Here is a 70,490-nt window from a genome sequence, read left to right as displayed (position 1 = left end):
TGTGGCCTCTCTGGGACGCAGAGGTTAACCTCCCTTGTGTCTCCGTCTCTCTCTTCTCACACACTGTTTCCTCCTGAACTTCCAAGTTCAGGAGGAATGCAAACAAACGCACGTTTGCTTTTGTAATAACCCCGCTAACCCTCACTCTGAGATGTGCCTCACAGTAGGGCAGCGCCACAGTCTCCGGCGGCTCGATGATAAATTGAGTGAGATTTAAAGAATATAGATCGTTATACCTCGTTTGGCTGCAGTTTTTAAAAACACCTCGGGTTTGGAAGCCGGCGATCATACCGACGCTCAGCAGGGAGAACGATCGTGTTACAGGAGGGATTTAAATGTTTCCGTAGAGGATATTATGGTTGTCACATTGGGTTAAAATCATTTCTGGATAAACTTCTGACCTGCATTCTCACAGATCCCCGTCCTGACTGGGCTGCATCGGCGGTGGAAACAGTCAATGATGTGTTGAGATGAATTTAAATCTTCAGCAGATGTAAGCAGATGAAGATAAAGCACTTTGATGTCAGCTGAGATTTACGTTTCCACTACAAACAGATTAAGATAAAGCTGTTTCTGGATGTTTTGGCAGCTGTTGGAGCTGATGTGTGTCGACACCTGTTTATTTCATAACCCGAGAAGTTGTGTTGCACGATACGATATCTATGCATGTTTTGGTACCAAGGAAACAAAAAGTCTTGGCTTGAATTGTTGGTAGATTTGTTTTTAAATTAACAAAATTGCAGGCAACATCATGCACAGTTGTCTCGTCTGTTGGCAATGTTGAGGTTCAGAAGGTAATGTGTAAAAATGTCGTCTTTCGTTTGATTACGACATCGATCTGGGGAGTGGTGTCGTTCTTTCACACCTGCAGAAAACTGCTGATATTTGCAGGCAAAGCGTCATCTGTGAACAGACTCCAGCCTCCTGGTATTCACTCTGCAGAGAGTCAGAGTGAGCTGAGCAGCAGCATATAAAATCAGGAGAATTCACCTGGAGCCAGTGGGCGGGGCCGGTGACCTTTACTCCCTGTGACGGTGTGTCGTGTGCATGAATGCAGCTGCTACGATGTCGCCCGTGCGCGACTTTGAAACGACTGTTTTAAGGTGTGGAGTTTACAGATTGCTGCTTTAAAAATGGAGGTTTGATTGAAGACGTAAGACGCACTTTAGAGAGGTCGGGAAATCGAAACACTGACTTGCTTCTGGGAATCAACATTTTTGGCTGGAGTTCAGTCAGAGCGCACTCTGCTGGACAAACGTCAGGATGACACGCGTCTGAATAAAACGTTAAATTTATATCTAATAAGTTTGATTATGTTTCTAAATGTGATCAAACTGGCTGATATATTGGTCCGTTCTTACTTGAGATGCCACAGAAGTGGGTTAATCTGTGCATGTGAACGAGGCCTCAGATGAGAGGGACGTTGGCCAGCGTCCAAACTGGAGAACAAGTACTGCTTGGCAGCAGCCACACGGCGAGGGCGCAGCAGCTCTGCATACTGAGAACCTGTTCATGTGCGGACGCGTTGCACCACACGTTTGTCAGGGAGCTTCACATGCAGCTGCATGTCCTTTTAAATAACTATTCTGTCATAGTTCACAGATTAAATCGTGTTTTTGTCACCCAGACGTTGGTGCATGTGCGCAAAAAAGCGGAAGAATTTCCACCCAGTTAAATGTAATTGATCTGCGAGTCATGTAAACGTTCAGCACATGCTCGGGGAAAAGATGGAGCAGCACTCTGTGAAGATTACAGCTGCTTCTGTGTAAAAAGCCACAGGAATGGAGGAGGATGTCCACACCCCTCGCGTCCTCGCCCTTCTGATTGAGAGTGCATGTAGGGTGTTCCCAGCTTCTGTCTTTGCTTTCCCACTGCCTTTGTTTGCATTAGTAAACTGCAGCGTGAGGTTTAATCAATATCAAGCAGGCCGGGCTACAAAAATAACTCCTGCGTGTTTGATGCATTTTTCCAACTAAGAAAAAATATGTATTTTAGATTCTCTTGAAATAGAATCATCATGTGGTTTGTTTTCCGTTCTGTAATCTGTGATTCAAAACCATGAGAGACCTGTTCTCCCAGTTGGCTCAGGCCTGCTGGCTATTTGGGAATAAAAGCTTCTTTGTACAGCTCTAATCACTTCCACAGCGTGCTCGGAAGGCGAGCTAAAAGCAATGAGCAGAAGGTCAAACACGGTGTCATCAAACACAGCTCTGACCTCTCAGAAGAAAACACTCACAGACGACACACCAACACACACACCTTGTCGTTGAGCCGGGAGAAGTCTGTGTACCTCCTGAAAACGACCCAGCTCTCGTCCACGCTCTTCCTCACCAGGACTTTGAACACCTGCAGTGAAAATAAGACGATAAAAACACGAGTTAACGACTGTAAATGAACACGCGAGTCACCTGTTTTCAGGGAACTCGTGAGAGATTTCTTTACAAAAGAGCTCCTACTCTTTAGACCGCACAGACACAGAACCAAATCCTGCCAGTCTCACCAAACGTCTGTGTGCCGACATCAAACTCATATACGTCTACTTTAGGAGTGCTGAAGTTAACCACTTCTACGATGCATCGCCTTGCTCACCTGGAAGTTTCTGCATCAAAGCAGCGACAGAACTGAATCTATTATTTCCGTCAGCTGTGTTCACATTCATTTCTCAAACTCTTCCTAAATCATAAAAATGGGAAGTCGTGTTTACGCGACTGCTTGTCTTCACTGATGAATAAGAAGCCATGTGCAGCGATGCAACCCATCGGGACATCGAATCAGATGTGTCACTTTGTTTAAAAGGTGGCTCAGCACTGACTTTATTATATTAACTTCTTTTTCCTGATCAAAAACGAGCTGCGCTGGTCAGGAGGAGAGTTGTGGTTAAAAGGGTGACTCGACCTAAAAACTTCAGACGACTACCCGTCTTATTTATAATCAGTTGTTATGAAGATTTGACCAAAGTTCCTGAAGGTTTGCACGCAGATTTTTTGTCTTCATACCGTGAACTTGGCCCTCTCCTCCATGACCTCGTATCCCAGCACAGTGGGAGTTATCGGCCTCTCCTCCTCTTTTTGGCTCCCCACAGGATCAGACACGGAGCGAGGACAGGTGGAGAACTCCACCGAGTGATCCAAAGACCCGTTCATCCTGGCCCGAGTCACCGGGCTCTGTAGAGGTGGTGGCGTCCTGCTCCGGCTGCCCCTATCCACGCAGCGAGACTGCCGCTGAGATACCGACCCCCCGCACCCCCGTCCGTTGAGGTCCTCCCCTGCAACCCTGGGGAGAGACGAGTCCGAGCTGCTGGAGACGCTGCCGAGTGATGAGGCTCGAGGGGGCCGTCTGAGCTTACTGCTACCTCCGGCTGAGACTCTGTCAAAGGGTACGGGGACAGGCACGAAGGGGGATGCCATCTTTGGTAGCTGCTTGCTCCTGTCCTGCCACCACCAATGTCGACGCTGTTCGTCACACTGAGCAATCAGAGAGGCGGTATGATGATGATGATGATGATGATGATGAAGCTCACTCTGATGGGCTGTCAAATTACCTGAACACCCTGGGCAAAAAAAAGATGAGATTTGAAAAGTTTAGAGAATTTAAACTGATGAAAGGAGATTAGAGTCACACCTGCTGGAGACAAATCTGTCAGCAAACATTCGCCTAAGAGCTCCACGCCGCCGTGTGGGGCCGATGAATAATTGACACAAGCCACATGTCATTCATATTTTATGGATTTGTAAATTAGGTGTAAAAATCCATGATGGAAAAACAGCTGTTACAATCCTTAGAGAGTGAGTGTGTCTGACCATATTGTCAGGTGGTCACACTTCATTCCCACAACTTCAGACGTCGCATAAAAAAAACTAATCAGCCGTGATAGTTTGACTCCACATAGAGGAAGAGGAACCTGACCGGGCATCGATTTTGATCCGAATGAGAAAATGACAGGCTCATATAAAACATTCAATCAGAACCAGTGAGGGGCTAAAAGACTGACTGATAATGTCTCTAATGTTTGATGGTTTGTCCAGCACGTGACTCCTTCTGTCCTGTTTAATCTCATTAACTCATTAAAAATCATGACTAAGGAGAGACACTAAAATACCAATGATCAATCTGACTAGCAACTGTTTGATGGTTTATATAGATAAAAATATTACTGCTGTCAAACTGTCAACAGCACGCGCCGCCTGCCAAACATCCGGCTCAGCGCTTCCGGTCATGATCTTAGCATCAGGCAGCTAACGACGTAGCTAACGTTTGGTAAAGGTGACGTTAGCAAGAGAGCTAATGATGACAACACTTTTTTTACTGAACAAGTAAAAAAAAAAAAAAAAAAAAAACCTCCTTTCACATTACAAAATGTTAGCTCTAGATTCAAAGGTTAACACGACAGATACTCTGAGTCAATGTACTAATTCATAAAGAAGAAGAGCGGAGGATCAAAGCAGACAGGTAGAAACAGTTAGCATGGTAACTTAGCAACAGTCCCAGCAGAGAAGAATACATTAAATATTATTAAAATAAAACCGTTCATGTTGTTTAAATTAAGCCGAATAAATAAGCACCTCTACATATTCACCTGTGTGTATTCGTGTGTTTCTTGGAGGTGTTGTGTTGATGATAAATGAGTAAACACTAAATCAGGACATTTTTAAACGATATTCTGCGCCTGCGCGTCACTTGCCCTCTGTGATAGGCTCACCTCGTTACCTGGAGGCCAGCAGAGGAAGCTTGTGCGACGAGACGATGATAAGGAGTGAGTCTTACCGTGGGAGGTCACTTTGTTCCCCTTGAATCCCCCACATAAAGCCCGGAGAGTGAGCGTCGTGTTGCTGTTTACCCTCCGCCCTCTGACCGCCTCATGTCCACGCGCATGACTTCACTCACAAACACCGACAGCTGCAGTGTATGTGTGCGGCCGGCAGAGGGCGCTGTTTCAACACACCAGCAGAGTAAAAGTCGATCAGTGGCGTACAAACCAGGAACTTTCATCGTTCTTCTTTTTCTGTTTTCTTTATTACATTTTCTCAGAATGAAGTCTGTAATGTGCTTAATTTGTTTGTAAAAGCTTTCTGTATTTAGCTCAGGTTATTAAAATTGTTAAACAACAGTCTGCTTGTTTGCAAAAACTCAATTTCATATTGAACAAAAATTTTGGAAAATAATCAAAGCTGTTAAAAAAAGAAAGAATAAAAACATACATTGTACTGAACTTTTTCTACTTGTAGAAATATCTTTCAGCCCTCACTAAGAGGAAAAAGAGAAATAACAAAATATACTATCTGAATGAGGCTTTGGGACAAAATCTTCTGATTCTTGGAGTGAAGTCGAGGGCCACAAAAAAAATCCTTTCAATGGCTGCAAATGGCCCCCAGGCCACACTTTGGACACCCCTGGACTAGATGTTTTTTTATTTATTTATTTATCTTTATCTTTTCAATGAATAAATGTAATAACTGGTAGATCACATTTACAGAAATACGAGGCCCCTGAAAAAGTAAGAATGTATGCACACAATAATTATAATTATCATTATTATTATCATTATCATAACTTTAATAATCCCACTAGAGGAAATTCAGTTTAACACTCTATTTAAAGAGCATATTGCAGGTTAAAGACAAAACTTAACTAATCATAGGAAAATACGTTAACAATACTGTTTTTAAAGAAATTCTGAAATTAATAACCCACAGGGTCTCCTGGAGACGTTTTAGTCTTTGCTCTTTACTTCCGCATTCGGCTGTGACGTAACATGAGGGAGTCCCGCTGAATCCCCGTCTGTTTAACATGTAAGATCATGGATCCGAGTGTCACTCCCGTCAATAAATAGGAAGAAAATATGTATTCCTTTACATATAATGGTCCACTGGTTTATTATTCTGAACCTGTTAGATGTGATAGAGAGCAGAAACAGGCAGGATTAGAGGAATAACGGCCTCAGGAGAGAAGCTGTGGTGTGAGGAGAGACCCGGAGCAGGCGTCCTGCTGACTGACAGGTGTCAGCTCGCCATATATGGGCGAGTGCTGTGTTCACATCAGCATATGTAAAGTTTATAATCACATTCAATCAATTAAAAAACAATTTGTAGAAGGTGCAAGTGCCGATCATTCACCTTTATATTGTATGGGAGCTGCTGGTAAAAACGGCAAATCTGTACAATGTATTACGGTGCCGCGCTGTGCGCGCGCGCGCGCGCGAGAGAGAGAGAGAGAGAGACAGAGAGAGAGAGACAGAGAGAGAGAGAGAGAGAGACATAGAGAGACAGAGAGAGAGAGAGAACCCGATTACACGGCCTGTGCAAATGCAGCACTATGTCTTTATTGTTTTTTCCTGATGCAGCCCAGTGCTCACGTTGTTATAGAAAATACAGTATATGGTGCAGGATTCTCCTGACGTACCAAACACACACACACACACACACACACACACACACATGCTATGGCCGTGCACAAACGGAGAAATGTCAGAGTGAGTAAATATAAACTTTACACTCATGAGCAGCAAACAGAAACTATGGAGGACATCGAGACATGAAGGTAAGAGACTGTGAAGTTCCTCAGGTTGCCCACAACTTTAATGTCCATACAGAAAGGGTTCATACAACTTTAAGAAGAAGGGGATTTACATTTGGAACATGCAACAACGAATAAAACGTTTTTCTTTGCTGTGTTAATGAGTATTGGTGTGTGTTTAGTTGTTATTTTTAATGTTTATGATTGCTTAAACTTAGGATGACAATGTTGAACCTAACACTAATACGGCCCTCTATGCTGAAACCTTCAGCCACGCATTCATCGCCTCAAGACCGGTTTGAGTCGTTCTTCTTCTTTGTGCCTTTGAATATTTAAAAGAGTGCTGTAAAAGACTAACGTGTTACTTCTGATATTTTTAGTCATAAATACATGAATTTATAACGGTGTATTTTTTCACAGGTTTATTGCAGTAAAGATCCGATTTCTGATTTCACATAAACACATCTTTGAATGACAAAGTCTGCAAAACATTTTATTGTTAACAAATCATGAGTGGGATGACAGAGCGCCGTGTGCAGGATGTTGATCCCAGATAAAGCTGTTCAGGATGCCCCCGAGAAAGCTGTGTGACACGAAGCTCAGACGACTGATGGAAGTAGAAGCAAAAGAAATACAGTGTATGTGCCCTTTTTTAAAACCACATTATATCAAGAAAAAAAAACACTTGTGCAAAATGCTTCCATGCAAAAGATTTAAAACAGGATTCAACCTGACTGATTCATCACTCTTATCAAATCAAGCACCATAGTTTCCATTCAAAGGCCTCTGAACATATCAGGGTCCTAAAGGGCCTCCAGGATTATCCTCTCAGCTACAGGAGATGTATCTCAGCCCCTCATGGGGCCCAGGTGTCAGACCCTTTTTAAAAGTGACTCTTTATGTTCATTTATATTTTTTATTGAAGTCAATCAAACTTTAGAGAGACTGAAACAACGAGAGAAAGCCAGGAAGAAAGAGACACATGCAAACAGAGAAACAAGAGAGGAGACGCAAGGCACAGGTCTGTCTGTCCCTCCGTGTCTGTGGGACGTCCAGCCGTGTTCACTCCGGACTGCAGAATCGACCTGCAAAGAGGGTGGTCTTGGTGGGGATGTGTTTGATGAAAAAGAGGAAGGGGTGGTCAGCGATGAAGGTGAAGGGGATCTCTACAGAGCGTATCCCAATGAGAGCACCAGTGGCAGCGGCCGCCTCTGTTCCCTCCTCGTTCACGTCCACATACGACTTGTGGACGACCTTGGACAAGACCAGGTCATTGGCTGGAGACATGCCTGTCACAGAGGGAGAGGGAGAACCCGCTGGTCAACCACTCAAACAGAATCAGCGTTTTAGTTTTTGTGTTTAAAATACACAGCCATGTCTCACCAGAGAAGTCGCTCATGGCCACATCGAAAGCGTCCAACATGCCCATCTTCTTCAGGACCTCGTTCAGGTCGTACGTCTCCTCCAGCTTGAATCGAGGAAGCTTCACCTCCACCGACCCCTGATTCATCATGTCCGGACGAGACCAATCCACAAACTTCTGATGGGTCAGCTCCGACTCCAGCTGGGGAGGAAACAACGTCAACCATCAGGGTGTGTTTTACATATGTTCAGTGTGTGTGTGTGTGTGTGTGTGTGTGTGTGGTCCTGTACCTTCTCCAGGCCTGTGCTGTCGTCCTCGATATCATTGGGCAGGAAGATGATCATACTGAGGTCCTCACCTACGTAGGGCATCTGTATAACCTGCAAAAACAACAAAACACTCAATCATCTTCCAATCAGAAGCTCTCCTTTCCACCAACCGTGTCAAACATACTTCATTAAGATGTGTTCATAAAATATTTAAATATCACTTTGCATGGTGGAAAAAAACACAGACGCACCTTGATGTTGATCTCAGGAATGTCCCTGTGTAAGAATTTGCTCTTCTGTTGCATCATCTTCACCGGCTTGGTGTCGTTCTGTAAGACAACAAAGAGACAAATCAAAGTGTTCAAGTACAAAAGTTGAGTAATGGACAAAATAAAGAACGGGGAGGACGAAGTCCGCGCACCAGAAGCTACTGAAGGAGTGAAACCGTTTCTGATAGAGTCGGCTGTTTTTGAGCACGTTTCATTTGGACACACCTCTCCTGACGCTGCGACGCTCTGAAGCCATGCACACCTTTTACACCTGTTTCATTTAGTAAAATATCCTTTGGTCCAGCATTTTTCTTTGAAAGGAGCTTGCTATCTTTCTATCTATCTTCATACGCAAGACCTTCGAGGGACGGCTGTTGCAAATTAAAGGCAGGATTTGTCCTTTTAAAAAAATAGCACGATTTTGAATGTAGCTCCCTGTGCTCCCTTTAAAGCCACGCCCCCCTCCCTTGATTTCATCAGAGAGCAGGGAGACAGGGAGGCTGTGATTGGTTCATCAGAGAGCAGGGAGGCTGTGATTGGTTCATCAGATTGGTACCTCGTGGCAGACATTGGTTGAAGTTTTTACAGACTTACAAACTGATACAGATGATGGATTTACTTTGTTCCTTTTTCAGAGAACCTGAGTTATTAATTTCTGTTAGGACCTAAAGACAGTTTCAACTAGAATCTAAAAAAGTGTTTCTGGAGGAAATGACCGACCCTGACTTTAACAGCCTCTGTAAACACCATCATTCTTGCATTGGATGTATTGAATCTGTCTCTAACAAATAATTAAATAAACTACAAACAAGATGCAACATGATAGAAAGAGAAAATGTAAATACAGAGTAACTGAGTGAATGAAAGCAGCTCTTCGGCCTGTGTTACCTTATTTACTCTAAACTGATACTCCACAGTGTCCTCCTCCTTGAACTGATGGTTCCATTTTCCCTTGAAGTAGACGGCGTTGATCAGCGCCAACCGGGTCGAGTCATCCACTGAACCCTCAGCCAGCAGGTCCTTGATTTTACCTGGAGAGCAGCGACGCTGTTTAGTGTGAGGCTGGGTGTAGATACATCAGAACAGAGGAAGGCACTGCTGTTGTAGTCTAGACCACACTAACCGAGCCCAGAGCAATCAGAAGTCCGCCCAAGGCGAGACCTCGAAAAAGACTTTCTGGGCTGGTCTTGAGACCAGGAGTGATTCTGAGAACTACAACACTTGAAGGTACCTCATTTCTATTCAGGCTCTCATTGGCTAATAAAGGCTGTGAACCCAGAGTGGGAGGTCCTAATTTGGCCAAACGAAGTGTCAATCAAAAGGTCAGAGTACGGCCTCCTTTTTGATGTATTGCAATTAAGAGGAAATCTATAATGAAAATGGATTATAAGAGAAGCTAGAGTGAGAAATCTGGATCAGCCAGTGGACGTGATCATGGAGACTCTTCAGTGCAGCAGAAAGGTTTTTATTGGAATATGGTGATCGGGGAGTTTAGAAAACCTTCACATGGCCAATCAAAAACTGTAAAAATCATTGTTTGTCGGGGGTCTGACAGATGTGTAGATTGTGGCTGCTGTGGTGTTTGGATCTTGAAATGATTCACATCATCAAAATCACACAAATCCAAGCTTTCTATCGACACACGACAGCAGTGATATTTACACGTGTGTGAATCATCGTGAGAATGAGAAACCCTTTTTCATGAACTCCCACCTTGTGTGTTCTTCTCCACCCAGTCGTTGATGTTGACCCGGGCTTCCTCTGCCTTATGTTTGAAGTCCACAGACTCCAGCTCGGCGCTGTAGTGCTTCTTTGTGTCTGCGATGAAATCCTGAAATGAGAAAAGTCTCGTTTGGATATAACATCACAGAGAGAGGAAACCAGGGACTCCGAGCAGGAAGATGTAACATGGGACTTCACTGTTGAAAACATATGTTAAAATAAAGGTCATTTAAATCATTTCCTCCCTCGTTGCTTGATTTCTTTTTGCTTCCTGGTAGTTAAACCGAGCACACACCTTATTAAATCTGTAGGACTTCTCTCCGTACAGCCTGTTGGCCACACTCAGCGCGTACGCAGCGTCCTCCTTGTTCAGCTTTTTCAGCAGCTCTCCAAACTTAACATGGACTTCATCGTCACCACTCTGTTTGAGGCACTGCAAAGAGCCAGAGGAGAGCTGTGTGTTAGCATCAAACACTGAGACAGACAGAGGCACGAGCACAGCTTGTTGACCCTTTGTTGAGCTCCCCATTAAATGATGAAAAAAGACCCCAAACATCATCAAGAGCTGATGATTCAAACCTGAAACCTCACTAAAGACAGTTAGAATAAATACAACAAATCCATGGGAGAGGTTTGAAATAATTAACACACCTTCAAGTTGTTAGATATTTTATCAAAGTTATGATATGACACAGTAATTTCCCTAAGCTGAAATGATCTGCTTGTTTTTTGCTTTAAAAGTTACTCGCTTGTGCAGCGAGCACAAGATCAAGAGGGGTGAAGACAGCTGCAGGATGTCAACAGCCAGCAATCAGGGCATTCATGGATGACCTAACTGTGATCACACCAACTCACGTGCAGGCAAGATGGGTCTTGGAAGAACTGGATCGCATGGCCACCTGGGCAAAAATGGCTTTCAAGTCCATGAAATCAAGGAGCATGGTGATCCAAAAGGGCAAAGTAACTGGAAGGTGTGAGCTACGAGTTCAAGGGGAAGTGATCCCAAACATCCAGGGGAACCCAATTAAATGCCTTGGGAAGTGGTATGATGACTCCCTGTCAGACAAAAACAGCATCTCCAACACAGGGAAACAAGTCGAAGAATGGCTGACGAAGATTGACAAGTCTGGCCTGCCTGGGAAATACAAGTGCTGGATTTACCAACATAGCCTGCTCCCAAGACTCATGTGGCATCTCACCATATATAAGGTACCCCATCAACTGTTGAAGAAATGGAGAGGAAGTTCAACAAGCACCTTCGAAGATGGTTGGGAATACCCCCAATTTTACATCCTTGGGGCTCTACATAAGATCAGGCCAGCTCCAGCTTCCAATGTCATCAGTGGTTGAGGAGTTCAAAGTCGCCAAGTGCAGACTGTCATTGACATATAGAGACTCTCAGGATCAACTCACCAGGGAAGCAGGAGTCAGGGCAAGATCTGGCTGTAAGTGGGCCGCCAGCACGGCGATCAACCAGGCAGACAGTTTGCTCAGGACCAAAGACATCATTGGTAACCCTTGCACTGGAAGACAGGGTCTAGGAACCACACACTTCCAGCAGTGGTCAAAGTCAACCCCTAGGGAAAGGAGAACCTTGATCCAGGATGAAGTCCAATACCTTGAAGAAGAAGGGAGAAGAGCAAAATCCATCGAGCTCGCAACTCAGGGTGCCTGGACAAGGTGGAACCTCCCCAAGAGAACCATCACATGGAGTGAAATGTGGCGGCTGGAGCCCTTCCGGATATCCTTTCTACTCCGAGCAGTGTGCGATACCCTACCGACCCCAGTCAATTTGCACAGGTGGGGGATGAGGGAGGACCAGTTGTGCAGGTTGTGTGGTGGAAAAGGAACAATGGCACACATCCTGTCAGGGTGCAAGACAGCACTGACACAGGGGAGATACAGGTGGCATCACGATAGGGTGCTATCAGTGCTCGCAGACATCCTGGAGCAAGAGAGGAGGAAGAAGCAACCAACCAAAGTAAGATCGCTGTGCAGCACCATCGCTTTTGTGAAAGAGGGCCATAGAACGGCTTCCCACAACCAAGCCAGGCAGAATCTCCTGCAGTCAGCCCAGAGATGGGAAATGGTGGTTGACCTAGGGAGGAAACTCCACTTCCCAGAAGCAGTCCTGTCCACCACCCAAAGACCTGACACCATCATTTGGTCTCCAGAGGGGAAGAAGATCATCATGGTGGAGTTGACAGTGCCGTGGGAGGAGGGCTGTGAGGAAGCTGCAGAGAGGAAAAAAGCCAAATACCAGCAACTTGCCCAAGACTGCCGGGATAAGGGGTGGACAACATGGCCGTTGACGGTGGAAATTGGATGTCGAGGATTCCCAGCTCAATCTGTGTGGGATCTAATGACAAAGATTGGGCTGAGAGGCCACTTGAGGAAAGCAGCTGTTCGTAGACTGGGGGAAGCAGCAGAGTGAGCCTCCTGTTGGCTCTGGCACAAAAGAGAGGACACAAGCTGGAAGCCTGGAGGAGAGGGGCAGTGACCTGGCCAGTTACTGCTGACCCGCCAACTGGAGGGTGTTGTGGATAAGGGTCGAAACACCCAGTGAAGGTTGGGGACCACCTGAAGACCTCTCTTCTCGGCCAAGGCTTCACCCATTGGGAATGGGTGTATGTTTGCATACTAGATGTGTTATACAAAAGCAAATCCAAATTCTGTCATCAGTGTTTTTGCAGATGATTGGAAACATCGTCACTTTGCATTTCGTTTGTTCAGTCTTTTTTTTTTTTTTTTAATACAACCTGGCGCAGGTACGCTGGCAGCATGCTTTGCTGCTGCATCTGCATCCTCAGCTGCTGCCGCGTCTGCATCTGCGACCGGATCGGGAACCGCATCCTCGTTCTCATCTGAGTCTGCTCCATCATCGGCTGGTCTCCCTCCTCCGTCTTTGGTTGGTCTCCCTCCTCCGTCTTTGGTTGGTCTCCCTCCTCCATCGGCTGGTCTCCCTCCTCCGTCTTTGGTTGGTCTCCCTCCTCCGTCTTTGGTTCGTCCCCCTCAGAGAATCCCAGGACCTAAAGGGGGCAGGAAGTCTGTCTTAGCATGTGGATCATTACATTCAACATGTTTCGTTTTGGGTGTTTGGCTTCGCAGAATGATGCAAAGCGTAAAGGAAATACAGAATGCTCCCCCTGACAGAGGATGTCAGAGGACAGTAGGGCCCTTGCACTCGGCCTTCTCTCCACCTGTACTTTCACAGGAATGTCCCATCATGGTAAAACATTATTGCTAACTTGATTTGAACCTAATTGACTAATCGTCCTGTTTTACCCACACACATGCAGCTTGATGAAGATCTAACATGTTCTGCAAGACGGTGCACTTTGTACATTTTTCTCCACCCATCCCTCAAACAGGCCACCGCAATGCATCCTGGTATATGTAGTCGCTGACGACAGTACACTAAAAGGAGGACGACTCTCTCTGTCAGCATGAACACACCCTGCAGTTCTCTAACTGTCTGCACACACACACACACACACACACACACACACACACACACACACACACACACACGCAGCCAGGCATGCATGAACACACAGGAGTTCCTCTCCCTAACTGATGACTCTCAGGCAGGATTACTGGATTTCGTTACCCTGGAGACTCTGAGTCACAGTCAGGTCGCTCTCAGTCCTGAAACTGTTGCTGCGTTGATCAACATCACATCTGTTGCACCACCAACATCATCATGTTGTGACTTTGGAAGCTCCCTTTCCTCTTCTCCTGCTCGATCTGCACCAGTGAAAGCTGAATCTTTACGTCTGTATCGTAATGTGTCGTTTATCACAGAAGCAGAAACTGTGTTGAAGCTTCTCTGACAACAACGCAGCAGCCAGCATGTCCTCCTTCTAACTTTAGATTCTGCTCCAGCAGCAGAAAGCTGCTCAAACTAGGATCAATGTTGGAGATGCTTTTGAAACATGGAGAGAGGTTAGAACGCAGAAAGCTTTACAGCTTTACAATTCAAACAACATTTAGATTTCAAAATGTGTGAATATGAGGAATAATGTAGAAGATAATTTCAATATCTCTTATGGTGGTGCGTCACTGTTTTACTGTACTGATATTTTTTGTCTTTGGTTGACAGCTCGTAGAGAAATCTGAACTCTTCCTCCGAGCCGGAGCCGAAGGAGCCCCACCACGGCTCGGAGTGAGGAATGACAGTACTCGTAACTCTCTGTGCCACACCTCGTCTCCCACACAGAAAAAATAAAAAAACCTGCAGTGACCAAAACTTGTCCTCCCGCCTCCTCAAACATACTGCGAGAACACGTAACTATCTATGTGCACATGACACGACTTGAAAGTCCAGCCCCACCCCTTTCTTCTTTGTCTTTTCCTGCAGTAATGAGGTGGCTTCATTCCAGCAGCACGGTGAACCAGCACAGTGAACCAGACTGACTTCATGACATTTCAATGTCTGATTCTGCTCCAGATGGGTGTGTTAACATGCTAACTGTGACTTTTCCCTCTTTATTATCAAACCCTGTTTAGGCCATTGTGTGTGTGTGTGTGTGTGTGTGTGTGTGTGTGTGTGTGTGTGTTCTGTACCTGTGACATCTCTGCAGCCGTGTTGCCTCTGGCCCCCAGCATCACCATGGCGAGAGCTGACGAGATGCTGAGGGGAGAGTAGAAGATATTGGCCGTCTTGTCGTCTTTGCTCAGCTCTTTGAACAAATCCAGAGAGAAGGTGTTGTTGGCCTTGGCCAGAGAGAGAGGTGGTGATGTTGAAGCCATGGCGTCCAGTAAAAAGAGGAGACTTTTAGCATCCACTGGTATCTCACTGCCCTGTATGAAGAAGATAAAATGTTTCAGACACAAGTGAAGGTGAGGAAGTTTCTCCTTCTGCGAGAAGAAGCTGAACGATCATTTGAGTTTTTGGCTCATATCCATCTTATTCAAACCTAAAGAGAACTCTGCAACGACTTGTTTTTATTTTGCAACCTCCTCCACTTTCTAAACATGTGCAGACAACATTCTCCAAAGCTAACCACACTCAGTAAAACCCCATTACTGGCTAACCAGGAGCTCAGTCCTGCTCTCTCTTCTAAAAATCCGATCTCACAGAGGCGTCGTCCTGTACTCACCTTCAGACTGAAGTTATCCAGTGAAAGAAAGTAAGACTTGTTCTGGCTCTGTGGGGTTTTTCTCTCTCTCTACGACACACCCAGGATCAGGCAGGTCCTGCCACAGCTTGAGGAAGTTTCTACAAATCACACCCATCAACGAGAGACACACCCAGACGTGTTCACAGCCGTGCCAAAGGGTGTGTGCTCTGCAGGAGGTGGCACACACACACAAACACACACACGCGCTTCATGAAATGCCATAGTGTCAGTTAATAATTTGATTTAAGGATTTTTAAAGTCTCCCATTAATAAATATAACACACCCAGTTTAACACTCAACTCTGATTCTCTGAGTTGTTGCCACAGTTTCATGGCAACAGTTGCTGTCACATTGTCGTTTTTGAGGCCGCTGCTGTGTTCTGGGTTTGGGATTGTTGCAGGTTTGAGTGAAGAGGGGCCCCCCCGGCTCTCACACATCAGTGTCGTCAGATCCTTTCAATTCTGACGCTCTCGGTCCAGACACGCCTACTCCCTGCCGGAGTTTTGAGTAGAGGCGTGTTGTATGGGCCCTCCTCCTACAAAAAGGTCACTCAAGGTCATTTGAAGCAGCTGAATTCGTGACATCGAACTTCTCCAGTAGACTCACCTCAGTTCTCAGTTCATGAGACGGCCTCACCGTCAGTGTGTGCAGCATTTTACATGTCAACATTAAGTTCTGTTTGTCCACTCAGACATTCAGTCACTGCACACCGTCTCACTTTTATTCACCAACATCCTGAGGACTGAAAATCAGAACATCGAGTTTCTGTATCTTCTTCTTAGCGACAAAGAGAAACTTTGACCTGAGTGAGGTCGACCCTGGTGCTCGGTGTTACAAGTTTTCAGAAGCTGACCCCTCCCAAAAAATAAGTAATTTAAAACAACTTTAAAATAAATCACAAGCCAACCTGTGAGCAGATGACTAACGTACGTCTCTAACGTTTCTGTTTTCTCCTCAGCTTGAGAAAGTCTTCTTCAGTTTGACATGCAAAAGATTTAACACAGGATTCAACCTGACTGATTCATCACTCTTATCAAATCAAATTAATTAGGTAATCAAATTATCAAATCCATTCAAAGGCCTCTGAACATATCAGGGTCCTAAAACACAGGAGGACTACAGAGGGGCCTCCAGGATTATCCTCTCAGCTACAGGAGATGTATCTCACCCCCTCATGGGGCCCAGGTGTCAGACCCTTTTAAAAGTGACTCTTTATGTTCATTTATATTTTTTATTGAAGTCAATCAAACTTTAAAGAGACTGAAACAACGTGAGAAAGCCAGGAAGAAAGAGACACATGCAAACAGAGAAACAAGAGAGGAGACGCAAGGCACAGGTCTGTCTGTCCCTCCGTGTCTGTGGGACGTCCAGCCGTGTTCACTCCGGACTGCAGAATCGACCTGCAAAGAGGGTGGTCTTGGTGGGGATGTGTTTGATGAAAAAGAGGAAGGGGTGGTCAGCGATGAAGGTGAAGGGGATCTCTACAGATGTTATCCCCACGACAACACCAGTGGCAGCGGCCGCCTCTGTTCCCTCCTCGTTCACGTCCACATACGACTTGTGGACGACCTTGGACACGACCAGGTCGTTGGCTGGAGACATGCCTGTCACAGAGGGAGAGGGAGAACCCGCTGGTCAACCACTCAAACTGAATCAGCGTTTTAGTTTTTGTGTTTAAAATACACAGCCATGTCTCACCAGAGAAGTCGCTCATGGCCACATCGAAAGCGTCCAACATGCCCATCTTCTTCAGGACCTCGTTCAGGTCGTACGTCTCCTCCAGCTTGAATCGAGGAAGCTTCACCTCCACCGACCCCTGATTCATCATGTCCGGACGAGACCAATCCACAAACTTCTGATGGGTCAGCTCCGACTCCAGCTGGGGAGGAAACAACGTCAACCATCAGGGTGTGTTTTACATATGTTCAGTGTGTGTGTGTGTGTGTGTGTGTGTGTGTGGTCCTGTACCTTCTCCAGGCCTGTGCTGTCGTCCTCGATATCATTGGGCAGGAAGATGATCATACTGAGGTCCTCACCTACGTAGGGCATCTGTATAACCTGCAAAAACAACACAAATTAAAACACTCAATCATCTTCCAATCAGAAGCTCTCCTTTCCACCAACCTGTAAAACATACTTCATTAAGATGTGTTCATAAAATATTTAAATATCACTTTGCATGGTGGAAAAAAACACGCACCTTGATGTTGATCTCAGGAATGTCCCGGTGTAAGAATTTGCTCTTCTGTTGCATCATCTTCACCGGCTTGGTGTCGCTCTGTACGACAACAAAGAGACAAATCAAAGTGTTCAAGTACAAAAGTTGAGTATTGGACAAAATAAAGAACGGGGAGGACGAAGTCCGCGCACCAGAAGCTACTCCACTTAGCATGTAATGGGGAAACTGAAGTAGTTAAACCGTTTCTGATAGAGTCCTATACACGCACCTCAAGAAAGCCAAACTACATAAAACACAACAAAAATGGCAGATAGTATGAGAATTAAAAAAAGAAAAAAGCAAGTGTGCCAGCAGCAGTAGAACAATATCAAGTCTACATGAATGTCAGGGTCCCTTGATAAATGAGATGTAATCCCCCCACTTGGCTCCAAATCTCTCAACCTGGTTAAGTAATCTAAAAGAGAGACGCTCATAAGCTGCCACAATACCCAACTGTGAGAACTACACCCTGACTGGTGCTAATGTTGTCGTCTTCCATTCTGTGACTATAAGTTTCCTTCCCAGCATGAGGGCTGTTTGTACCCACTCTGCTTGTGCTAAAGGGAGGGCTTTTAGAGGGAAAGGATCACCTAGGATGACCAGGCTCGGGCAGAAGGGAATATTTACCTTGAGGATCAGTTTAATGTTTTCATGAATAGCTGACCAAAATGTTTGTACCAGTGGACAGGACCACAACATATGGAGGAGTGTACCAATACTCTTCCCACACCTCCAACAATCCGAGCTATCCCTCAATTTCACCCTATGAAGCCGAGAGGGCGACCAGTACATCCTGTTTAGCATTTTGAATTGTACCAGTCTAGTTCTAAGTTCTCGCAATGTTTTCTTACAATTCTTTAAAATACTGCTGTTGTGATATTCTGCATCCTCAGGAATACCATAATTTACAGTATTTTCCAGTTAATGTTGAAAAGCATTAACTCAAACTTTTTAGTGGAAAAAACCAATGTCAGAGAGCTCCCAAGGACTTGGGAGAAAGTGATAACAACAGGATGTTGATTAACAAGCTTTCCTACTTTCAGTCAAAGACCAAACCAAGATATTTATGCTTTGAAAGTTTTCCACAGTCCAAACTTTGGACAACCTCTATCAATCCTCAAAAAGACAACCAGATACGCTTTGGTCCAGCAGACTGACTGTCTTTGTCTTTCTCAGTCAGGAGTTTGAGTTCACTTAAACCTGTTGATGTCTTCAGGACTTCCCGGAAAACAGAATAGTTAAACCATTATCTGTCTATATGATAAATGTATATGTTCAGGTTGAAGATTTAAACCATGCCTGTTGTTTGTCTAAGTGTTTAAAATTGAACTTTTTTTCCCCTCCAACTGATTTTATGCTCTGTCGTAAAGCCATAAAACTAGACTGACCTTTCATCAGGTCAAGCTGACCATCTAGGAGCAATTAAGAGTACTACAGTCACTGTCCAGGACTTTGAAAAACTCCAATGTTGAAATCTGTATTAACGAAACGCAGATGCATCTTTTCATATAGATATTCGAAAATGTCATTTAAAAGACATTAAAATGATTCTTTTTTAGGTCGAAATCCGATGTGTAATAAAGGAATTACGCGTAATTAAATTTTAATAGGAATTGGACGTGGAACAACATTGCCATCAAGTGGTCGAACACCACCTGGGATGTGTAAGCTGTCTAATGGTCTCATAATTATAAATTGTGTTACGTAGTTACAGAAGACGTTATTTAAAGACACTAAGTCACTAAGTGATTAATCTGCGTTGTTAAAGGTTTTCTTATATAAATATTATTTTTCCAAACTTCAGGATGAAATGTAGCGACCGATGATAACCAGTCCTTTAAACCTGATATATTAGCCTAAAATATATGCTGTAATCTACATTGATGTGAATCTGTAAACAACTGATATCAAATTGAATGTAAGGTGATTTACATATGTTTAGTGTTATTCTTAAACTTAGTGAGGAATCTAAAACTTTTTCAGTTAAGACAACGCCTATACATTCAGGAGGAGGTCCTGAAACTCCCCCTTTTCTTGCCCTGATAAAATCCCTTTACAGAAGTCATACTTTAGGTTTTTGGGTAGTTTGGGTTTTGTTGGTGCTTGGTGCTTTGACTGGTGCTGTGTTTTTGGCTTTTTGCTTGTTGAGTTTTTGAACTCTTTAAGGGGCTGACTCTGCTCCATCGAGTCCAGCCAGGCCCAGCAGTTTTTCTGGAAGACGAACTCATCTTGTCTTCATCTAATTTTTAACTTTTCCTTCAAGGCAAAGTTTACTTTAAGATTTTTGTCGTAGGAACGATTCCTACTGAATTAACTTTAATTGCAACTTTTCACGCGTAAATCTTTGGATTCTAATCTTGTTTTGCACAAGCAAGGCCTTTTCAAGCTTTTCTTTGGCTCACCGCATGTTTGGACATTTTCCAGATCTGGATTAAAATCGAGATGGACATGAGATTAATCTAAGAAGGAAATTGGACTTTCAAAGACTTTCAAAAGAATTTATTTTTGTTTATATTCACTTGGAACGCTGAGACAACGCGAGCCAAATCACCATCCAGAATTCTCACTTTAAGCTCCAGACTCAACCTTCTATCTGGCTTACTACGGTTGCTGACGGACTTGCTGGAAACGGTTTATTGATCCAGCAGAGATAACAAGAATATCTCTGCTGAGATACCAGAAGTGTGTGGGCTCGAACTTCCCCAGGCAGTGCAGCTGTGATGAGGTGGATGGGAGGCAGTGGATGACAAAGGTCCTTTACAATGTGAAACCAGGGAGGGGCACGTTCTGGGGGAAGGCACCAGTGTGCAAGGTGTCCAGGGACAAAGGCATGATAGTACAATAGTAAATTCGGGATGCCCAAAACTCCCTCTACAACCGGTTTTTGTAATTTCGATAAATGAAGCCTTGGGCGCTTACTATTCCAGAGGAATCTATTAAAAAGCACATCTAGCTGCTTGAAATATTTTTGGGGGATTCTGATTGGAAGTGCCTGGAGGAGGTAATAAATCTTGGGTGCACAAGTCATTTTCAGTACATTAGCTTTCCCCCATAATGATAGGAATAAAGGGACCCATCTTACAATATCTGCTTTGAGTTGGTCTAGCAGGGGGTCCATGTTGACTTTAGCTAGGTCCACTAGTCTAGGGGGAATAATGATACCCAGATATTTAATGCCATGGCTAGGCCAGGAAAAATTTCCGCCCAAAAAGATGTTCCTAGGGCAGTCTGATGTTAAAGGGAGAGCTTCTGATCTTGACCAGTTAACTTTATAGCCTGTAAGGCGAGAGAATGTATCTATCATTTTAAGTAGTGCAGGAAGGGAGTGCTCTGGTTCAGAGACAAACACAAGGATATCATCCGCATATAACGAAAGCTTGTGTGTCGATTGGCCAATTTTTACACCTGAAATCAAGGGGTCCAATCGGATAGCTGTTGCCAGAGGTTCCAAGGCCAGTGCGAAAAGCCCTGGGGAGATTCCATCGCCTTGCCTCGTCCCCCTACCCAGGTCAAACCAGGGTGAGGGTATACAGAAGTTTTATCAATTTGATAAATGTATTAGTAAAGCCATATGACTCCAGAGTAGTAAATAAATAAAGCCACTCCACCCTGTCGAAAGCCTTTTCTGCGTCCAGGGAAATAACAGCCGCAGGGGAGCTATTTTTAAGCGTGGCCCACATGATTAATTAATCGTCTGATATTATTAACGTAGCTACGTTTAGGGATGAAACCCACCTGGTCTGGGTGGATTAAGGTGTGGATAACGTTATTAAGTCTATTGGACAGAATCTTCAACAGGATCTTCTCATTGAAGCCCAACAGTAAAATGGGCCTGTAGCTTTTGCAATCTGTTGGATTCTTACCACTCTTTAGGATAACAGTAATAACTGCCTCCATCATGGATGGGGGGAGGGACCCAGTATCAAACGCCTCCGTATAGACGTCCAGAAGCAATGGTGCCAGCTCTATAGCGTAACACTTGTAAAACTCGGCTGTGAAGCCGTCCAGACCAGGGGCCTTGCCAGAAGATGACCTCCTAATAACCGCCACAATCGCCTCAATAGTAATGGGTGCATCTAGCACCTTGTTGTTCTTCACTTAAAGTGGGGAGGTTTAACCCAGTAAGGAAAGATCTAACTTCCTCAGTGCTTGCCTGTAGTTCAGAAGCATACAAAGCGGAGTAAAAACGCCAAACTCTGCATTAATGTCTGAAGAATTAGTCACCAGGCCCCCCTCACTATTCCTGATTGCTGGAATAGCATTCATAGCCTCTCTCTGTTTTATATATCTAGCAAGCATTCTTCCTGCCTTATCCCCTTCTTCAAACTGCTTCTGTCTGGCTCTGAACAGAGCAAACTCTGCCTTCCCCGTGAGGAAAGAATTAAACTCGTATTTGAGACGGTTTAGGGAAGTTAGATTAGCAGGTGTCATATTTTGCTTATAGGCATTCTCAGCTAGCTGAACCTGCTTCTCCAATTCAGCTTGTTTGGCCATATTTTGTTTTTTCTGAAATGAAGCATGCTGTATAATATGTCCTCTGATAAAGGCTTTCAAAGCTTCCCAAGCAACTCCAGCTGAAGGGCTGTTGTTAAGTTAGTTTCTTTAAATAGAGCGATTTGATCTCTCGGAGACTCTTTGAAAATGGAATCTAGGAGAAGGCTTGAGTTCAATCTCCATCTAGGGGTCCTGTTTGATTTATTGAAGGGGAGGATATTAACCATTACATGAGCGTGATCTGAGATGTGAATACTTCCAATGCTGCACGAGACTGTGGAGGATACCTTTCCGGAATTTAGCTAATATGGAATTAATAAGCTGGTCTCTCAACGCAATTGACAAGATCTTTTCTACAAGATCCACTGGACCAGGGGAGTCCACCTGCCCGGACGGAACGAACGCTGCTGGGTACGTGATGGATCCGTGGAGTACATGGAGAGTCATATGCCTGGCAGTGCTTTCGGTGGAGGATGTTGAGGATGTGTACATATTCGGCTTCATGTTCACCGGGCTTGTGCTGATTGGCCTTGGCATAGCCCTTGGTGTACCGGAAAATTAGGAAGACGGCAGCTCTGGCGGGAGCACCGAGGCTGCCGGTCATGATGATCGAGATGGGCAAAGCGGTTGGAACACAGACTGTGGCACTGGCAGAGCTAGGCCGAAGGATGGATGGAATCTGGGGAAAGCTCACTGAGATGCAAGGCGAGTTGAACCTGTTGAGAGCCGGACTTGAAAAACTTTAGGGGGGACAGACAAACATGTGTCCCCCCGTCCTAAAGGAGTTTGTTGGATTTAATTTGGTTCCTGCAGACGAAAATTTTCCTCCACGGATGGACAAGGACGGAGACACGCTCCCAACGCTACCCACCCAAACCCCCCTCCCAACCCCCCCACATGCACCTGTTGTTTCTGCCGGAGGAGCCCAGGCCAAGGACGTCTCCACTGAGTGAGACTGTGTTTTCGCAATGTTATCAGCGAACTCTGAGAGGCGCCGAGGTTGTCTCCGCAGCACACGCAGTGTTTTCGCCGGCTATCGCGAGTGAGAACATTCTGACCTGAGCGAGCCCGGGGAAGCCAGGCACACACGCATATGACGCACGCTCCCTGCACACACCGTCTTCCCTCCCACCCTTACACACTCTGCTACTGTATGTTTGTGTTCAGGGCAATGTTTTTTCCCTGCATTCAATCTGTGCCTCCCTCTACAGGCATAGCATGGAAGTAGTGTTTTTTATGCCCCCCCTCCCCCTGCATCCTACCTGTAACATGCCCTCCCCCTTCCTCTCCAAAGGTTCCGAGATGAAGCCAGGTCAGCGCGAAGTATCGCTGCAGACCGGTCCTCTTTGACCAAAGCAATTTTATTGTACTTGTACCTATATCAATGACAAATAAATCTGATTCTGATTCTGATACCAGACAGTCAGAAACAAAGAAGTAGTCTATCCCAGAGAGAGAGCCATGAGGCGGCGAGTAATATGTATATTCCCTGGATGTTGGGTTATGAAGATGCCAGAGATCCACCAGGCCCTCACACATATCCTTAAGTATATTAACTGATCTACGTAGCTGAGATACTGAAGGCTGCCTATCTAACACCGGGTCCCACACCTGATTAACATCTCTGCCCAATATGACTGGCAACATTAGGAGCATACACGTTAGCTAAGATAACCGTGATGCCTTGTATCTCAGCTAAGACTACCAAAATCCTCCCCGAATCGTCCTTGGCCTCTTTGATGCATTTATATTGTAGATGGGGGTTTTTTTTCAGAATGGCAACACCCCTGCTAGAGCTAGAACCACATGCAGCAGATACATGTCCAACCCACCCTGTGTGTAGTTTACTTGCCTCCTGGTCGAGTAAGTGTGTTTCCTGGATAAAGCCCACATCACAGTGCTTTGACTTAAAATACGCCAAAACTTTTTTTCTTTTGATAGGTGAATGCAGACCCTTTACATTCAGGCTCAAATAACACAATCCGTTGTTGCTAAGTGGATGCATGTAGTGGATAGGCACCCATATATTCCATACTGCCATCTGCCAAACCGCCGCGGCTGAAATAAGATTACTAGGAGAGCGGCGCTTAATAACTCACCAGAGCCCATCCTGAGATTGTTAATAATAAGATAGTCCTATATAGGCACAGAGTGCCATTGAAAAAGACCAAAACCAAAACAGACAATATTAAGGTTCGGCTGCATCCTTAAATTAAATGACAGGTGGACATATCCAACCTGGAGTGCGGCATCTCTCTGAGCGGAGTATTAATGAAGCCCCACGCACGGCCCAGAACAAAATTTCGATGGAACAACTCACTTATATTTCTACTCTGTGAAATATAAAACCAGAAGGAAACCCGCACACAACATGACGGAGATGGTCAATTAAATAAAAGTGTACGTAACCTGATACATGATACGTGAAAAACAAACAGGCGGGTCCATCTGTGAATAGTAAGTCATACATACATAAACCTTGCGCGGGGAATGGGGGGGGGGCGTCAGACGTGTTATGAAATATGCCAGTCACAGGGTCCCGATGTATTCCAGCGCTCTCTTCGGGTCATCAAACTCCCGACGCCGTCCTCCCTCACCTGTTGGATTGACGACCAGCACGGCCGGGTAGAATCTTATGCAACGTTCATGGAGCATTTCCTTGCACTGCTTAAATCGTCTGCGCTTGTCGCTCACTGCCTTAGAAAAATCCGGAAAAATCATGATGCGATGCTCTCTCCATGTTGTCTGCCCCTTGTTACGGGCTGCCTGCAGGATCCGATCACGGTCTTGATAGCGTAGGAATCTTGCAACCATGGCCCTGGGTGGCTGGCCGTCCGGTCTGGGTTGAGCTAAGGCCCGGTGGGCTCTATCTATCTCCAAGCCCGTGGGAAAGTCGAGCCCCAAAATATCAGCGATGTCCGTGGCCACTGTGCCTGTTTCGCTGTCTTTAGCTGTAGCCGGAGTTGATTTAGGGCAGCCCGCACGCTCGGAGGCGGTATCACTAGCTGTGTCGGCCACTGTTAGCCACGCCGTCAGATTAGCGCTACTAGCGCAGTCAGGAGCAGTGTCGTTAGCCAGAGCCGATTTTAGCTTGACGCTGCTAGCCCGTTCTGAGGCAGACGCGGTAGTAGGCAGGGAGGCTGTGATTGGTTCATCAGATTGGTACCTCGTGGCAGACACTGGTTGAAGTTTTTACAGACTTACAAACTGATACAGATTCACTTTGTTCCTTTTTCAGAGAACCTGAGTTTTTAATTTCTATCAAGACCTAAAGACAGTTTCAACCAGAATCTAAAAAAGTGTTTCTGGAGGAAATGACCGACCCTGACTTTAACATTCTCTGTAAACACCATCATTCTTGCATTGGATGTATTGAATCTGTCTCTAACAAATAATTAAATATACTACCAACAAGATGCAACATGATAGAAAGAGAAAATGTAAATACAGAGTAACTGAGTGAATGAAAGCAGCTCTTCGGCCTGTGTTACCTTATTTACTCTAAACTGATACTCCACAGTGTCCTCCTCCTTGAACTGATGGTTCCATTTTCCCTTGAAGTAGACGGCGTTGATCAGCGCCAACCGGGTCGAGTCATCCACCGAACCCTCAGCCAGCAGGTCCTTGATTTTACCTGGAGAGCAGCGATGCTGTTTAGTGTGAGGCTGGGTGTAGATACATCAGAACAGAGGAAGGCACTGCTGTTGTAGTCTAGACCACACTAACCGAGCCCAGAGCAATCAGAAGTCCGCCCGAGGCGAGACCTCACAAAAGACTTTCTGGGCTTGTCTTGAGACCAGGAGTGATTCTGAGAACTACAACACTTGAAGGTACCTCATTTCTATTCAGGCTCTCATTGGCTAATAAAGGCTGTGAACCCAGAGTGGGAGGTCCTAATTTGGCCGAACAAAGTGTCAATCAAAAGGTCAGAGTACGGCCTCCTTTTGGATGTATTGCAATTAAGAGGAAATCTATAATGAAACCCCTTCTCATGAACTCCCACCTTGTGTGTTCTTCTCCACCCAGTCGTTGATGTTGACCCGGGCTTCCTCTGCCTTATGTTTGAAGTCCACAGACTCCAGCTCGGCGCTGTAGTGCTTCTTTGTGTCTGCGATGAAATCCTGAAATGAGAAAAGTCTTGTTTGGATATAACATCACAGAGAGAGGAAACCAGGGACTCCGAGCAGGAAGATGTAACATGGGACTTCACTGTTGAAAACATATGTTAAAATAAAGGTCATTCAAATCATTTCCTCCCTCGTTGCTTGATTTCTTTTTGCTTCCTGGTAGTTAAACCGAGCACACACCGTATTAAATCTGTAGGACTTCTCTCCGTACAGCCTGTTGGCCACACTCAGCGTGTACGCAGCGTCCTCCTTGTTCAGCTTTTTCAGCAGCTCTCCAAACTTAACATGGACTTCATCATCACCACTCTGGTTGAGGCACTGCAAAGAGCCAGAGGAGAGCTGTGTGTTAGCGTCAAACACTGATGATTGGAAACGTTGTCACTTTGCATTTCTTTCATTCAGTCTTTTTTTTTTTTTAATACAACCTTGCGCAGGTACGCTGGCAGCATGCTTTGCTGCTGCATCTGCATCCTCAGCTGCTGCCGCGTCTGCATCTGCGACCGGATCGGGAACTGCATCCTCGTTCTCATCTGAGTCTGCTCCATCATCGGCTGGTCTACCTCCTCCGTCTTTGGTTGGTCTCCCTCCTCCATCGGCTGGTCTCCCTCCTCCGTCTTTGGTTGGTCTCCCTCCTCCGTCTTTGGTTGGTCTTCCTCCTCCGTCTTTGGTTGGTCCCCCTCAGAGAATCCCAGGACCTAAAGGGGGCAGGAAGTCTGTCTTATCATGCAGATCATTAAATTCAACATGTTTCGTTTTGGTTGTGTTTGGCTTCGCAGAATGATGCAAAGCGTAAAGGAAATACAGAATGCTCCCCCTGACAGAGGATGTCAGAGGACAGTAGGGCCCTTGCACTCGGCCTTCTCTCCACCTGTGCTTTCACAGGAATGTCCCATCATGGTAAAAAATGATCGCTAACTTGATTGGAACCTAATTGACTAATCGTCCTGTTTTACCCACACACATGCAGCGTGATGAAGATCTAACATGTTCTGCAAGACGGTGCACTTTGTACATTTTTCTCCATCCGTCCCTCAAACAGGCCACCGCAATGCATCCTGGTATATGTAGTCGCTGACGACAGTACACTGCAAGGAGGACGACTCTCTCTGTCAGCATGAACACACTCTGCAGTTCTCTAATGGCTCATACAAAACTGTCTGCACACACACACACACACACACACACACACACACACAGCCAGGCATGCATGAACACACAGGAGTTCCTCTCCCTAACTGATGACTCTCAGGCAGGATTACTGGATTTCGTTACCCTGGAGACTCTGAGTCACAGTCAGGTCGCTCTCAGTCCTGAAACTGTTGCTGCGTTGATCAACATCACATCTGTTGCACCACCAACATCATCATGTTGTGACTTTGGAAGCTCCCTTTCCTCTTCTCCTGCTCTATCTGCACCAGTGAAAGCTGAATCTTTACGTCTGTATCGTAATGTGTCGTTTATCACAGAAGCAGAAACTGTGTTGAAGCTTCTCTGACAACAACGCAGCAGCCAGCATGTCCTCCTTCTAACTTTAGATTCTGCTCCAGCAGCAGAAAGCTGCTCAAACTAGGATCAATGTTGGAGATGCTTTTGAAACATGGAGAGAGGTTAGAACGCAGAAAGCTTTACAGACCCATGCAGAGCTGGCTAAACACTGAAGCTACAGTGTCCACCACATGCAGAGCTGGCTAAACACTGAAGCTACAGTGTCCACCACATGCAGAGCTGGCTAAACACTGAAGCTACAGTGTCCACCACATGCAGAGCTGGCTAAACACTGAAGCTACAGTGTCCACCACATGCAGAGCTGGCTAAACACTGAAGCTACAGTGTCCACCACATGCTGACCTGTGTGAGAGGAGGGCGGGAGACAGCTCCCTGTGATGATTAGAGTTTAGACTACAGTACTCATTTTAAACACTAGGGGGCAGAGTGACAGACTGCTCCTTTAACTTGTGTGTTGGGAATCTTCATGTAAAAACTGAACCTTCTATCGAATACAATTAAAACAACATTTAGATTTAAAAATGTGTGAATATGAGGAATAATGTAGAAGATAATTTAAATATCTCTTATGGTGGTGCGTCACTGTTTTACTGTACTGATATTTTTTGTCTTTGGTTGACAGCTCGTAGAGAAATCTGAACTCTTCCTCCGAGCCGGAGCAGAAGGAGCCCCACCACGGCACGGAGTGAGGAATGACAGTACTCGTAACTCTGTGTGCCACACCTCGTCTCCCACACAGAAAAAAAAAGAAAAACCTGCAGTGACCAAAACTTGTCCTCCCGTCTCCTCAAACACACTGCGAGAACACATCCTATCTAACTAACTATCTATTGAAAGTCCAGCCCCACCCCTTTCTTCTTTGTCTTTTCCTGCAGTAATGAGGTGGCTTCATTCCAGCAGCACGGTGAACCAGCACAGTGAACCAGACCCCCTGACTTCATGACATTTCAATGTCTGATTCTGCTCCAGATGGGTGTGTTAACATGCAAACTGTGACTTTTCCCTCTTTATTATCAAACCCTGTTTAGGCCATTGTGTGTGTGTGTGTGTGTGTGTGTGGTTGTGTGTGTGTTCTGTACCTGTGACATCTCTACAGCCGTGTTGCCTCTGGCCCCCAGCATCACCATGGCGAGAGCTGACGAGATGCTGAGGGGAGAGTAGAAGATATTGGCCGTCTTGTCGTCTTTGCTCAGCTTTTTGAACAAATCCAGAGAGAAGGTGTTGTTGGCCTTGGCCAGAGAGAGAGGTGGTGATGTTGAAGCCATGGCGTCCAGTAAAAAGAGGAGACTTTTAGCATCCACTGGTATCTCACTGCCCTGTGTGAAGAAGATAAAACGTTTCAGACACAAGTGAAGGTGAGGAAGTTTCTCCTTCTGCGAGAAGAAGCTGAACGATCATTTGAGTCTTTGGCTCATATCCATCTTATTCAAACCTAAAGAGAACTATGCAACAACTTTTTTTTTCTTTTGCAACCTCCTCCACTTTCTAAACATGTGCAGACAACATTCTCCAAAGCTGACCACACTCAGTAAAACCCCATTACTGGCTAACCAGGAGCTCAGTCCTGCTCTCTCTTCTAAAAATCCGATCTCACAGAGGCGTCGTCCTGTACTCACCTTCAGACTGAAGTGATCCAGTGAAAGAAAGTAAGACTTGTTCTGGCTCTGTGGGGTTTTTCTCTCTCTCTACGACACACCCAGGATCAGGCAGGTCCTGCCACAGCTTGAGGAAGTTTCTACAAATCACACCCATCAACGATAGTCACACCCAGACGTGTTCACGGCCGGGCCGACGGGTGTGCTCTGCAGGAGGTGGCACACACACACACACGCTTTATGAAACGCCATAGTGTCAGTTATTAGTTTGATTTAAGTGGAGGATTTATCACGAAACTGTCAACAGCCCCGGACAGCGGCGTGACACCATGCTGTCGCTCCATGGTGTATGGGACTAGCTCAGTCCGCACCATGTACCTATATGAGTCACTACTCAGCCTCGGCGTCTTGCCTAGAAACTTTCCGTCAACAGATGGCAGAAGAGGGCCTGGAGATGGGAACTGCCCTAACGTCCTCAGCACACCTACACCCTTGTCTGTCAACACTACTCGCTCCACTGGCAGTAGCGGCAGGGGCCTTGATAGTCCAAAGGATGTCCAGTGCTCATGTCCCCAGCATATGGCGCCACCACCACGGCCTACGGCACTGCCATTTCCATGCACAACAGCCGTATGAGGAAATGGCTGCTCGACAGGTACGCCTCGTCTACGTTCAACACCTGCCCCCCTCGGGCCTTGCCTTGTATGGAGGGGCCACCTATTGAAATTCATGTAGACCCAGCAGCCACGCCTAAAGCATGCCACACCCCAGCCAACGTGCCCCTGCACTGGCAGCAGAGTCCACGATGACCTCCTCCGTGACGAGGCCCTTGGTGTTATTGAACGCGTACCTTATGGTGAACCTGTGACATGGTGCCATCGCATGGTGGTCACTCGGATGCATGACGGCTCCCCCCGCAGGACTGTGGACCTCTCACCCCTCAACAGGTTCTATCTAAGTGAGACGTTTGCCACTGAATCCCCATTCCATCTCGCCCGGCGCATCCCAAAGGACACTTGAAAAAACGGTCACTGACGCCTGGAATGGTTATCATAGTGTGCCTTTGCGTGAGTCTGATCGTCACCTGACCACCTTCATCATGCCCTTTGGCTGCTGGCGCTACAAAAGGGTACCTCAGGGCTTCTTGTCTTCAGGGGATGGCTACAATCGGAATTTTGATGCCGTCCTCTCTGACTACGAACGCAAGGAACGGTAACTTGATGACACCATTCACTATGACACTGACCTTGAACCACACTGTGGAGGACGATTGACTTTTGAACCCAGACAAGTTCCAGTTCGCAGAGAAGGATGTTGACTTTGCTGGTTTCAGGGTCTCAGACACCACCATCGAGCCACTCCCGAAATACCTGGACGCTATCTGGGATTTCCCCACTCCAGACTCCATGACAGATATCAGGAGCTGGTTTGGCCTAGTGAACCAGGTGGCCAACTATGCCCAGCTACGTGACACTATGGTGCCGTTCAATCCTTTCCTCAGCCCTCAGTGCAAGTTCTCCTGGTCTTCCGAACTAGAGGAAGCCTTCCAGACATCCAAGCAGGCCATAGTTGAGGCCATCAGTGAGGGTGTGGAGATCTACGACATGCAGAGACGCACTTGCCTCTGCCCCGACTGGTCGAGGCGGGGAATTGGTTACTTCCTTCTCCAACAGTATTGTGGCTGCAGCTCTGGCATACCAGACTGCTGCCTAGGAGGATGGAGGATCAACCTCGCCGGGTCGCGTTTCCTGTCCTCAGCAGAGCAACGCTATGCAGCCATCGAAGGGGAGGCCCTAGCGCCTGGGCCCTTGAGCAGACGAAATACTTCACCCAAGGATGTGACAACCTCGTTGTGGTTACTGATCACAAGCCTCTGGTGAAGATTTTCGGCGGCCGCACACTCGATGAGAATACGACCTCTCGCCTGTTCAGACTCAAGCAACGCATTCTCCCGTGGCGTTTCGACATTGTGCACCTGCCTGGTGTCAGCAATCATGCCGCTGACGCAACCTCAAGACATCCCCTTCTCCCTCAGGCTCAGCAAACGGGCTCTTGCTGGGCTCACAGAGTGTGGCTGAGAACACGGAGTCAGCACTCATGGCCTCCATCCGTGAAGATGCACAGGACCTTGGTGCCATCTCATGGCACCTCCTTGCTCAAGAGACAGCGGCAGACACGTGCCTCGCCCACCTCCTTTACCTCATCGAGCGTGAGGGGAAGATTGACGTGACCGACACCACTCTAGCTAGCTTCTCATCAGTCTGCAAGCCTTTCTACGCACAGGATGGGGTCCCGCTATACAACGACCATGTTGTTGTCCCGCCGTCCCTAAGTCGCAGAGTTCTCTAGCATCTCCACGCCGCCCACCAGGGGACTTCAGCGATGGAGCACAGCGCCCGTGCCATAGTTTACTGGCAAGAGACATACTGGCCACCAGGACCAGTTGTGCTGACTGCAACCGCAATGCCCCATCACGAGCAGCCTCAGCTGGTCTGGTTTGCCACTTCTGTTCATTCTTTGCGACCTTTAGTGTGCTGGGGGACCTCTCAAGCGATGGCGGCACGAAGTTTATGGCCGGTCGCACGGCAGACTTTCTCCAGCTATGGCATGTCAAGCACTGTGTGTCCTCCGTTGGCTTTCCACAGTCGAACAGCAGGGCGGAAGTTGCTGTGAAGTCTGCCAAGCGCCTTCTGGCGTCCAACACTGGCCCGACTGGTAGCCTTGATCATGACCGCTTCCTGCATGCGATGTTGCAACTGCGCAACACACCTGACCCTGACTGCAACCTCTCACCAGCACAGATTACTTTTGGCCGTCCACTCCGGGATTCACTTTCCTTCGTCAATAGACTGGAAAAGTTCTCGAACCTGCATGTCCGGCCGCTTTGGCGCCAGGCGTGGGCGGCAAAGGAAGATGCTCTACGGACCTGGATGTCACGCACCACTGAGTCTCTGAGGGCTCACACTAGGCCTCTCCGCCCGTTGAAACTTAGTGAGACCGTATTCCTCTAGAATCAGCTGGGCCCGATCCCACGCAAGTGGGACAGGTCAGGGGTGGTGGTGGAGTCGCTGGGTCACGATCAATACCGAATAAGGGTTGATGGGTCAGGTCGTCTGACTTTTGCGCAATCTGCGATTCCTCCGTGCCTTTACGCCGGCCTCCCCCTACACCCAACAGCGGCTACCTGCACCGCCAATGCCCTCAGTGCCTGGGCGTGAGACCTCACCTGTCAATCTGTGCCCTGCAACGCCCCAGGAATTGGCTCAGCTTGAGCCTCATGGTGACTCCGCCTCTATGGATGTCGCACAGGCCGTGCCGTCACAGGCATCACGGCATCACCCCAGCTCTCACGTTCGAGCAGAGGAAGGAAGCCCCCCAGGCACTACGAGCCTGAGACTGGCCATTGGATATAACTCTGAGTCCGTTAACCTATCCTATAGCTTTCTGGACTGGGGGGATGGAGGATTTATCACTGGCCACTAGGGGGCAATGTAGGATATTGCTATGACCGGCTCAGTTAGGAAGCGGCCATATTTGTTGATATGCACACGTTCATGTCAAGGTGGTTTGATTGTGCTGTTCAGCCTAATTCATGTAAGTCGAATGTTTAATGTTTTAGAACCAAATGAATACAACAGTTGCATAATATGTGTAATTCTGTAATATGTGATGATCCATGTTATATTGTATGTTCACACTGAAAAGTTATTACTATTTGCTTTTACTGCAATTGTTTGTATCATTGTAGGGCTCCTTCATCTCTGTCATTAAAGAACTAATTCAACATTGAGGAGTGTTTCTTCATTAAGGATTTTCAAAGCCTCCCATTAATAAATGTAACACACCCAGTTTAACACTCAACTCTGATTCTCTGAGTTGTTGCCACAGATTTATGGCAACAGTTGCTGTCACGTTGTCATTTTTGAGGCCGCTGCTGCGTTCTGGGTTTGGGATTGTGCAGGCTCTCACACATCAGTGTCGTCAGATCCTTTCAATTCTGACGCTCTCGGTCCAGACACGCCTACTCCCTGCCTGAGTTTTGAGTAGAGGCGTGTTGTATGGGCCCTCCTCCTACAAAAAGGTCACTCAAGGTCATTTGAAGCGGCTGAATTCGTGACACCGTACTTCTCCAGGAGACTCACCTCAGGACACTTTCACTTTAAAGCTTTGCACGTCCTGTTTCTTTTTCAGTGATGTTTGAGATATGTGGAGGCAACATTTAATGCAGTGGATCCCAAAGACGGGATTACGAACCACCAGGAGGGGTCAAAGGTCAACGCTTTAAAAATCCTTTTAAACTGTTTTTGTCACAAAAAATGAAAACAAAAACTAACTCAGTTCATGAGACGGCCTCACCGTCAGTGTGTGCAGCTTTTTACACGTCAACATTAAGTTCTGTTTGTCCACTCAGACATTCAGTCACTGCACACCGTCTCACTTTTATTCACCAACATCCTGAGAACTGAAAATCAGAACATCGAGTTTCTGTATCTTCTTCTTAGCGACCAAGAGAAACTTCTACCTGAGTGAGGTCGACCCTGGTGCTCGGTGTTACAAGTTTTCAGAAGCTGACCCCCCCAAAAAATAAGTAATTTAAAACAACTTTAAAATATATAAATAAAGATGTATCTCACCCCCTCATGGGGCCCAGGTGTCAGACCCTTTTTAAAAGTGACTCTTTATGTTCATTTATATTTTTTATTGAAGTCAATCAAACTTTAAAGAGGCTGAAACAACGAGAGAAAGCCAGGAAGAAAGAGACACATGCAAACAGAGAAACAAGAGAGGAGACGCAAGGCACAGGTCTGTCTGTCCCTCCGTGTCTGTGGGACGTCCAGCCGTGTTCACTCCGGACTGCAGAATCGACCTGCAAAGAGGGTGGTCTTGGTGGGGATGTGTTTGATGAAAAAGAGGAAGGGGTGGTCAGCGGTGAAGGTGAAGGGGATCTCTAAAGAGTATGCCATAAAGATGACACCAGTGGCAGCGGCTGCCTCTGTTCCCTCCTCGTTCACGTCCACATACGACTTGTGGACGACCTTGGACACGACCAGGTCGTTGGCTGGAGACATGCCTGTCACAGAGGGAGAGGGAGAACCCGCTGGTCAACCACTCAAACTGAATCAGCGTTTTAGTTTTTGTGTTTAAAATACAAAGCCATATCTCACCAGAGAAGTCGCTCATGGACACATCGAAAGCGTCCAACATGCCCATCTTCTTCAGGACCTCGTTCAGGTCGTACGTCTCCTCCAGCTTGAATCGAGGAAGCTTCACCTCCACCGACCCCTTAATCATCATGTCCGGACGAGACCAATCCACAAACTTCTGATGGGTCAGCTCCGACTCCAGCTGAGGAGGAAACAACGTCAACCATCAGGGTGTGTTTTACATATGTTCAGTGTGTGTGTTCAGTGTGTGTGTGTGTGTGTGTGTGTGGTCCTGTACCTTCTCCAGGCCTGTGCTGTCGTCCTCGATATCATTGGGCAGGAAGATGATCATACTGAGGTCCTCACCTACGTAGGGCATCTGTATAACCTGCAAAAACAACAAAAATTAAAACACTCAATCATCTTCCAATCAGAAGCTCTCCTTTCCACCAACCGTGTCAAACATACTTCATTAAGATGTGTTCATAAAATATTTAAATATCACTTTGCATGGTGGAAAAAAACACGCACCTTGATGTTGATCTCAGGAATGTCCCTGTATAAGAATTTGCTCTTCTGTTGCATCATCTTCACCGGCTTGGTGTCGTTCTGTACGACAACAAAGAGACAAATCAAAGTGTTCAAGCACAAAAGTTGAGTAATGGACAAAATAAAGAACGGGGAGGATGAAGCACCAGAAGCTACTCCACTTAGCATGTAATGGGGAAACTGAAGTAGTTAAACCGTTTCTGATAGAGTCCTATACACGCACCTCAAGAAAGCCAAACTACATAAAACACAACAAAAATGGCAGATAGTATGAGAATTAAAAAAAGAAAAAAGCAAGTGTGCCAGCAGCAGTAGAACAATATCAAGCCTACATGAATGTCAGGGTCCCTTGATAAATGAGATGTAATCCCCCCACTTGGCTCCAAATCTCTCAACCTGGTTCAGTAATCTAAAAGAGAGACGCTCATAAACTGCCACAATACCCAACTGTGAGAACCACACCCTGACTGGTGCTAATGTTGTCGTCTTCCATTCTGTGACTATAAGACAGAAGCAGTTTGAAGAAGGGGATAAGGCAGGAAGAATGCTTGCGAGATATATAAAACAGAGAGAGGCTATGAATGCTATTCCAGCAATCAGGAATAGTGAGGGGGGCCTGGTGACTAATTCTTCAGATATTAATGCAGAGTTTAGGCGTTTTTACTCCGGTTTGTTTGCTTCTGAACTACAGGCAAGCACTGAAGAAGTCAGATCTTTCCTTACTGGGTTAAACCTCCCCACTCTAAGTGAAGAACAACAAGATATGCTAAATGCACCCATTACTATTGAGGCGATTGTGGCGGTTATTAGGAGGTTATCTTCTGGCAAGGCCCCTGGTCTGCACGACTTCACAGCCGAGTTTTACAAGTGTTACGCTATAGAGCTGGCACCATTGCTTCTGGACGTCTATACGGAGGCGTTTGATACTGGGTCCCTCCCCCCATCCATGATGGAGGCAGTTATTACTGTTATCCTAAAGAGTGGTAAGAATCCAACAGATTGCAAAAGCTACAAGCCCCCCTCACTATTCCTGATTTTCACTGTTGGGCTTCAATGAGAAGATCCTGTTGAAGATTCTGTCCAATAGACTTACCAACGTTATCCACACCTTAATCCACCCCGACCAGGTGGGTTTCATCCCTAAACGTAGCTATATCAGATATATCATGTGGGCCACCCTTAACAATAGCTCCCCTGCGGCTGTTATTTCCCTGGACGCAGAAAAGGCTTTCGACAGGGTTGAGTGGCTTTATTTATTTACTACTCTGGAGTCATATGGCTTTACTAATACATTTATCAAATTGAAAAAACTTCTGTATACCCATCCTAAGGCTGCAGTGTTAACTAATGGTCTGATCTCACCCTGGTTTGACCTGGGTAGGGGGACGAGGCAAGGCGATGGAATCTCCCCAGGGCTTTTCGCACTGGCCTTGGAACCTCTGGCAACAGCTATCCGATTGGACCCCTTGATTTCAGGTGTAAAAATTGAACAATCAATCCACAAGCTTTCGTTATATGCGGATGATATCCTTGTGTTTGTCTCTGAACCAGAGCACTCCCTTCCTGCACTACTTAAAATGATAGATACATTCTCTCGCCTTACAGGCTATAAAGTTAACTGGTCAAGATCAGAAGCTCTCCCTTTAACATCAGACTGCCCTAGGAACATCTTTTTGGGCGGAAGTTTTTCCTGGCCTAGCCATGGCATTAAATATCTGGGTATCATTATTCCCCCTAGACTAGTGGACCTAGCTAAAGTCAACATGGACCCCCTGCTAAACCAACTCAAAGCAGATATTGTAAGATGGGTCCCTTTATTCCTATCATTATGGGGGAAAGCTAATGTACTGAAAATGACTTGTGCACCCAAGATTTACTACCTTCTCCAGGCACTTCCAATCAGAATCCCCCAAAAATATTTCAAGCAGCTAGATGTGCTTTTTAATAGATTCCTCTGGAATAGTAAGCGCCCAAGGCTTCATTTATCGAAATTACAAAAACCGGTTGTAGAGGGAGGTTTGGGCATCCCGAATTTACTATTGTACTATTGTGCCTTTGGCCCTGGACACCTTGCACACTGGTGCCTTCCCCCAGAATGTGCCCCTCCCTGGTTTCACATTGTAAAGGACCTTTGTCATCCACTGCCACCCATCCACCTCATCATAGTTGCACTGCCTGGGGAGGTTCGAGCCCACACAATTCTGGTATCTCAGCAGAGATATTCTTGTTATCTCTGCTGGATCAATAAACCGTTTCCAGCAAGTCCATCAGCAACCGTAGTAAGCCAGATAGAAGGTTGAGTCTGGAGCTTAAAGTGAGAATTCTGGATGGTGATTTGGCTCGCGTCGTCTCAGCATTCCAAGTGAATATAAACAAAAATAAATTCTTTTGAAAGTCTTTGAACGTCCAATTTCCTTCTTAGATTAATCTCATGTCCATCTCGATTTTAATCCAGATCTTGAAAATGTCCAAACATGTGGTGAGCCAAAGAAAAGCTTGAAAAGGCCTTGCTTGTGCAAAAGAAGATTAGAATCCAAAGATTTACGCGTGAAAAGTTGCAATTAAAATTAATTCAGTAGGAATCGTTCCTACGGCAAAAATCTTAAAAATAAAGTAAACTTTGCCTTGAAGGAAAAGTTGAAAATGAGATGAAGACAAGACGAGTTCGTCTTCCAGAAAAATTGCAGCAGGAGTTCTAACTGCTGGGCCTGGCTGGACTCGATGGAGCAGAGTCAGCCCCTTAAAGAGTTCAAAAACTCAACAAGCAACAAGCCAAAAACACAGCACCAGCCAAAGCACCAAGCACCAACAAAACCCAAACTACCCAAAAACCTAAAGTATGACTTCTGTAAAGGGATTTTATCAGGGCAAGAAAAGGGGGAGTTTCAGGACCTCCTCCTGAATGTATAGGCGTTGTCTTAACTGAAAAAGTTTTCGATTCCTCACTAAGTTTAAGAATAAGACTAAACATATGTAAATCACCATAGATTCACATCAATGTAGGTTGCATCATATATTTTAGGCTAATATATCAGGTTTAAAGGAGTGGTTATCATCGGTCAATACATTTCATCCTGATGTTTGGAAAAATAATATTTATATAAGAAAACCTTTAACAACGCAGATTAATCACATGTGAAGACTTAGTGTCTTTAAATAACGTCTTCTGTAACTAAGTAACACAATCTATAATTATGAGAGTACAACTACCATTAGACAGCTTACACATCCCAGATGGTTTTGGTCCACTTGATGGCAATGTTGTTCCACGTCCAATTCCTATTAAAATTTAATTACGCGTAATTCCTTTATTACACATCGGATTTCGACCTAAAAAAGAATCATTTTAATGTCTTTTAAATGACATTTTCGAATATCTATATGAAAAGATGCATCTGCGTTTCGTTAATACAGATTTCAACATTGGAGTTTTTCAACTGGACAGTGACTGTAGTACTCTTAATTGCTCCTAGATGGTCAGTCTAGTTTTATGGCTTTACGACAGAGCATAAAATCAGTTGGAGGGGAAAAAAAGTTCAATTTTAAACACTTAAACAAACAACAGGCATGGTTTAAATCTTCAACCTGAACATATACATTTATCATATAGACAGATAATGGTTTAACTATTCTGTTTTCCGGGAAGTCCTGAAGACATCAACAGGTTTAAGCGAACTCAAACTCCTGACTGAGAAAGACAAAGACAGTCAGTCTGCTGGACCAAAGCGTATCTGGTTGTCTTTTTGAGGATTGATAGAGGTTGTCCAAAGTTTGGACTGTGGAAAACTTTCAAAGCATAAATATCTTGGTTTGGTCTTTGACTGAAAGTAGGAAAGCTTGTTAATCAACATCCTGTTGTTATGACTTTCTCCCAAGTCCTTGGGAGCTCTCTGACATTGTTTTTTCCACTAAAAAGTTTGAGTTAATGCTTTTCAACATTAACTGGAAAATACTGTAAATTATGGTATTCCTGAGGATGCAGAATATCACAACAGCAGTATTTTAAAGAATTGTAAGAAAACATTGCGAGAACTTAGAACTAGACTGGTACAATTCAAAATACTAAACAGGATGTACTGGTCGCCCTCTAGGCTTCATGGGGTGAAATTGAGGTATAGCTCGGATTGTTGGAGGTGTGGGAGGAGTATTGGTACACTCCTCCATATGTTGTGGTCCTGTCCACTGGTACAAACATTTTGGTCAGCTATTCATGAAAACATTAAACTGATCCTCAAGGTATTTACCTTCCGCCCGAGCCTGTTCATCCTAGGCGATCCTTTCCCTCTAAAAGCCCTCCCTTCAGCACAAGCAGAGTGGGAACAAACAGCCCTCATGCTGGTTAGGGAAGGTAGATTAGCAGGTGTCATATTTTGAGGGTTAGGGTTAGGACTGTGGAGGATACAAGACAGTCAGAAACAAAGAAGTAGTCTATCCCAGAGAGAGAGCCATGAGGCGGCGAGTAATATGTATATTCCCTGCATGTTGGATTATGAAGATGCCAGAGATCCACCAGGCCCTCACACATATCCTTAAGTATATTAACTGATCTACGTAGCCGAGATACTGAAGGCTGCCTGTCTAACACCGGGTCCCACACCTGATTAACATCTCCGCCCAATATGACTGGGTAACTGCCCATCACATTGAGGTTATACTCCAACAGTCCAATAAAAGCCCTCAACATTAGGAGCATACACGTTAGCTAAGATAACCGTGATGCCTTGTATCTCAGCTAAGACTACCAAAATCCTCCCCGAATCGTCCTTGGCCTCTTTGATGCATTTATATTTGTTAACAGTGTGCTCTCATTGTATATTATGTTTGTTATTGTTTTAATGATTTGATATTTTGACTTTAAGATGATTGAGTTGATTAACCTGGCATGCGATGAGTAATGTGGGTGCGTACATTTCTGTTCATTGGTTGTTTAATAAAATCACATTAAGTGAGCACAGCTGTGGCTCTGCTACTGCTGTGTGTGTGCAAATCAGTCACGTCGTTGCGTCTACTCTGTGAACAGGTTATGGGCCCAGTTTGAGTAAAGTCAAGAAGTCATGAGTGCGCCTAGAAAAACGGAACTTGGCGGTTGCTGGTCACGACTTTTATTTGACGGCGATGAAAAGAATTATGAACTTTGGGAGGTGAAGTTTTTGGGACACCTCCGGCTGCAAGGCCTGAAAAAGATTATTACCACGGAGCCCGAGGGTGTGGAGACACCAGAAGAAGCTGCCTCAAATGCTGAGGCCTATGCAGAATTGATCCAGTTCTTGGACGATAAAAGTTTGTCGCTTGTAATGCGAGAAGCAGCTGACGATGGGCGCGCAGCGCTAAAGATTTTGAGAGACTATTATGCAGGTAAAGGAAAGCCGAGAATAATAAGTCTTTATACTGAGCTGACTTCACTTCAAAAATCAAGCAGCGAGAATGTGACTGAATATGTTATCCGTGCAGAAACTGCTATCACAGCATTACGGAGTTCTGGAGAGACTTTGAGTGACGGGCTGTTGGTGGCTATGGTTCTAAAGGGGCTTCCTGAAACTTTAAAACAGTTTGCCATCCATATTACACAATCGGATGACCGGATAACGTTTGCAGAATTCAAAACCAAGCTTCGAAGCTACGAGGACATTGAAAAGATGCGTGCTCCAGCAGCAGAGGACAATGTAATGGCTGTGCGTACAAGACAGAGGCCTACGAGACCCGACAGTGCAGGCTCAACTGAACGGGGAGCTGAACGGGCTGCAGCGGACGTGGTGTGCTACAGGTGCGGACAGAAGGGACACATTGCTCGCGCCTGCCAGCGCAAACTGTGGTGCAGCCAATGCAAAAGCAACACTCATCGCGATGTAACCTGCAAGAGGAGAAGACGTCAGGATGCAACATGGAGAGCCACCGATGAAGGGACCGACGAATACGTATTCCTGGTGACCGATGGGGCGGCAGGATTCCAGCCAAACAGCCAGGGTGTCGACGCAAGGGGCCTGATGGTTGACTGTGGGGCAACCTCGCATATTGTCACCGACATCTCCAGGTTCAAGAGGTTCGAGGATGACGAGTTCCAGGCCGGGACTCATTGTATGGAGCTGGCTGACGGCACAAGGTGCAGGGGAGTAGCAGAGCGCAGAGGAGATGCTGAGATCTGCTTGGTGGACAGTCGTGGACGTCACCTCAAAACAACGCTGAGACGGGCGCTTTACATCCCCTCCTACCCACAGGATATATTCTCGGTGCAAGCAGCGGCTTCCAGCGGGGCATGCATGACTTTCAAGAAAGGCGAGAACATTCTGGTGCACAATGACGGTACAAAATTTCCCATTCACGTACATGATAGACTATATTACTTGCATACAGTACCTAATGAATGTGATGACAGATTGAATGCCTGTTATGATTTAAAGCACTGGCATGAGATATTAGGGCACTGTAATTTTGATGATGTGCAGAGGTTAGAAGGGGTAGTTGATGGCATGAAAATTAAAGGTCCAGTAAACAAACATCAAACTTGTGAAGTGTGCGTCCAAGGCAAGTTTACGCAAAGCCGAAACCGAAAGCCTGATTTGCAGGCCAAAATACCTCTAGAGCTAGTCCACACAGATTTGGCCGGTCCAATTCACCCAGAGTCCAGAGAGGGGTACAAATATGTTTTGTCATTCACTGATGATTTTTCCAGTGCCGTGTTTGTATATTGTCTTAAGCGTAAAAGTGATACACTACAAGCAACGGAGAAGTTTCTTGCCGATACGGCGCCATATGGTAAAATTCAGCGTCTTCGATCTGACAATGGCACGTGCTCTCATTGAATATTATGTTTGTTGTTGTTTTAATGATTTGATATTTTGACTTTAAGATGATTGAGTTGATTAACCTGGCATGCGATGAGTAATGTGGGTGTGTACATTTCTGTTCATTGGTTGTTTAATAAAATCACATTAAGTGAGCACAGCTGTGGCTCTGCTACTGCTGTGTGTGTGTGCAAATCAGTCACGTCGTTGCGTCTACTCTGTGAACAATATTGTAGATGTTTTTTTATCAGAATGGCTACACCCCTGCTAGAGCTAGAACCACATGCAGCAGATACATGTCCAACCCACCCTGTGTGTAGTTTACTTGCCTCCTGGTCGAGTAAGTGTGTTTCCTGGATAAAGCCCACATCACAGTGCTTTGACTTAAAATACGCCAAAACTTTTTTTCTTTTGATGGTGAATGCAGACCCTTTACATTCAGGCTCAAATAACACAATCCGTTGTTGCTAAGTGGATGCATGTAGTGGATAGGCACCCATATATTCCATACTGCCATCTGCCAAAAACTGAAAAAGACGCCACATACAACAAACACAAAAATGACAGTAAAGATAACAACCATAGAACGAGAACTGAACCGAGAAACTCTTAAACGCGAAATAAGATCACGCTGAGCTCAAACTAAAAGTTCCATGGTCCGTGACTCATAGAAAAAGGCTGTCCCCAGAAACCAAAAACCAAACCGTTGCGGCTGAAATAAGATTACTAGGACAGCGGCGCTTAATAACTCACCAGAGCCCATCCTGAGATTGTTTATGATAAGATAGTCCTATATAAGCACAGAATTCGAAAACCAAAACAGACAATATTTATAAAGATTCCGCTTTTAGCGCCTTGTCGCTGCTTTCCAGAAACTCCAGGCGACTCTCTACGTCGGACAGGTGTAGGGCAGTAGAGTTAAGTTTTGACTCCATTGACGCAGTGGCTCGGTGGATTTCATCTAGCTTGTTGTTTTGACCACCCGAAATTTCTGAGAGAATATTGTATATTTTGTCCGTGGCCGCTGTGCCTGTTTCGCTGTCTTTAGCTGTAGCCGGAGTTGGTTTAGGGCAGCCGGCATGCTTGGAGGCGGTATCACGAGCTGTGTCGGCCACTGTTTGCCACGCCGTCAGATTAGCGCTACTAGCACAGTCAGGAGCGGTGTTGTTAGCCAGAGCCAATGTTAGCTTGATGCTGCTAGCCCGTTCTGAGGCAGACGCGGTTGTAGTCCTTGCCGTCAAACTTTTCCCTGTAATATTTTTACTGCCTGGCATTTTGTCAGAATCAGGTCTGTTGTAGACTCTGAGTAAATGAACTTTATGCCGCTCAAACACTGTTTATGTACAAAATTTAATGCCACGACGGTCGGAGCCGATCTCGAGGCAACCATTCTCAGTCCCTGTGTCACGTGACTCCAGGATTGGTCATTTTAAAAACTAGCACGATTTTGAAAGTAGCATTCCCTCATTGCTCCGTCTGCAACCTCCCCTCTGTGCTCCCTCTAAAGCCACGCCCCCTCCCTTGATTTCATCAGAGAGCAGGGAGACAGGGAGGCTGTGATTGGTTCATCAGAGAGCAGGGAGACAGGGAGGCCTGTGATTGGTTCATTAGAGAGCAGGTAGACAGGGAGGCTGTGATTGGTTCATCAGAGAGCAGGGAGACAAAGAGGCGTGTGATTGGTTCATCAGAGAACAGGGAGACAGGGAGGCTGTGATTGGTTCATCAGATTGGTACCTCGTGGCAGACATTGGTTGAAGTTTTTACAGACTTACAAACTGATACAGATGATGGATTTACTTTGTTCCTTTTTCAGAGAACCTGAGTTTTTAATTTCTATCAAGACCTAAAGACAGTTTCAACTAGAATCTAAAAAAGTGGATCTGGAGGAAATGACCGACCCTGACTTTAACAGCCTCTGTAAACACTATGATTCTTGCATTGGATGTATTGAATCTGTCTCTAACAAATAATTAAATAAACTACAAACAAGATGCAACATGATAGAAAGAGAAAATGTAAATACAGAGTAAGTGAGCGAAAGAAAGCAGCTCTTCGGCCTGTGTTACCTTATTTACTCTAAACTGATACTCCACAGTGTCCTCCTCCTTGAACTGATGGTTCCATTTTCCCTTGAAGTAGACGGCGTTGATCAGCGCCAACCGGGTTGAGTCATCCACCGAACCCTCAGCCAGCAGGTCCTTGATTTTACCTGGAGAGCAGCGACGCTGTTTAGTGTGGCACTGCTGTTGTAGTCTAGACCACACTAACCGAGCCCAGAGCAATCAGAAGTCCGCCCGAGGCGAGACCTCGAAAAAGACTTTCTGGGCTGGTCTTGAGACCAGGAGTGATTCTGAGAACTACAACACTTGAAGGTACCTCATTTCTATTCAGGCTCTCATTGGCTAATAAAGGCTGTGAACCCAGAATGGGAGGTCCTAATTTGGCCGAACAAAGTGTCAATCAAAAGGTCAGAGTATGGCCTCCTTTTGGATGTATTGCAATTAAGAGGAAATCTAAAATGAAACCCCTTTTCATGAACTCCCACCTTGTGTGTTCTTCTCCACCCAGTCGTTGATGTTGACCCGGGCTTCCTCTGCCTTATGTTTGAAGTCCACAGACTCCAGCTCGGCGCTGTAGTGCTTCTTTGTGTCTGCGATGAAATCCTGAAATGAGAAAAGTCTCGTTTGAATACAACATCACAGAGAGAGGAAACCAGGGACTCCGAGCAGGAAGATGTAACATGGGACTTCACTGTTGAAAACATAAATTAAAATAAAGGTCATTTAAATCATTTCCTCCCTCGTTGCTTGATTTCTTTTTGCTTCCTGGTAGTTAAACCGAGCACACACCGTATTAAATCTGTAGGACTTCTCTCCGTACAGCCTGTTGGCCACACTCAGCGCGTACGCAGCGTCCTCCTTGTTCAGCTTTTTCAGCAGCTCTCCAAACTCAGCGTGGACTTCATCACCACTCTGTTTGAGGCACTGCAAAGAGCCAGAGGAGAGCTGTGTGTTAGCGTCAAACACTGAGACAGACAGAGGCACGAGCACAGCTTGTGGACCCTTTGTTGAGCTCCCCGTTAAATGATGAGAAAAGACCCCAAACATCATCAAGAGCTGATGATTCAAACCTGAAACCTCACTAAAGACAGTTAGAATAAATACAACAAATCCATGGGAGAGGTTTGAAATAATTAACACACCTTCAAGTTGTTTGATATTTTATCAAAGTTATGATATGACACAGTAATTTCCCTAAGCTGAAATGATCTGCTTGTTTTATGCTTCCAAAGTTACTCTTTGCAAATCCAAAGTCTCTCATTAAAGTTTTTGCAGATGATTGGAAACATCGTCACTTTGCATTTCTTTCGTTCAGTTTTTTGTTTTTTTTAATACAACCTGGCACAGGTACGCTGGCAGCATGCTTTGCATCTGCGACCGGATCGGGAACTGCATACTCGTTCTCATCTGAGTCTGCTCCATCATCGGCTGGTCTCCCTCCTCCGTCTTTGGTTGGTCTCCCTCCTCGGTCTTTGGTTGGTCTCCCTCCTCCATCTTTGGTTGGTCTCCCTCCTCCGTCTTTGGTTGGTCTCCCTCCTCTGTCTTTGGTTGGTCCCCCTCACAGAATCCCAGGACCTAAAGGGGGCAGGAAGTCTGTCTTATCATGCGGATCATTAAATTCAACATGTTTCGTTTTGGGTGTGTTTGGCTTCGCAGAATGATGCAAAGCGTAAAGGAAATACAGAATGCTCCCCCTGACAGAGGATGTCAGAGGACAGTAGGGCCCTTGCACTCGGCCTTCTCTCCACCTGTGCTTTCACAGGAATGTCCCATCATGGTAAAAAATGATCGCTAACTTCATTTGAACCAAATTGACCAATCGTCCTGTTTTACCCACACACACAGACATCTTCCCTTCTCTGCAGTTTTTTAGAGCATGGAGACGGCTCTGCAGAAGAAGAGCTCGCAGAAGAGCCTTCAAGATGCAGATAGAGGAAGATCTAACGTGCTCTGCAAGAGCAATGAATCCTGGTATCTGTAGTCGCTGACGACAATACCCTGCAAGGAGGACGACTCTCTCTGTCAGCATGAACACACTCTGCAGTTCTCTAATGGCTCATACAAAACTGTCTGCGCACACACACACACACACACACACACACACACACACACACACACACACAGCCAGGCATGCATGAACACACAGGAGTTCCTCTCCCTAACTGATGACTCTCAGGCAGGATTACTGGATTTCGTTACCCTGGAGATTCTGAGTCACAGTCAGGTCGCTCTCAGTCCTGAAACTGTTGCTGCGTTGATCAACATCACATCTGTTGCACCACCAACAACATCATCTTTGGAAGCTCCCTTTCCTCTTCTCCTACTCTATCTGCACCATTGAAAGCTGAATCTTTACGTCTGTATCGTAATGTGTCGTTTATCACAGAAGCAGAAACTGTGTTGAAGCTTCTCTGACAACAACGCAGCAGCCAGCATGTCCTCCTTCTAACTTTAGATTCTGCTCCAGCAGCAGAAAGCTGCTCAAACTAGGATCAATGTTGGAGATGCTTTTGAAACATGGAGAGAGGTTAGAACGCAGAAAGCTTTACAGACCCATGCAGAGCTGGCTAAACACTGAAGCTACAGTGTCCACCACATGCAGAGCTGGCTAAACACTGAAGCTACAGTGTCCACCACATGCAGAGCTGGCTAAACACTGAAGCTACAGTGTCCACCACATGCAGAGCTGGCTAAACACTGAAGCTACAGTGTCCACCACATGCAGAGCTGGCTAAACACTGAAGCTACAGTGTCCACCACATGCTGACCTGTGTGAGAGGAGGGGGGGAGACAGCTCCCTGTGATGATTAGAGTTTAGACTGCAGTACTCATTTTAAACACTAGGGGCAGAGTGACAGACTGCTCCTTTAACTTGTGTGTTGGGAATCTTCATGTAAAAACTGAACCTTCTATCGAATAAAATTAAAACAACATTTAGATTTCAAAATGTGTGAATCTGAGGAATAATGTAGAAGATAATTTAAATAACTCTTATGGTGGTGCGTCACTGCTTTACTGTACTGATATTTTTTGTCTTTGGTTGACAGCTCGTAGAGAAATCTGAACTCTTCCTCCGAGCCGGAGCAGAAGGAGCCCCACCATGGCTCGGAGTGAGGAATGACAGAACTCCAGTTAGTCCAGAATGCTGCTGCTCGCCTCCTAACCGGAGTACGAAAGAGGGAGCACATTACTCCCATTCTGGCCTCCCTCCACTGGCTGCCTGTGCACTTTAGAGTTCATTTTAAGATTCATTTATTTGTTTTTAAATCTTTAAATGGTCTCGCCCCACCTTACCTCTCTGAGCTGCTCCATCCCTACACCAAACTATGGAACGACCTCCCACTGCACATAAGACACGCCCCCTCACTGTCCATTTTTAAAACTCATCTTAAAACACATTTTTATTCTTTGGCTTTCAACTCAGCATGAGACTCTGTTCTTGTTTTAGTGTTTTATTGTTTTTATTGTTTTAACCCTGTTAGTGTATGTTTTATGTTTGTGCTCTTCATGGATGTACAGCACTTTGTCACAGCTACGGCTGTTTAAAGTGCTTTATAAATAAAGTTGAGTTGAGTCGTAACTCTCTGTGCCACACCTCGTCTCCCACATAGAAAAAATAAAAAAAACCTGCAGTGACCAAAACTTGTCCTCCCGTACACGTAAGTATCTATGTGCACATGACACGATTTGAAAGTCCAGCCCCACACCTTTTCTTTTTGTCTTTTCCTGCAGTAATGAGGTTGCTTAATTCCCGCAGCACGGTGAACCAGACCCACTGACTTTATGACATTTCAATGTCTGATTCTGCTCCAGATGGGTGTGTTAACATGCTAACTGTGACTTTTCCCTCTTTATTATCAAACCCTGTTTAGGCCAATGTGTGTGTGTGTGTGTGTGTGTGTGTGTGTTCTGTACCTGTGACATCTCTACAGCCGTGTTGCTTCTGGCGCCCAGCAGCACCATGGCGAGAGCTGACGAGATGCTGAGGGGAGAGTAGAAGATATTGGCCGTCTTGTCGTCTTTGCTCAGCTTTTTGAACAAATCCAGAGAGAAGGTGTTGTTGGCCTTGGCCAGAGAGAGAGGTGGTGATGTTGAAGCCATGGCGTCCAGTAAAAAGAGGAGACTTTTAGCATCCACTGGTATCTCACTGCCCTGTATGAAGAAGATAAAACGTTTCAGACACAAGTGAAGGTGAGGAAGTTTCTCCTTCTGCGAGAAGAAGCTGAACGATCATTTGAGTCTTTGGCTCATATCCATCTTATTCAAACCTAAAGAGAACTATGCAACGACTTGTTTTTGTTTTGCAACCTCCTCCACTTTCTAAACATGTGCAGACAACATTCTCCAAAGCTAACCACACTCAGTAAAACCCCATTACTGGCTAACCAGGAGCTCAGTCCTGCTCTCTCTTCTAAAAATCCGATCTCACAGAGGCGTCGTCCTGTACTCACCTTCAGACTGAAGTGATCCAGTGAAAGAAAGTAAGACTTGTTCTGGCTCTGTGGGGTTTTTCTCTCTCTCTGTGACACACCCAGGATCAGGCAGGTACACCCATCAACGAGAGTCACACCGAGACGTGTTCACGGCCGTGCCGACGGGTGTGCTCTGCAGGAGGTGGCACACACACACACACGCGCGCTTTATGAAACGCCATAGTGTCAGTTATTAGTTTGATTTAAATGGAGGATTTATCACCAAACTGTCGACAGCCCCGGACAGCGGCGTGACACCATGTTGTCGCTCCATGGTGTATGGGAGTAGCTCAGTCCGCACCATGTACCTATATGAGTCACTACTCAGCCTCGGCGTCTTGCCTAGAAACTTTCCATCAACAGATGGCAGAAGAGGGCCTAGAGATGGGAACTGCCCGAACATCCTCAGCACACCTACACCCTTGTCTGTCAACGCTACTCGCTCCACTGGCAGTAGTGGCAGGGGCCTTGATAGTCCAGAGGATGTCCAGTGCTCATGTCCCCAGCGTATGGCGCCACCACGGCCTACGGCACTGCCATTTCCATGCACAACAGCCGTATGAGGAAATGGCTGCTTGACAGGTACGCCTCGTCTACGTTCAACACCTGCCCACATCGGGCCTTGCCTTGTATGGAGGGGCCACCTATTGAAATTCATGTAGACCCAGCAGCCACGCCTAAAGCATGCCACACCCCAGCCAACGTGCCCCTGCACTGGCAGCAGAGTCCACGATGACCTCCTCCGTGACGAGGCCCTCGGTGTTATTGAACGCGTACCTTATGGTGAACCTGTGACATGGTGCCATCGCATGGTGGTCACTCGGAAGCATGACGGCTCCCCACGCAGGACTGTGGACCTCTCACCCCTCAATAGGTTCTGTCTAAGTGAGACGTTTGCCACTGAATCCCCATTCCATCTCGCCTGGCGCATCCCAAAGGACACTTGAAAAAACGGTCACTGACGCCTGGAATGGTTATCATAGTGTGCCTTTGCGTGAGTCTGATCGTCACCTGACCACCTTCATCACGCCCTTTGGCTGCTGGCGCTACACAAGGGTACCTCAGGGCTTCCTGTCTTCAGGGGATGGCTACAATCGCCATTTTGATGCCGTCCTCTCTGACTACGAACGCAAGGAACGGTAACTTGATGACACCATTCACTATGACACTGACCTTGAACCACACTGGTGGAGGACGATTGACTTTTGAACCCAGACAAGTTCCAGTTCGCAGAGAAGGATGTTGACTTTGCTGGTTTCAGGGTCTCAGACACCACCATCGAGCCACTCCCGAAATACCTGGACGCAATCCGGGATTTCCCCACTCCAGACTCCACGACAGATATCAGGAGCTGGTTTGGCCTCGTGAACCAGGTGGCCAACTACGCCCAGCTACGTGACACTATGGTGCCGTTCAAGCCTTTCCTCAGCCCTCAGTGCAAGTTCTCCTGGTCTTCCGAACTAGAGGAAGCCTTCCAGACATCCAAGCAGGCCATAGTTGAGGCCATCAGTGAGGGTGTGGAGATCTGCGACATGCAGAGACGCACTTGCCTCCGCCCCGACTGGTCGAGGCCCTGAATTGGTTACTTCCTTCTCCAACAGCATTGCGGCTGCAGCTCTGGCATACCAGACTGCTGCCTAGGTGGATGGAGTATCACCCTCGCCGGGTCGCGTTTCCTGTCCTCAGCAGAGCAACGCTATGCAGCCATCGAAGGGGAGGCCCTAGCGCCTGGGCCCTTGAGCAGACGAAATACTTCACCCAAGGATGTGACAACCTCATTGTGGTTACCGATCACAAGCCTCTGGTGAAGATTTTCGGCGGCCGCACACTCGATGAGAATACGACCTCTCGCCTGTTCAGACTCAAGCAACGCACTCTCCCGTGGCGTTTCGACATTGTGCACCTGCCTGGTGTGAGCAATCATGCCGCTGACGCAACCTCAAGACATCCTTCTCCCTCAGGCTCAGCAAACGGGCTCTTGCTGGGCTCACAGAGTGTGGCTGAGAACACGGAGTCAGCACTCATGGCCTCCATCCGTAAAGATAAACAGGACCTTGGTGCCATCTCATGGCCCCTCCTTGCTCAAGAGACAGCGGCAGACACGTGCCTCGCCCACCTCCTTTACCTCATCGAGCATGAGGGGAAGATTGACGTGACCGACCCCACTCTAGCTAGCTTCTCATCAGTCTGCGAGCCCTTCTGCGCACAGGATGGGGTCCCGCTATACAACGACCATGTTGTTGTCCCGCCGTCCCTAAGTCGCAGAGTTCCCTTGCATCTCCACGCCGCCCACCAGGGGACTTCAGCGATGGAGCACCGCGCCCGTACCATAGTTTACTGGCAAGAGACATTCTGGCCACCAGGACCAGTTGTGCTGACTGCAACCGCAATGCCCCATCACGAGCAGCCTCAGCTGGTCTGGTTTGCCACTTCTGTTCATTCTTTGCGACCTTTAGTGTGCTGGGGGACCTCTCAAGCGATGGCGGCATGGAGTTTATGGCCGGTCGCACGGCAGACTTTCTCCGGCTATGGCATGTCAAGTACTGTGTGTCCTCCGTTGGCTTTCCACAGTCGAACAGCAGGGCAGAAGTTGCTGTGAAGTCTGCCAAGCGCCTTCTGGCGTCCAACACTGGCCCGACTGGCAAACCTTGATCATGACCGCTTCCTGCATGCGATGTTACAACTGCGCAACCCACCTGACCCTGACTGCAACCTCTCACCAGCACAGATTATTTTTGGCCGTCCACTCCGTGATTCACTTTCCTTGCCCGGCTCTCACACATCAGTGTCGTCAGATCCTTTCAATTCTGACGCTCTCGGTCCAGACACGCCTACTCCCTGCCGGAGTTTTGAGTAGAGGCGTGTTGTATGGGCCCTCCTACAAAAAGGTCACTCAAGGTCATTTGAAGCAGCTGAATATGTGACACCGTACTTCTCCAGGAGACTCACCTCAGGTCACTTTCACTTTAAAGCTTTGCACGTCCTGTTTATTTTTCAGTGATGTTTGAGATATGTGGAGGCAACATTTAATGCAGTGGATCCCAAAGACGGGATCACGAACCACCAGGAGGGGTCAAAGGTCAATGCTTTAAAAATCCTTTTAAACTGTTTTTGTCACAAAAATGGAAACAAAAACTGACTCAGTTCATGAGACGGCCTCACCGTCAGTGTGTGCAGCTTTTTACATGTCAACAATAAGTTCTGTTTGTCCACTCAGACATTCAGTCACTGCACACCGTCTCACTTTTATTCACCAACATCCTGAGGACTGAAAATCAGAACATCGAGTTTCTATATCTTCTTCTTAGCGACTAAGAGAAACTTCTACCTGAGTGAGGTCGACCCTGGTGCTCGGTGTTACACGTTTTCAGAAGCTGACCCCTCCCAAAAAATAAGTAATTTAAAACAACTTTAAAATATATAAATAAAGATGTATCTCACCCCCTCATGGGGCCCAGGTGTCAGACCCTTTTTAAAAGTGACTCTTTATGTTCATTTATATTTTTTATTGAAGTCAATCAAACTTTAAAGAGACTGAAACAACGAGAGAAAGCCAGGAAGAAAGAGACACATGCAAACAGAGAAACAAGAGAGGAGACGCAAGGCACAGGTCTGTCTGTCCCTCCGTGTCTGTGGGACGTCCAGCCGTGTTCACTCCGGACTGCAGAATCGACCTGCAAAGAGGGTGGTCTTGGTGAGGATGTGTTTGATGAAAAAGAGGAAGGGGTGGTCAGCGGTGAAGGTGAAGGGGATCTCTAAAGAGTATGCCATAAAGATGACACCAGTGGCAGCGGCTGCCTCTGTTCCCTCCTCGTTCACGTCCACATACGACTTGTGGACGACCTTGGACACGACCAGGTCGTTGGCTGGAGACATGCCTGTCACAGAGGGAGAGGGAGAACCCGCTGGTCAACCACTCAAACTGAATCAGCGTTTTAGTTTTTGTGTTTAAAATACAAAGCCATATCTCACCAGAGAAGTCGCTCATGGACACATCGAAAGCGTCCAACATGCCCATCTTCTTCAGGACCTCGTTCAGGTCGTACGTCTCCTCCAGCTTGAATCGAGGAAGCTTCACCTCCACCGACCCCTTAATCATCATGTCCGGACGAGACCAATCCACAAACTTCTGATGGGTCAGCTCCGACTCCAGCTGAGGAGGAAACAACGTCAACCATCAGGGTGTGTTTTACATATGTTCAGTGTGTGTGTTCAGTGTGTGTGTGTGTGTGTGTGTGTGTGGTCCTGTACCTTCTCCAGGCCTGTGCTGTCGTCCTCGATATCATTGGGCAGGAAGATGATCATACTGAGGTCCTCACCTACGTAGGGCATCTGTATAACCTGCAAAAACAACAAAAATTAAAACACTCAATCATCTTCCAATCAGAAGCTCTCCTTTCCACCAACCGTGTCAAACATACTTCATTAAGATGTGTTCATAAAATATTTAAATATCACTTTGCATGGTGGAAAAAAACACGCACCTTGATGTTGATCTCAGGAATGTCCCTGTATAAGAATTTGCTCTTCTGTTGCATCATCTTCACCGGCTTGGTGTCGTTCTGTACGACAACAAAGAGACAAATCAAAGTGTTCAAGCACAAAAGTTGAATAATGGACAAAATAAAGAACGGGGAGGATGAAGCACCAGAAGCTACTCCACTTAGCATGTAATGGGGAAACTGAAGTAGTTAAACCGTTTCTGATAGAGTCCTATACACGCACCTCAAGAAAGCCAAACTACATAAAACACAACAAAAATGGCAGATAGTATGAGAATTAAAAAAAGAAAAAAGCAAGTGTGCCAGCAGCAGTAGAACAATATCAAGCCTACATGAATGTCAGGGTCCCTTGATAAATGAGATGTAATCCCCCCACTTAGCTCCAAATCTCTCAACCTGGTTCAGTAATCTAAAAGAGAGACGCTCATAAACTGCCACAATACCCAACTGTGAGAACCACACCCTGACTGGTGCTAATGTTGTCGTCTTCCATTCTGTGACTATAAGACAGAAGCAGTTTGAAGAAGGGGATAAGGCAGGAAGAATGCTTGCGAGATATATAAAACAGAGAGAGGCTATGAATGCTATTCCAGCAATCAGGAATAGTGAGGGGGGCCTGGTGACTAATTCTTCAGATATTAATGCAGAGTTTAGGCATTTTTACTCCGGTTTGTTTGCTTCTGAACTACAGGCAAGCACTGAAGAAGTTAGATCTTTCCTTACTGGGTTAAACCTCCCCACTCTAAGTGAAGAACAACAAGATATGCTAAATGCACCCATTACTATTGAGGCGATTGTGGCGGTTATTAGGAGGTTATCTTCTGGCAAGGCCCCTGGTCTGCACGACTTCACAGCCGAGTTTTACAAGTGTTACGCTATAGAGCTGGCACCATTGCTTCTGGACGTCTATACGGAGGCGTTTGATACTGGGTCCCTCCCCCCATCCATGATGGAGGCAGTTATTACTGTTATCCTAAAGAGTGGTAAGAATCCAACAGATTGCAAAAGCTACAAGCCCCCCTCACTATTCCTGATTTTCACTGTTGGGCTTCAATGAGAAGATCCTGTTGAAGATTCTGTCCAATAGACTTACCAACGTTATCCACACCTTAATCCACCCCGACCAGGTGGGTTTCATCCCTAAACGTAGCTATATCAGATATATCATGTGGGCCACCCTTAACAATAGCTCCCCTGCGGCTGTTATTTCCCTGGACGCAGAAAAGGCTTTCGACAGGGTTGAGTGGCTTTATTTATTTACTACTCTGGAGTCATATGGCTTTACTAATACATTTATCAAATTGAAAAAACTTCTGTATACCCATCCTAAGGCTGCAGTGTTAACTAATGGTCTGATCTCACCCTGGTTTGACCTGGGTAGGGGGACGAGGCAAGGCGATGGAATCTCCCCAGGGCTTTTCGCACTGGCCTTGGAACCTCTGGCAACAGCTATCCGATTGGACCCCTTGATTTCAGGTGTAAAAATTGAACAATCAATCCACAAGCTTTCGTTATATGCGGATGATATCCTTGTGTTTGTCTCTGAACCAGAGCACTCCCTTCCTGCACTACTTAAAATGATAGATACATTCTCTCGCCTTACAGGCTATAAAGTTAACTGGTCAAGATCAGAAGCTCTCCCTTTAACATCAGACTGCCCTAGGAACATCTTTTTGGGCGGAAATTTTTCCTGGCCTAGCCATGGCATTAAATATCTGGGTATCATTATTCCCCCTAGACTAGTGGACCTAGCTAAAGTCAACACGGACCCCCTGCTAAACCAACTCAAAGCAGATATTGTAAGATGGGTCCCTTTATTCCTATCATTATGGGGGAAAGCTAATGTACTGAAAATGACTTGTGCACCCAAGATTTACTACCTTCTCCAGGCACTTCCAATCAGAATCCCCCAAAAATATTTCAAGCAGCTAGATGTGCTTTTTAATAGATTCCTCTGGAATAGTAAGCGCCCAAGGCTTCATTTATCGAAATTACAAAAACCGGTTGTAGAGGGAGGTTTGGGCATCCCGAATTTACTATTGTACTATTGTGCCTTTGGCCCTGGACACCTTGCACACTGGTGCCTTCCCCCAGAATGTGCCCCTCCCTGGTTTCACATTGTAAAGGACCTTTGTCATCCACTGCCACCCATCCACCTCATCACAGCTTCACTGCCTGGGGAGGTTCGAGCCCACACAATTCTGGTATCTCAGCAGAGATATTCTTGTTATCTCTGCTGGATCAATAAACCGTTTCCAGCAAGTCCATCAGCAACCGTAGTAAGCCAGATAGAAGGTTGAGTCTGGAGCTTAAAGTGAGAATTCTGGATGGTGATTTGGCTCGCGTCGTCTCAGCGTTCCAAGTGAATATAAACAAAAATAAATTCTTTTGAAAGTCTTTGAACGTCCAATTTCCTCCTTAGATTAATCTCATGTCCATCTCGATTTTAATCCAGATCTTGAAAATGTCCAAACATGTGGTGAGCCAAAGAAAAGCTTGAAAAGGCCTTGCTTGTGCAAAAGAAGATTAGAATCCAAAGATTTACGCGTGAAAAGTTGCAATTAAAATTAATTCAGTAGGAATCGTTCCTACGGCAAAAATCTTAAAAATAAAGTAAACTTTGCCTTGAAGGAAAAGTTGAAAATGAGATGAAGACAAGACGAGTTCGTCTTCCAGAAAAATTGCAGCAGGAGTTCTAACTGCTGGGCCTGGCTGGACTCGATGGAGCAGAGTCAGCCCCTTAAAGAGTTCAAAAACTCAACAAGCAACAAGCCAAAAACACAGCACCAGCCAAAGCACCAAGCACCAACAAAACCCAAACTACCCAAAAACCTAAAGTATGACTTCTGTAAAGGGATTTTATCAGGGCAAGAAAAGGGGGAGTTTCAGGACCTCCTCCTGAATGTATAGGCGTTGTCTTAACTGAAAAAGTTTTCGATTCCTCACTAAGTTTAAGAATAAGACTAAACATATGTAAATCACCATAGATTCACATCAATGTAGGTTGCATCATATATTTTAGGCTAATATATCAGGTTTAAAGGAGTGGTTATCATCGGTCAATACATTTCATCCTGATGTTTGGAAAAATAATATTTATATAAGAAAACCTTTAACAACGCAGATTAATCACATGTGAAGACTTAGTGTCTTTAAATAACGTCTTCTGTAACTAAGTAACACAATCTATAATTATGAGAGTACAACTACCATTAGACAGCTTACACATCCCAGATGGTTTTGGTCCACTTGATGGCAATGTTGTTCCACGTCCAATTCCTATTAAAATTTAATTACGCGTAATTCCTTTATTACACATCGGATTTCGACCTAAAAAAGAATCATTTTAATGTCTTTTAAATGACATTTTCGAATATCTATATGAAAAGATGCATCTGCGTTTCGTTAATACAGATTTCAACATTGGAGTTTTTCAACTGGACAGTGACTGTAGTACTCTTAATTGCTCCTAGATGGTCAGTCTAGTTTTATGGCTTTACGACAGAGCATAAAATCAGTTGGAGGGGAAAAAAAGTTCAATTTTAAACACTTAAACAAACAACAGGCATGGTTTAAATCTTCAACCTGAACATATACATTTATCATATAGACAGATAATGGTTTAACTATTCTGTTTTCCGGGAAGTCCTGAAGACATCAACAGGTTTAAGTGAACTCAAACTCCTGACTGAGAAAGACAGAGACAGTCAGTCTGCTGGACCAAAGCGTATCTGGTTGTCTTTTTGAGGATTGATAGAGGTTGTCCAAAGTTTGGACTGTGGAAAACTTTCAAAGCATAAATATCTTGGTTTGGTCTTTGACTGAAAGTAGGAAAGCTTGTTAATCAACATCCTGTTGTTATGACTTTCTCCCAAGTCCTTGGGAGCTCTCTGACATTGTTTTTTCCACTAAAAAGTTTGAGTTAATGCTTTTCAACATTAACTGGAAAATACTGTAAATTATGGTATTCCTGAGGATGCAGAATATCACAACAGCAGTATTTTAAAGAATTGTAAGAAAACATTGCGAGAACTTAGAACTAGACTGGTACAATTCAAAATACTAAACAGGATGTACTGGTCGCCCTCTAGGCTTCATGGGGTGAAATTGAGGTATAGCTCGGATTGTTGGAGGTGTGGGAGGAGTATTGGTACACTCCTCCATATGTTGTGGTCCTGTCCACTGGTACAAACATTTTGGTCAGCTATTCATGAAAACATTAAACTGATCCTCAAGGTAAATATTCCTTTCTGCCCGAGCCTGTTCATCCTAGGCGATCCTTTCCCTCTAAAAGCCCTCCCTTCAGCACAAGCAGAGTGGGAACAAACAGCCCTCATGCTGGTTAGGGAAGGTAGATTAGCAGGTGTCATATTTTGAGGGTTAGGGTTAGGGTTAGGACTGTGGAGGATACAAGACAGTCAGAAACAAAGAAGTAGTCTATCCCAGAGAGAGAGCCATGAGGCGGCGAGTAATATGTATATTCCCTGGATATTGGATTATGAAGATGCCAGAGATCCACCAGGCCCTCACACATATCCTTAAGTATATTAACTGATCTACGTAGCCGAGATACTGAAGGCTGCCTGTCTAACACCGGGTCCCACACCTGATTAACATCTCCGCCCAATATGACTGGGTAACTGCCCATCACATTGAGGTTATACTCCAACAGTCCAATAAAAGCCCTCAACATTAGGAGCATACACGTTAGCTAAGATAACCGTGATGCCTTGTATCTCAGCTAAGACTACCAAAATCCTCCCCGAATCGTCCTTGGCCTCTTTGATGCATTTATATTTGTTAACAGTGTGCTCTCATTGTATATTATGTTTGTTATTGTTTTAATGATTTGATATTTTGACTTTAAGATGATTGAGTTGATTAACCTGGCATGCGATGAGTAATGTGGGTGCGTACATTTCTGTTCATTGGTTGTTTAATAAAATCACATTAAGTGAGCACAGCTGTGGCTCTGCTACTGCTGTGTGTGTGCAAATCAGTCACGTCGTTGCGTCTACTCTGTGAACAGGTTATGGGCCCAGTTTGAGTAAAGTCAAGAAGTCATGAGTGCGCCTAGAAAAACGGAACTTGGCGGTCGCTGGTCGCGACTTTTATTTGACGGCGATGAAAAGAATTATGAACTTTGGGAGGTGAAGTTTTTGGGACACCTCCGGCTGCAAGGCCTGAAAAAGATTATTACCACGGAGCCCGAGGGTGTGGAGACACCAGAAGAAGCTGCCTCAAATGCTGAGGCCTATGCAGAATTGATCCAGTTCTTGGACGATAAAAGTTTGTCGCTTGTAATGCGAGAAGCAGCTGACGATGGGCGCGCAGCGCTAAAGATTTTGAGAGACTATTATGCAGGTAAAGGAAAGCCGAGAATAATAAGTCTTTATACTGAGCTGACTTCACTTCAAAAATCAAGCAGCGAGAATGTGACTGAATATGTTATCCGTGCAGAAACTGCTATCACAGCATTACGGAGTTCTGGAGAGACTTTGAGTGACGGGCTGTTGGTGGCTATGGTTCTAAAGGGGCTTCCTGAAACTTTCAAACAGTTTGCCATCCATATTACACAATCGGATGACCGGATAACGTTTGCAGAATTCAAAACCAAGCTTCGAAGCTACGAGGACATTGAAAAGATGCGTGCTCCAGCAGCAGAGGACAATGTAATGGCTGTGCGTACAAGACAGAGGCCTACGAGACCCGACAGTGCAGGCTCAACTGAACGGGGAGCTGAACGGGCTGCAGCGGACGTGGTGTGCTACAGGTGCGGACAGAAGGGACACATTGCTCGCGCCTGCCAGCGCAAACTGTGGTGCAGCCAATGCAAAAGCAACACTCATCGCGATGTAACCTGCAAGAGGAGAAGACGTCAGGATGCAACATGGAGAGCCACCGATGAAGGGACCGACGAATACGTATTCCTGGTGACCGATGGGGCGGCAGGATTCCAGCCAAACAGCCAGGGTGTCGACGCAAGGGGCCTGATGGTTGACTGTGGGGCAACCTCGCATATTGTCACCGACATCTCCAGGTTCAAGATGTTCGAGGATGACGAGTTCCAGGCCGGGACTCATTGTATGGAGCTGGCTGACGGCACAAGGTGCAGGGGAGTAGCAGAGCGCAGAGGAGATGCTGAGATCTGCTTGGTGGACAGTCGTGGACGTCACCTCAAAACAACGCTGAGACGGGCGGTTTACATCCCCTCCTACCCACAGGATATATTCTCGGTGCAAGCAGCGGCTTCCAGCGGGGCATGCATGACTTTCAAGAAAGGCGAGAACATTCTGGTGCACAATGACGGTACAAAATTTCCCATTCACGTACATGATAGACTATATTACTTGCATACAGTACCTAATGAATGTGATGACAGATTGAATGCCTGTTATGATTTAAAGCACTGGCATGAGATATTAGGGCACTGTAATTTTGATGATGTGCAGAGGTTAGAAGGGGTAGTTGATGGCATGAAAATTAAAGGTCCAGTAAACAAACATCAAACTTGTGAAGTGTGCGTCCAAGGCAAGTTTACGCAAAGCCGAAACCGAAAGCCTGATTTGCAGGCCAAAATACCTCTAGAGCTAGTCCACACAGATTTGGCCGGTCCAATTCACCCAGAGTCCAGAGAGGGGTACAAATATGTTTTGTCATTCACTGATGATTTTTCCAGTGCCGTGTTTGTATATTGTCTTAAGCGTAAAAGTGATACACTACAAGCAACGGAGAAGTTTCTTGCCGATACGGCGCCATATGGTAAAATTCAGCGTCTTCGATCTGACAATGGCACGTGCTCTCATTGAATATTATGTTTGTTGTTGTTTTAATGATTTGATATTTTGACTTTAAGATGATTGAGTTGATTAACCTGGCATGCGATGAGTAATGTGGGTGTGTACATTTCTGTTCATTGGTTGTTTAATAAAATCACATTAAGTGAGCACAGCTGTGGCTCTGCTACTGCTGTGTGTGTGTGCAAATCAGTCACGTCGTTGCGTCTACTCTGTGAACAATATTGTAGATGTTTTTTTATCAGAATGGCTACACCCCTGCTAGAGCTAGAACCACATGCAGCAGATACATGTCCAACCCACCCTGTGTGTAGTTTACTTGCCTCCTGGTCGAGTAAGTGTGTTTCCTGGATAAAGCCCACATCACAGTGCTTTGACTTAAAATACGCCAAAACTTTTTTTCTTTTGATGGTGAATGCAGACCCTTTACATTCAGGCTCAAATAACACAATCCGTTGTTGCTAAGTGGATGCATGTAGTGGATAGGCACCCATATATTCCATACTGCCATCTGCCAAAAACTGAAAAAGACGCCACATACAACAAACACAAAAATGACAGTAAAGATAACAACCATAGAACGAGAACTGAACCGAGAAACTCTTAAACGCGAAATAAGATCACGCTGAGCTCAAACTAAAAGTTCCATGGTCCGTGACTCATAGAAAAAGGCTGTCCCCAGAAACCAAAAACCAAACCGTTGCGGCTGAAATAAGATTACTAGGACAGCGGCGCTTAATAACTCACCAGAGCCCATCCTGAGATTGTTTATGATAAGATAGTCCTATATAAGCACAGAATTCGAAAACCAAAACAGACAATATTTATAAAGATTCCGCTTTTAGCGCCTTGTCGCTGCTTTCCAGAAACTCCAGGCGACTCTCTACGTCGGACAGGTGTAGGGCAGTAGAGTTAAGTTTTGACTCCATTGACGCAGTGGCTCGGTGGATTTCATCTAGCTTGTTGTTTTGACCACCCGAAATTTCTGAGAGAATATTGTATATTTTGTCCGTGGCCGCTGTGCCTGTTTCGCTGTCTTTAGCTGTAGCCGGAGTTGGTTTAGGGCAGCCGGCATGCTTGGAGGCGGTATCACGAGCTGTGTCGGCCACTGTTTGCCACGCCGTCAGATTAGCGCTACTAGCACAGTCAGGAGCGGTGTTGTTAGCCAGAGCCAATGTTAGCTTGATGCTGCTAGCCCGTTCTGAGGCAGACGCGGTTGTAGTCCTTGCCGTCAAACTTTTCCCTGTAATATTTTTACCGCCTGGCATTTTGTCAGAATCAGGTCTGTTGTAGACTCTGAGTAAATGAACTTTATGCCGCTCAAACACTGTTTATGTACAAAATTTAATGCCACGACGGTCGGAGCCGATCTCGAGGCAACCATTCTCAGTCCCTGTGTCACGTGACTCCAGGATTGGTCATTTTAAAAACTAGCACGATTTTGAAAGTAGCATTCCCTCATTGCTCCGTCTGCAACCTCCCCTCTGTGCTCCCTCTAAAGCCACGCCCCCTCCCTTGATTTCATCAGAGAGCAGGGAGACAGGGAGGCTGTGATTGGTTCATCAGAGAGCAGGGAGACAGGGAGGCCTGTGATTGGTTCATTAGAGAGCAGGTAGACAGGGAGGCTGTGATTGGTTCATCAGAGAGCAGGGAGACAAAGAGGCGTGTGATTGGTTCATCAGAGAACAGGGAGACAGGGAGGCTGTGATTGGTTCATCAGATTGGTACCTCGTGGCAGACATTGGTTGAAGTTTTTACAGACTTACAAACTGATACAGATGATGGATTTACTTTGTTCCTTTTTCAGAGAACCTGAGTTTTTAATTTCTATCAAGACCTAAAGACAGTTTCAACTAGAATCTAAAAAAGTGGATCTGGAGGAAATGACCGACCCTGACTTTAACAGCCTCTGTAAACACTATGATTCTTGCATTGGATGTATTGAATCTGTCTCTAACAAATAATTAAATAAACTACAAACAAGATGCAACATGATAGAAAGAGAAAATGTAAATACAGAGTAAGTGAGCGAAAGAAAGCAGCTCTTCGGCCTGTGTTACCTTATTTACTCTAAACTGATACTCCACAGTGTCCTCCTCCTTGAACTGATGGTTCCATTTTCCCTTGAAGTAGACGGCGTTGATCAGCGCCAACCGGGTCGAGTCATCCACCGAACCCTCAGCCAGCAGGTCCTTGATTTTACCTGGAGAGCAGCGACGCTGTTTAGTGTGAGGCTGGGTGTAGATACATCAGAACAGAGGAAGGCACTGCTGTTGTAGTCTAGACCACACTAACCGAGCCCAGAGCAATCAGAAGTCCGCCCGAGGCGAGACCTCAAAAAAGACTTTCTGGGCTGGTCTTGAGACCAGGAGTGATTCTGAGAACTACAACACTTGAAGGTACCTCATTTCTATTCAGGCTCTCATTGGCTAATAAAGGCTGTGAACCCAGAGTGGGAGGTCCTAATTTGGCCAAACGAAGTGTCAATCAAAAGGTCAGAGTACGGCCTCCTTTTGGATGTATTGCAATTAAGAGGAAATCTATCATGAAACCCCTTCTCATGAACTCCCACCTTGTGTGTTCTTCTCCACCCAGTCGTTGATGTTGACCCGGGCTTCCTCTGCCTTATGTTTGAAGTCCACAGACTCCAGCTCGGCGCTGTAGTGCTTCTTTGTGTCTGCGATGAAATCCTGAAATGAGAAAAGTCTCGTTTGAATATAACATCACAGAGAGAGGAAACCAGGGACTCCGAGCAGGAAGATGTAACATGGGACTTCACTGTTGAAAACATAAATTAAAATAAAGGTCATTTAAATAATTTCCTCCCTCGTTGCTTGATTTCTTTTTGCTTCCTGGTAGTTAAACCGAGCACACACCGTATTAAATCTGTAGGACTTCTCTCCGTACAGCCTGTTGGCCACACTCAGCGCGTACGCAGCGTCCTCCTTGTTCAGCTTTTTCAGCAGCTCTCCAAACTCAGCGTGGACTTCATCACCACTCTGTTTGAGGCACTGCAAAGAGCCAGAGGAGAGCTGTGTGTTAGCGTCAAACACTGAGACAGACAGAGGCACGAGCACAGCTTGTGGACCCTTTGTTGAGCTCCCCGTTAAATGATGAGAAAAGACTTCAAACATCATCAAGAGCTGATGATTTAAACCTGAAACCTCACTGAAGACAGTTAGAATAAATACAACAAATCCATGGGAGAGGTTTGAAATAATTAACACACCTTCAAGTTGTTTGATATTTTATCAAAGTTATGATATGACACAGTAATTTCCCTAAGCTGAAATGATCTGCTTGTTTTATGCTTCCAAAGTTACTCTTTGCAAATCCAAAGTCTCTCATTAAAGTTTTTGCAGATGATTGGAAACATCGTCACTTTGCATTTCTTTCGTTCAGTTTTTTGTTTTTTTTAATACAACCTGGCACAGGTACGCTGGCAGCATGCTTTGCATCTGCGACCGGATCGGGAACTGCATACTCGTTCTCATCTGAGTCTGCTCCATCATCGGCTGGTCTCCCTCCTCCGTCTTTGGTTGGTCTCCCTCCTCGGTCTTTGGTTGGTCTCCCTCCTCCATCTTTGGTTGGTCTCCCTCCTCCGTCTTTGGTTGGTCTCCCTCCTCTGTCTTTGGTTGGTCCCCCTCACAGAATCCCAGGACCTAAAGGGGGCAGGAAGTCTGTCTTATCATGCGGATCATTAAATTCAACATGTTTCGTTTTGGGTGTGTTTGGCTTCGCAGAATGATGCAAAGCGTAAAGGAAATACAGAATGCTCCCCCTGACAGAGGATGTCAGAGGACAGTAGGGCCCTTGCACTCGGCCTTCTCTCCACCTGTACTTTCACAGGAATGTCCCATCATGGTAAAAAATGATCGCTAACTTCATTTGAACCAAATTGACCAATCGTCCTGTTTTACCCACACACACAGACATCTTCCCTTCTCTGCAGTTTTTTAGAGCATGGAGACGGCTCTGCAGAAGAAGAGCTCGCAGAAGAGCCTTCAAGATGCAGATAGAGGAAGATCTAACGTGCTCTGCAAGAGCAATGAATCCTGGTATATGTAATCGCTGACGACAGTACCCTGCAAGGAGGACGACTCTCTCTGTCAGCATGAACACACTCTGCAGTTCTCTAATGGCTCATACAAAACTGTCTGCACACACACACACACACACACACACACACAGCCAGGCATGCATGAACACACAGGAGTTCCTCTCCCTAACTGATGACTCTCAGGCAGGATTACTGGATTTCGTTACCCTGGAGACTCTGAGTCACAGTCAGGTCGCTCTCAGTCCTGAAACTGTTGCTGCGTTGATCAACATCACATCTGTTGCACCACCAACATCATCATGTTGTGACTTTGGAAGCTCCCTTTCCTCTTCTCCTGCTCGATCTGCACTAGTGAAAGCTGAATCTTTACGTCCGTATCGTAATGTGTCGTTTATCACAGCAGAAACTGTGTTGAAGCTTCTCTGACAACAACGCAGCAGCCAGCATGTCCTCCTTCTAACTTTAGATTCTGCTCCAGCAGCAGAAAGCTGCTCAAACTAGGATCAATGTTGGAGATGCTTTTGAAACATGGAGAGAGGTTAGAACACAGAAAGCTTTACAGACCCATGCAGAGCTGGCTAAACACTGAAGCTACAGTGTCCACCACATGCAGAGCTGGCTAAACACTGAAGCTACAGTGTCCACCACATGCAGAGCTGCCTAAACACTGAAGCTACAGTGTCTACCACATGCAGAGCTGGCTAAACACTGAAGCTACAGTGTCCACCACATGCAGAGCTGCCTAAACACTGAAGCTACAGTGTCCACCACATGCTGACCTGTGTGAGAGGAGGGGGGGAGACAGCTCTCTGTGATGATTAGAGTTTAGACTGCAGTACTCATTTTAAACACTAGGGGGCAGAGTGACAGACTGCTCCTTTAACTTGTGTGTTGGGAATCTTCATGTAAAAACTGAACCTTCTATCGAATAAAATTAAAACAACATTTAGATTTCAAAATGTGTGAATCTGAGGAATAATGTAGAAGATAATTTAAATATCTCCTATGGTGGTGCGTCACTGCTTTACTGTACTGATATTTTTTGTCTTTGGTTGACAGCTCGTAGAGAAATCTGAACTCTTCCTCCGAGCCGGAGCAGAAGGAGCCCCACCACGGCACGGAGTGAGGAATGACAGAACTCCAGTTAGTCCAGAATGCTGCTGCTCGCCTCCTAACCGGAGTACGAAAGAGGGAGCACATTACTCCCATTCTGGCCTCCCTCCACTGGCTGCCTGTGCACTTTAGAGTTCATTTTAAGATTCTTTTATTTGTTTTTAAATCTTTAAATGATCTCGCCCCACCTTACCTCTCTGAGCTGCTCCATCCCTACACCAAACTATGGAACGACCTCCCACTGCACATAAGACACGCCCCCTCACTGTCCATTTTTAAAACTCATCTTAAAACACATTTTTATTCTTTGGCTTTCAACCCAGCATGAGACTCTGTTCTTGTTTTAGTGTTTTATTGTTTTTATTGTTTTAACCCTGTTAGTGTATGTTTTATGTTTGTGCTCTTCATGGATGTATAGCACTTTGTCACAGCTACGGCTGTTTAAAGTGCTTTATAAATAAAGTTAAGTTGAGTCGTAACTCTCTGTGCCACACCTCGTCTCCCACATAGAAAAAATAAAAAAAACCTGCAGTGACCAAAACTTGTCCTCCCGTACACGTAAGTATCTATGTGCACATGACACGATTTGAAAGTCCAGCCCCACACCTTTTCTTTTTGTCTTTTCCTGCAGTAATGAGGTGGCTTCATTCCAGCAGCACGGTGAACCAGACCCCCTGACTTTATGACATTTGAATGTCTGATTCTGCTCCAGATGGGTGTGTTAACATGCTAACTGTGACTTTTCCCTCTTTATTATCAAACCCTGTTTAGGCCAATGTGTGTGTGTGTGTGTGTGTGTGTGTGTTCTGTACCTGTGACATCTCTACAGCCGTGTTGCTTCTGGCGCCCAGCAGCACCATGGCGAGAGCTGAGGAGATGCTGAGGGGAGAGTAGAAGATATTGGCCGTCTTGTCGTCTTTGCTCAGCTCTTTGAACAAATCCAGAGAGAAGGTGTTGTTGGCCTTGGCCAGAGAGAGAGGTGGTGATGTTGAAGCCATGGCGTCCAGTAAAAAGAGGAGACTTTTAGCATCCACTGGTATCTCACTGCCCTGTATGAAGAAGATAAAACGTTTCAGACACAAGTGAAGGTGAGGAAGTTTCTCCTTCTGCGAGAAGAAGCTGAACGATCATTTGAGTTTTTGGCTCATATCCATCTTATTCAAACCTAAAGAGAACTCTGCAACGACTTGTTTTTATTTTGCAACCTCCTCCACTTTCTAAACATGTGCAGACAACATTCTCCAAAGCTAACCACACTCAGTAAAACCCCATTACTGGCTAACCAGGAGCTCAGTCCTGCTCTCTCTTCTAAAAATCCGATCTCACAGAGACGTCGTCCTGTACTCACCTTCAGACTGAAGTGATCCAGTGAAAGAAAGTAAGACTTGTTCTGGCTCTGTGGGGTTTTTCTCTCTCTCTGCGACACACCCAGGATCAGGCAGGTACATCCATCAACGAGAGTCACACCCAGACGTGTTCACGGCCGTGCCGACGGGTGTGCTCTGCAGGAGGTGGCACACACACACACACACACGCTTTATGAAACGCCATAGTGTCAGTTATTAGTTTGATTTAAGTGGAGGATTTATCACCAAACTGTCGACAGCCCCGGACAGCGGCGTGACACCATGTTGTCGCTCCATGGTGTATGGGAGTAGCTCAGTCCGCACCATGTACCAACATGAGTCACTACTCAGCCTCGGCGTCTTGCCTAGAAACTTTCCATCAACAGATGGCAGAAGAGGGCCTGGAGATGGGAACTGCCCGAACATCCTCAGCACACCTACACCCTTGTCTGTCAACGCTACTCGCTCCACTGGCAGTAGTGGCAGGGGCCTTGATAGTCCAGAGGATGTCCAGTGCTCATGTCCCCAGCATATGGCGCCACCACGGCCTATGGCACTGCCATTTCCATGCACAACAGCCGTATGAGGAAATGGTTGCTCGACAGGTACGCCTCGTCTACGTTCAACACCTGCCCCCATTGGGCCTTGCCTTGTATGGAGGGGCCACCTATTGAAATTCATGTAGACCCAGCAGCCACGCCTAAAGCATGCCACACCCCAGCCAACGTGCCCCTGCACTGGCAGCAGAGTCCACGATGACCTCCTCCGTGACGAGGCCCTTGGTGTTATTGAACGCGTGCCTTATGGTGAACCTGTGACATGGTGCCATCGCATGGTGGTCACTCGGAAGCATGACGGCTCCCCCCGCAGGACTGTGGACCTCTCACCCCTCAACAGGTTCTGTCAACGTGAGACGTTTGCCACTGAATCCCCATTCCATCTCGCCTGGCGCATCCCAAAGGACACTTGGAAAACGGTCACTGACGCTCGGAATGGCTATCATAGTGTGCCTTTGCATGAGTCTGATCGTCACCTGACGACCTTCATCACGCCCTTTAGCCGCTGGCGCTACACCAGGTTACCTCAGGGCTTCCTGTCTTCAGGGGATGGCTACAATCGCAATGTTGATGCCGTCCTCTCTGACTACGAACGCAAGGAACGGTAAGTTGATGAGACCATTCACTATGACACTGACCTTGAACTACACTGGTGGAGGACGATTGACTTTTGAACCCAGACAAGTTCCAGTTCGCAAAGAAGGATGTTGACTTTGCTGGTTTCAGGGTCTCGGACACCACCATCGAGCCACTCCCGAAATACCTGGACGCAATCTGGGATTTCCCCACTCCAGACTTCACGACAGATATCAGGAGCTGGCTTGGCCTAGTGAACCAGGTAGCCAACTATGCCCAGCTACGTGACACTATGGTGCCGTTCAATCCTTTCCTCAGCCCTCAGTGCAAGTTCTCCTGGTCTTCCAAACTAGAGGACGCCTTCCAGGCATCCAAGCAGGCCATAGTTGAGGCCATCAGTGAGGGTGTGGAGAAATGCGACATGCAGAGACGCACTTGCCTCCGCCCCGACTGGTCGAGGCGCGGAATTGGTTACTTCCTTCCCCAACAGCATTGCGGCTGCACCTCTGGCATACCAGACTGCTACCTAGGAGGATGGAGGATCAACCTCGCCGGGTCGCGTTTCCTGTCCTCAGCAGAGCAACGCTATGCACCCATCGAAGGGGAGGCCCTAGCGCCTGGGGCCTTGAGCAGACGAAATACTTCACCCAAGGATGTGACAACCTCGTTGTGGTTACCGATCACAAGCCTCTGGTGAAGATTTTCGGCGGCCGCACACTCGATGAGAATACGACCTCTCGCCTGTTCAGACTCAAGCAACGCACTCTCCCGTGGCGTTTTGACATTGTGCACCTGCCTGGTGTGAGCAATCATGCTGCTGACGCAACCTCAAGACATCCTTCTCCCTTAGGCTCAGCAAACGGGCTCTTGCTGGGCTCACAGAGTGTGGCTGATAACACAGAGTCAGCACTCATGGCCTCCATCCGTGAAGATTCACAGGACCTTGGTGCCATCTCATGGCCCCTCCTTGCTCAAGAGACAGCGGCAGATGCGTGCCTCGTCCACCTCCTTTACCTCATCGAGCATGAGGGGAAGATTGACGTGACCGACCCCACTCTAGCTAGCTTCTCATCAGTCTGCGAGTCTATCTACGCACAGGATGGGGTCCCGCTATACAACAACCATGTTGTTGTCCCGCCGTCCCTAAGTCGCAGAGTTCTCTAGCATCTCCACACCGCCCACCAGGGGACTTCAGCGATGGAGCACCGCGCCTGTACCATAGTTTACTGGCCCGGAATGGCAAGAGACATTCTGGCCACCAGGACCGGTTGTGCTGACTGCAACCGCATTGCCCCATCACGAGCAGCCACGCCCCCCCTGCCATCCTCGCCTCCATCCACCCCATTCCAGGCGGTGTTTGCTGACTTCTTTGACTACGCGGGTCACAACTACTTGGTCATGGGAGACCGACTCTCAGGCTGGGTGGAGGTCCTGAGCTCCTCAGCAGGCACCGACACCAGAGGCTCAGCTGGTCTGGTTCGCCACCTCCATTCATTCTTTGTGACCTTTAGTTTGCCGGGGGACCTCTCAAGCGATGGCGGCACGGAGTTTATGGCTGGTGGTCATTATGGTCGCAGACTTTCTCTGGCTATGGCATGTCAAGCACTGTGTGTCCTCCGTTAGCTTTCCACAGTCGAACGGCAGGGCAGAAGTTGCTGTGAAGTCTGCCAAGCGCCTTCTGGCGTCCAACACTGGCCCGACTGGTCGCCTTGATCATGACCGCTTCCTGCATGCGATGTTGCAACTGCGCAACCCACCTGACCCTGACTGCAACCTCTCACCAGCACAGATTATTTTTGGCCGTCCACTCCGGGATTCACTTTCCTTCGTCAATAGACTGGAAAAGTTCTCAAACCTGCATGTCCGGCCGCTTTGGCGCCAGGCGTGGGCGGCAAAGGAAGATGCTCTATGGACTCAGATGTCAACCACCACTGAGTCTCTGAGGGCTCACACTAGGCCTCTCCGCCCGTTGAAACTTGGTGAGACAGTATTCCTCCAGAATCAGCTGGGCCTGAGCCCACGCAAGTGGGACAGGTCAGGGGTGGTGGTGGAGTCGCTGGGTCACGATCAATACCGAATAAGGGTTGATGGGTCAGGTCGTCTGACTTTGCGCAATCTGCAATTCCTCCGTGCCTATACTCTGGCCTCCCCCTACACCCAACAGTGGCCACCTGCGCCGCCAATGCCCTCAGTGCCGGGGGGTGAGACCTCACCTGTCAATCTGTGCCCTGCAACGCCCTAGGAATTGGCTCTGCTACCAGAGGATGGACCCCAGGGCACAGTGTGGGCTCCAGCCTAAGTTAGGTGGGGGGCATTGAGACTGCTCTGGGGGGCACAGTTTGCGCGCGTTTGCATGCACGCGCCTGCGCGGACACCTTTGTGGATGTAGCCCAGGGGTCGGCAACCCTAGGCACGCTTGCCACGCTAAACTCTTCTTCTATTGTGTTGTTACCATGACAACTTATAAATAAATCATTCTCCTGGCTGGTGCAAGTTGAAATGCAACAGATATAGCCTTCGTTTTCTCCTTCATTAACTTTTTATATTTAATACAGTGCGTAAAAATATGTGATTTTAAAATGCAATCATCACTAAATGAATAGGATTTGTTTTACACCAAACACATTATGGAACTTGGAGGGGCATAGTGGCTCGGAGTATCAGTGTTTCCACTGTAGGCCTATGCCTAAGCCCCATATAATGACACACGATTCATAGGCTAGCCTACTGATAGGTTTAATGTGCATTTCCACCTCCTTGGACCTTCAACTTCATGTTGCTCTTCATCAACTACGCTATTGTGCACCTCTAGCCTGTGGACTGGCGCTAGCTAGTGATTGGCACCTGTAATTGGTGGACGTTTGATGACATCAGAAACCAAACCAGAATTGATGGAGAAAAAATCAATCTCTTAAGCGCTAGGGGGGGGGCACGGCCCGCAAATGCCCCTCCCATAGCGCAGACACTGCCAGGGCATGGTCCCAGTTGCGGACCCGCCCCCTGACTTTGAGCCTCATGGTGACCCTGCCTCTATGGTTGTCGCACAGGCCGTGCCGTGACAGGCGTCACTGCCCGCACCCCCATCACCCCAGCTCTCACGTCCGAGCCGAGCAAGGAAGCCCCCCAGGCACTATGAGCCTGAGACTGGCCATTGGATATAACTCTGAGTCCGTTAACCTATCCTATAGCTTTCCGGACTGGGGGGATGGAGGATTTATCACTGGCCACTAGGGGGCAATGTAGGATATTGCTATGACCGGCTCAGTTAGGAAGCGGCCATATTTGTTGATATGCACATGTTCATGTCAGGGTGGTTTGATTGTGCTGTTCAG

The 70,490-nt window shown here is 46.3% G+C and overlaps 5 protein-coding genes across 10 annotated transcripts in view; all 5 read right to left on the bottom strand.

The window, feature by feature from the left end:
• snx16 (sorting nexin 16) overlaps window positions 1–4,941 on the bottom strand; it is a 16,929-nt gene extending 11,988 nt beyond the window's left edge. For 2 of the 6 annotated variants that reach the window (XM_079360997.1, XM_079360998.1), the window contains exons 1-3: window positions 4,765–4,941; window positions 2,997–3,550; window positions 2,260–2,346 (exon numbers count right to left, since the gene is read on the bottom strand). In XM_079360997.1, coding sequence (XP_079217123.1) covers window positions 2,260–2,346; window positions 2,997–3,407 — 498 coding nt within the window. In that variant the 5' untranslated portion in view covers window positions 3,408–3,550; window positions 4,765–4,941. Of the gene's footprint in view, window positions 1–2,259; window positions 2,347–2,996; window positions 3,551–4,576; window positions 4,642–4,707; window positions 4,727–4,764 lie in introns of those variants that run through there. The other 4 variants (XM_079360996.1, XM_079360993.1, XM_079360994.1 and 1 more) reach the window with 4 other exon arrangements.
• A 1,707-nt stretch (window positions 4,942–6,648) lies between these two features.
• On the bottom strand, window positions 6,649–15,263 carry LOC306834793 (leukocyte elastase inhibitor-like). Its single transcript, XM_079360988.1, has 10 exons — window positions 15,239–15,263; window positions 14,703–14,939; window positions 12,896–13,165; window positions 10,432–10,569; window positions 10,128–10,245; window positions 9,303–9,445; window positions 8,397–8,474; window positions 8,167–8,256; window positions 7,897–8,077; window positions 6,649–7,802 (listed from the first exon to the last, which is right to left on the bottom strand). The coding sequence occupies exons 2-10, from the start codon at window positions 14,886–14,888 to the stop codon at window positions 7,576–7,578; spliced, it is 1,431 nt and encodes a 476-aa protein (XP_079217114.1). The 5' UTR covers window positions 14,889–14,939; window positions 15,239–15,263; the 3' UTR covers window positions 6,649–7,575.
• Window positions 15,264–16,448: 1,185 nt separating this feature from the next.
• Window positions 16,449–29,313, bottom strand: LOC306834794 (leukocyte elastase inhibitor-like). The gene is made up of 10 exons (XM_079360989.1): window positions 29,222–29,313; window positions 28,685–28,921; window positions 26,525–26,794; window positions 26,280–26,417; window positions 25,976–26,093; window positions 25,464–25,606; window positions 17,461–17,538; window positions 17,229–17,318; window positions 16,959–17,139; window positions 16,449–16,864 (listed from the first exon to the last, which is right to left on the bottom strand). The coding sequence occupies exons 2-10, from the start codon at window positions 28,868–28,870 to the stop codon at window positions 16,638–16,640; spliced, it is 1,431 nt and encodes a 476-aa protein (XP_079217115.1). The 5' UTR covers window positions 28,871–28,921; window positions 29,222–29,313; the 3' UTR covers window positions 16,449–16,637.
• A 4,520-nt stretch (window positions 29,314–33,833) lies between these two features.
• Window positions 33,834–48,610, bottom strand: LOC306835144 (leukocyte elastase inhibitor-like; the record flags this gene model as incomplete). The annotated part of the gene is made up of 10 exons (XM_079361573.1): window positions 33,834–34,271; window positions 34,366–34,546; window positions 34,643–34,732; window positions 34,876–34,953; window positions 43,742–43,884; window positions 44,221–44,338; window positions 44,525–44,659; window positions 45,074–45,310; window positions 47,651–47,887; window positions 48,431–48,610. The coding sequence occupies 10 exons, from the start codon at window positions 48,608–48,610 to the stop codon at window positions 34,045–34,047; spliced, it is 1,626 nt and encodes a 541-aa protein (XP_079217699.1). The 3' UTR covers window positions 33,834–34,044.
• Window positions 48,611–51,858: 3,248 nt separating this feature from the next.
• On the bottom strand, window positions 51,859–66,113 carry LOC306835123 (leukocyte elastase inhibitor-like; the record flags this gene model as incomplete). Its single annotated transcript, XM_079361552.1, has 10 exons — window positions 66,028–66,113; window positions 65,492–65,728; window positions 62,932–63,168; window positions 62,383–62,517; window positions 62,079–62,196; window positions 61,567–61,709; window positions 52,692–52,769; window positions 52,459–52,548; window positions 52,180–52,360; window positions 51,859–52,085 (listed from the first exon to the last, which is right to left on the bottom strand). The coding sequence occupies exons 2-10, from the start codon at window positions 65,675–65,677 to the stop codon at window positions 51,859–51,861; spliced, it is 1,395 nt and encodes a 464-aa protein (XP_079217678.1). The 5' UTR covers window positions 65,678–65,728; window positions 66,028–66,113.
• Window positions 66,114–70,490: the final 4,377 nt, after the last annotated feature.

This window comes from Symphodus melops, assembly GCF_947650265.1.
Source record: "Symphodus melops genome assembly, chromosome: 14".
Lineage (NCBI taxonomy): Eukaryota > Metazoa > Chordata > Actinopteri > Labriformes > Labridae > Symphodus > Symphodus melops.
Note: the sequence above shows the minus strand (reverse complement) of the source record. Positions and strands in the feature narration are given on the sequence as shown.

What these genes read in the sequence shown, in the direction of transcription:
- LOC306834793 (XM_079360988.1), bottom strand. Translation starts at nt 14,888, where the DNA reads ATGGCTTCAACATCACCACCTCTCTCTCTGGCCAAGGCCAACAACACC. An exon ending in GGTGGAGAAGAACACACAAG is followed by an intron (nt 9,446 to 10,127) that starts GTGGGAGTTCAT and finishes GCTGCTCTCCAG; the next exon opens with GTAAAATCAAGGACCTGCTG. An exon ending in ATCAGTTTAGAGTAAATAAG is followed by an intron (nt 8,475 to 9,302) that starts GTAACACAGGCC and finishes GTTGTCTTACAG; the next exon opens with AACGACACCAAGCCGGTGAA.
- LOC306834794 (XM_079360989.1), bottom strand. Translation starts at nt 28,870, where the DNA reads ATGGCTTCAACATCACCACCTCTCTCTCTGGCCAAGGCCAACAACACC. An exon ending in CGGCTGTAGAGATGTCACAG is followed by an intron (nt 26,795 to 28,684) that starts GTACAGAACACA and finishes TGCCCCCTTTAG; the next exon opens with GTCCTGGGATTCTCTGAGGG. An exon ending in TTCCTGAGATCAACATCAAG is followed by an intron (nt 17,319 to 17,460) that starts GTGCGTGTTTTT and finishes TTGTTTTTGCAG; the next exon opens with GTTATACAGATGCCCTACGT.